Source organism: Oncorhynchus clarkii, chromosome 13 (genome assembly GCF_045791955.1).
Source record: "Oncorhynchus clarkii lewisi isolate Uvic-CL-2024 chromosome 13, UVic_Ocla_1.0, whole genome shotgun sequence".
NCBI classification, from domain to species: domain Eukaryota; kingdom Metazoa; phylum Chordata; class Actinopteri; order Salmoniformes; family Salmonidae; genus Oncorhynchus; species Oncorhynchus clarkii.
In genome coordinates, this window is record NC_092159.1 from 47,851,401 (window position 1) to 47,913,633 (window position 62,233).

Consider the following 62,233-nt stretch of genomic DNA (forward strand, 5'->3'; position numbering starts at 1 on the left):
GCTGCCTCTGTCTCTGCCTCACTCCTTAATAGATTGTTCATAAGGCTGCCTCTGTCTCTGCCTCACTCCGTAATAGATTGTTCATAAAGCTGCCTCTGCCTTGCCTCACTCCTTAATAGATTGTTCATAAAGCTGCCTCTGCCTTGCCTCACTCCTTAATAGATTGTTCATAAGGCTGCCTCTGCCTTGCCTCACTCCTTAATAGATTGTTCATAAGGCTGTCTCTGCCTCACTCCTTAATAGATTGTTCATAAGGCTGCCTTTGTCTCTGCCTCACTCCTTAATAGATTATTCATAAGGCTGCCTCTGCCTCACTCCTTAATAGATTGTTCATAAGGCTGCCTCTGCCTCGCCTCACTCCTTAATAGATTGTTCATAAGGCTGCCTCTGCCTCTGCCTCACTCCTTAATAGATTGTTCATAAGGCTGCCTCTGCCTCGCCTCACTCCTTAATAGATTGTTCATTAGGCTGCCTCACCTCACTCCTTAATAGTTCTTTCATAAGGCTGCCTCTGCCTCACCTCACTCCTTAATAGTTCTTTCATAAGGCTGCCTCTGCCTCACTCTGTAATAGATTGTTCATAAGGCTGCCTCTGCCTCACTCCTTAATAGATTGTTCATAAGGCTGCCTCTGCCTCACCTCGCTCCTTAATAGATTGTTCATAAGGCTGCCTCTGCCTCACTACGTAATAGATTGCTCATAAGGCTGTCTCTGCCTCACTCCTTAATAGATTGTTCATAAGGCTGCCTCTGCCTCCCTCCGTAATAGATCGTTCATAAGGCTGCCTCTGCCTCCCTCCGTAATAGATCGTTCATAAGGCTGTCTCTGCCTCGCCTCACTCCGTAATAGATCGTTCAGAAGGCTGCCCTTGCCTCTGGTTTTTCCGCCAGTGAGCCACTGAGCAGCGGCGTTGGTCAGTAACTCAGACCCGAGGCTGGGCCACTAGAGGACGTGTTCCAGGTACTTACCAGCCCCTTGCCCAATTACCATTAATGACTTGTTCAACCTGCCAGCCCATTAGTCATACACTCACAACCCCAGCTGCAATTTCAGACACAATTTGAGCTGCGGGCGGTGGCATTGTAACTCATTGTTGCCGAGTGCTTCTGTACAGTGTTGTGTACCTGGGAACAGAAGGGAGTTGAGCTGTGTACCTGGGAACAGAAGGGAGTTGAGCTGTGTACATGGGAACAGAAGGGAGTTGAGCTGTGTACCTGGGAACAGAAGGGAGTTGAGCTGTGTACATGGGAACAGAAGGGAGTTGAGCTGTGTACCTGGGAACAGAAGGGAGTTGAGCTGTGTACCTGGGAACAGAAGGGAGTTGAGCTGTGTACCTGGGAACAGAAGGGAGTTGAGCTGTGGGCTGGGTACAGAAGGGAGTTGAGCTGTGGGTTGGGAACAGAAGGGAGTTGAGCTGTGGGTTGGGAACAGAAGGGAGTTGAGCTGTGGGTTGGGTACAGATGGTAAAAAAAAGGGAACCCGTTTTAAAGAGCAGAATGTTGTGGTGGTTTCCATGTTTCACACTTTCTATGAACCATTTATGATTCATGTCAAGTAACGCTGACTGAATATGTGCTGAGTGGGGAACTTGGGAATGTAAATGAACCAAAAAAAGGTGATATTGTATTCGTACTATATGAGAGATCAGCTGCAGTGTAAACCAGCGGTCAAATGGCAGTGGGTCATATTCATTGAACTATTCAGAAATGTTTGCTGTAAAAGTGTTTATCATGATTCTGAGCTTATCTGACTCTGCACTTATAACCAAGGCAATGTGGGGATATCTACTTTCTCTGACCCACATCCAAGGATCATGTTATGTAGGCTAGTGTGTGTCCGTGTGCCAGTGACTCCAGTAAAGGCAGATTCCACAACAGCGTTCCCATCATGCAAACCTAGTTTCATCTAGTCCTTTTCCTGGCCCCTTGAAGAACGAGACATGTCATCTGGCATGTCCATTCCAGTGTTAATCTCTGTTTACAACACACTTTAAACAGTACATCATGGTGAATCATGCATGTGGGAACCATGATGTACTGTATGTAGACAAATGCTGTCCATCTCTATGGTTTTCAGACAGATTCATTCATTTTCATAATGTTCTTTGAAGACAACCATGGGTGTGTTAATACGGAACATTGGAAATGATTTATCATTTTATCCAAAATGTTAGCTTCAAAGTGTTAATTTAAAATGAGGAGGAGAGAGCAATGCTTTGTTGTGCACACCATTTAGTTATTCTGTACATCATATTTCTGCACCAAAGATATACTGTGAAGCTCAGACAGTTTGTAACATAATTGAGCCATTGGCGAGTTTTCCATTAGGTTTCGGCGGTAGAGTGAGTCAAAGTAGAGGAGTCAAAGCAGGGACAGAGCCTTCCCTCTTATCCCAAGGACACATTCACACCCGGCTCCCACAGGCAGAGGGAGATTCCCTGGGCCCCTCAGTGCTTTTATGAGTTCATATCGGATTCTTCCGAGGTGTTGTGTCTTGGAGCAGTGCCAAAGTCTTTGATTTGCTCTGGACAAATCCAGGGAGAGGCTTGGGAAACGGTTTACTTCTTGGCTTTCCCTTCCATACAGAGGGCTGGCCAGGGAATCCTTCACTATTGATTGTTGTAGGGGGTATGCCAACACCGCCTCTCTTATTACCTAACAGCCTCCCAGGGGACTGGCAGAGCTGCCTCTAAACAGGGTCTCATCCTATATAGAGTGGCCCTATTTAGAGAACATATAGAACCACTCTAACTAGATGGCTGGTCCAGTCTAGCAGTGGGCTGCTGCTCTCCCCTGGCTGTTGTTTCTGAGAAGATATCGCTCACAAAGATATCCACAGGCTTTTGAGCTCACGGTCCAGGCAGGAGACTGTTATGCAATCTTTTGGAAGTAGACTGTACATTGGGTATATATGGACTAGATTTCTGCTTATTCTTAGTAACAGAGAAAGAGCGTCTCTGCTCCAATGGACTCAGTTGGTGTAGTTTGTATCTATTTATTTTTTCTTTATTTAACCAGGTAGGCTAGTTGAGAACAAGTTCTCATTTGCAACTGTGACCTGGCCAAGACAACCATAGCAGTTTGACACATACAACAACACAGAGTTACACATGGAAGAAACACAGCAATCAATAATACAGTAGAAAAAAATACAACAAAAAATATATATACAGTGAGTGCAAATGAGGTAAGATAAGGGAGTTAGGGCAATAAATAGGCCATGGTTGCGAAGTAATTACAATATAGCAATTAAACACTGGAATGGTAGATGTGCAGAAGATGAATGTGCAAGTAGAGACACTGGGGTGCAAAGGAGCAGGATAAATAAATAAATAAATACCAGTATGGGGATGAGGTAGTTGGATGGGCTATAAAATCTTGGGCTCATTTACACATACTGGGTCAACTCGTTAAGTTAAAACACGCAGCCCTTCCAAATCTGGCTGAAAAAGAGTTTGCCTCCTCATGTGTGACTGACAGCTTTTGTGCTCTTTTTTTTATTTTTCACTGTCTCTTTTCTGCCCCTGTGCATCTCTCTCAATCTCCTCAGAGCATCCCCAAGCAGGCCTTATGTAACTGCAGGCAAATCCACAGGCCGTATCCTGAACAGACAGCCGACAGCTCTCTCTTCTCTCTCTCTCTCTCTCTCTCTCTCTCTCTCTCTCTCTCTCTCTCTCTCTCTCTCTCTCTCTCTCTCTCTCTCTCTCTCTCTCTCTCGCTCAGGGTCAAGGGTCATCCATCATCAGCTCCAGTTACCCCCCTCCTCTAAGTGCTTCCCATGTCAGTGAGTGTCTTCTACCTCCTCCTTCCTCTCTCTCTCTCCTGGATGATTGCAGTGCGAGTGGAGAGGAGAACGAGAGGAGGAGGAAAGACGGGGGCTTCCCCAGGGAAAACTCCCAAGAGACTCTGCACAGATCATAGGTGATGGATGGTGATTATGGGAGAAGTCTGCACTGCTTTCAAGTTGAAAAAGGGGGAAAGTAAGATGAGCAGATTGCAGAATCTAAGAAGAATCCACCATCGCTGCATCAAGAGGAGCTGTGATGAGTGTAATGGAATGTAAAGCAAACATACGTGATGACGCTCGCTAGTCGATGGTGACTCTGTCTTAACTGACTCGCTCCTGTTCTGCCGCGTGAATCAACAAGGATTCATGTGATTCCTCGATGAAAGTGCACATGCGTCACGAATCAGTCACTTGTCTGACATCATTTCATCGCAAATGATGCTAGACTGACTGTTACACTCTTCCTAAATAGGACACAAGACATTGAGTGTTTGCCACTGCTTTGTTGCCTGGATCTGTCAATGCCTCGGTAGAGAAATAACAAACCACTAAAAGGGGAGCTCTGTCAACTTTCCCAGAACTCTCTAGTATATCTTGCTATGGAAATCAGAATGCTATATTGATGAGAATGTATGAAAGTTTAAAAGTCTATGAAGTAACCACAAAGCATTTAAATTGTTCACCATTAAATATTTTCTCTTAATGTGATGTTGTCGTGGGAATATTCAGTCAATAATATTTCTCAAATACCGGAGCCTGTGAGTTCAAATAGACTTTATTACAAAGTAATATAAGCCGAGCTGGTTCATGAAGAAACTCCTTTTCAGCCTTGGCACACACTTCTACAGTTTTCATCCTTACGTCACCCAAATAGTAACTCCTCTTTTATGTTAATGATTCATCCCCTCTGGCATTTAGCCATCATTATCTTTTTGCCTTGCACTAATTTTAGCTTGGTTTCACATTAGGGCATAGATTCCATTGGTGGTGTAACCATAGCAACACTAAACATTAGGCCATAGCAATGGTACAAAAATAAACAGACATGCCCATTCCCAAGACAGGTGCATGTCTAATGGTTCCTAATGACCTAGACACACACATAGAGTGCACTTATTCTGCTGACTACTCTAAGATGTATAATGGGCACACATGTACTGGGAAATTCCCAATAACGTTGGTCAAACTTAGTGCCAATCAGTGGTTAAATTCAGCAGGAGCTACCCAGAGCCGGAGCTCCTGCACCTTGGGTCAAAGAGAGAGCCAAGCAGAGCCGAAAAAATATTTACCCTGACCTAAACGTTAACCTAACCCTAATCTTGGCATAACCTTAACGATAGCCTTATGTTCAATCCTGGCTCAGTCAGTAGCCTAACCCCTCCAAATACGTCTCCGCCACATCCAGATTCCCTGCTTAACCCCTGGTGCAATGGATTAAGTTAATGCTAACTTTCTTTAAAGTATTACAAAAACTTTTGCTCTGTTCCACTTTGCAGTGGAAACACAAGCGTCAGTCATGATACCCAGATATGTCCCGTGTGCTCTTTCCTGCTTCTAAAATAGACACAATCAAAGCCTTTCTCCTCTCTCTGTTGGTATGAGTCAACTAATTAAATGTTCTGTGTTGAATCACAGTACTTAGTACGAATGTAATGTGAGTTCTTTCATACCCCATCAAAGTAATCAAGACGCTAACAACTGGATTGATCCTACCGAGCCTGTAGGGTCGTGTCTGTGTTTTCTGCTGATACTAGCCTCCTCAACATGAAATAATTGTTGTTTTTGAGTGTGTGTGACGCATGCGTGCATGTGTGCCTGTGTGTGCATGTGTGTGGTGTGTGTGCCTACCTGTGTGCGTTAGCCTGTCTGAGTGTTGGATTGTGTCCTGACTCCTGATGTGTATGTTTGAACACTAGCCAGTTGTATTCATTCCAAACAAAGACGTTTTGGCATTCACCACTGTTGACTCAGTGAGTTTCTAATTAGCTATTGTCTTGTTTCTCTAACTAATTCATTTCTTCAGTACATAAGTATCAATTCTGTCCAGTCTACTTTTTTTCAAACTCCTTAGAGAGTAACTAGCACAACACTAATGTTTTACAAAATCAGAGTCCCTTTAAACCACCTTGAAACACTACAACAATGTATCATTTGTTTAAATAATTATATTCATCAGGCTTTGCTGGCATTCAAGTTGACTCACAGTTGACTCCCTTATGTGGGATCTGCCTCTCTGACTTGATGTGCTTCTTTTCCAGCCTTAATTTAGGAATGGATGTGTACAGTTGCTGAGGGAGGAGCATGTTAGTAAGTGTGTAATAATCTGCGTGAGGCTGTTAGTGTGAGAGAGAGGAGGAGCATGTTAGTAAGTGTGTAATAATCTGGGTGAGGCTGTTAGTGTGAGAGAGAGGAGGAGCATGTTAGTAAGTGTGTAATAATCTGGGTGAGGCTGTTAGTGTGAGAGAGAGGAGGAGCATGCTAGTAAGTGTGTAATAATCTGGGTGAGGCTGGTTGTGTTGGGGAGAGTGGCTAAAGGATGATGGATGACGGGGTGGGGTGAGAGGGACTTCGTGAAGATTTAAGGAAAAATTACGTTGCATAAAATCCTCAGCAACTACCAAATATTGACCTCATTTTTTGCACGTGAGTGTGATTGTGCATGTGTACTGTATGCTGCAAAAAACAGACTTTGTCCCCATTTGTTCATACTACTTAAAAAAAACAGCTTAAAAAGTTATGTCCATCTTGTTAAAGTGAGGTTGTACTGTACTCTAATCACCACTTCCTGGGCATACGTCACCAGTGGAAAATGGATGTCATGCTTTTCTCAACATGCTGACTAAGTGGCTGTACTAAAGACCACTGAGTGAATGCCAAAACATCCAGCAGCCGTGGCCTTTGACTGGCCTCCCCCTCCCACCTCTAGCTGTATCTACTGATGTAGCGCCAGGACAGGGCTGGCCTTTACGTAATAGTCACAGTGCTCACTCAGAGCTATTCCCCCTCTAAGTGCTTTCATCTTTGTCTTTATCTCAGAAAATCTGTGTCAGCTTGTCTTATCCCAGCTTGGTGAATCTGCCAAATAGAGTTCTTCCCTTTTTTCCCCTCCACTATGCAGTATCACAAATCACGAGGCCACACGGTGAGCAGAACTCGTAAACTTCACCTGAAATATTGAGTGTGAATGACTGTGCTGCACTCTGTACACTGGTTATTATATTCATACATCAACCAGCCGAGTGAGCAGGGGTGTGGTGGTCCTTGCACGCACACACACACACACACACGCACAAAGGGCTTTTTCAACCAACAGTCATCTAACGTGCTCTATTCTGTTACTGTCACCAGTTGATTCATTCAGCATGCACACACACTGTCTCTCTCACTCTCTCTTCTCTGTCACACACACACGCCAGGTCATGTGGATGGCAGGAAAGACAGAGTTCTGTGAATGCTGCTCAACTCCAGTGTGTGTGCGTGATCTGTATAAAGAGCTGCTCTTTTAGCTCTCTAGCTCAGAGAAACATACTGTGGTAGAGAACAGCAGCAAATGGCTCCACTGTCCCTTTAGTCAGGATGATGACAGCCGTCTTTGTCACCAGCTATGTCTTGGTCATTCTTCCCTCTCTTTAAACTAATACGTCTGCCATATCCATCCTCTCATGGCCATGTGCAGGGGTGGACTGGCCATCTGGCATTTCGGGCAAATGCCAGATGGGATGGTCCATTTTCTGACTAGTGGGCCTGTCTAACTTTTCATTTTTTTTTGTGCAAAATGATCATGGTCTTGCTAATAATGGGGGCATCAAGGGAAAAAAAGGTCAAGTGTGTTAGAAATGACAGGGCCGATTTCTGGTCGCAGTCCGCCCCTGGCCATGTGTGCAGTTTATGTGTGTTCACATGTTTGTCTGTGTGTGTATGGGTGTGTATGTGTGCAAGGGCATGTGTATCTGAATGTATTGTGTGTGTCTATGGCAGAGGCATAGATGTTAGCCTTGGCAGGTAAATGTGCCCAGTAAGCAGCAGCATATAGAGGAGAAGGGTGGAGGGTGGATGGGGAGAGCAGTGCAGCTCCATTAGAGATGGACAGTGAACCCCTACCCTATTACCAGAGCTTTCAGCCAGGCTAATGCACCCAGCACAAGAGCTAACACAGCCCTGTGGCGGCAGCAGAGGCTGCTTGGTCAGGGCTTGGGCAGGGGCTGGGGTGGGGGCACACACAGCTGCGCACATACACACACACTAACACACATGCGCACACACAGTTCCAGGGCTGTGTGAACTGTCAGGGAGAGGAGCTGTAAAGCAGGCCAAGGTTTGACATTTGGAGGGTGACGTAGCTTTAAATCTGAACTGTCTGTCCTGCTCTGTGCCCAAGCTAAGGGGAGAGACAGGAATAGCAGCCCCACACTACAGAGATAAAAGGAGAGAATGCAACAATAGAGTAGCGGAGAGAAGGGTTGCAGAGAGAATGGTGGGATGTGAGAGAAGAGAGGTTGAAGTTTTCAGTTAATTGGAAGCTATGGCAATCCTCCATCTTCTCTATCTCTCTACTCTCTTTCTCTCAGTGAGGGTCTCGTGGCTCTCTGGAGTTGAAAGACCCCCCGGGCAGAAGCATTTTCCCACAATCTCTCAGTGAACTCAGCCCTGGTATCAAAAAAAATAGCTGAGATTTAAGCCTTGTGTCAGTCATGATTCCCCCTCTTTTTTCTCATTGGGGTAATGGCGTCATCTCTCCCTATTTTCTCTGACTCTCTGACTTCTCTCTCCCACTCTATTTTTTTCCTAGCTATCCCTCTCTCTCTCTTCCCTACACTCTCACTCACACAAACTTATTTCCACCACTGTTTCACTACTTGGTTCAATGAAAGGTGCTGAATCAAATTAATTCATCTTTTCATCCTGCTACAATATTCAGCCTGCTACAGTGTGAGAGACAATGGCTGTGGCATATCATGGCACACTCAGTACCCAAACAGTTACTATGGTGACTGTCAGTACATTCTGGTAAAAATTCCTAGCATATACTTTTTTGAATACAATAACTCATTATGAGCATATTTCCTGTGAGGAATCATAGCACAAAGCACCAATGTCATGTTCATAGACATAGTCTGAGAGGGATGGGGTGCTCTTAACTGAGGACAGAGTGAATAGGTGGTATGCAGCTTTCTGCAGACATTCCAGTAGCTGCAGGCTATTTTAATTCCTGTTCTGTTGCATAAGGTTTTAACAGGACTGCCACAGCTGTTAGGTACTTGTAGATCCCCATGTCCTCCCAATGTACTTAATTGTTCACTTGGCTATTTTGGCTTAAGAGTTATTAGTCTGCTTGGATAATCACTTTTTTAGGAGCGGGAGTCTAGCATTAACAAACTAAAAAATATGGCTTTGGCCAATAATGTTAAGTGGAATTTCATTCCATGATGGGTAAAGTCTATTGAATAAGACCTTGCCATTCAACATAAGTCTGCAAGGTTGCAACTGCTCGGCATCTGACCGTAAGGCACAACAGAGGATAGTGCGTACGGCCCAGTACATCACTGGGGCCAAGCTGCCTACCATCCAGGACCTCTATACCAGGTGATGTCAGAGGAAGGCCCAAAGAATTGTCAAAGACTCCAGTCACCCTAGTCATAGACTGTTCTGTCTGCTACCGCACAGAGCGCCAAGTCTAGGTCCAATAGACTCCTTAACAGCTTCTAGCCCCAAGCCATAAGACTGCTGTAGACCATACTATTTATCAAGAGAGTTTTGACCTATATTTTTTGTAGCTGTCTATTTACCACCACAAACTGATGCTGCCACTTAGACTGCACTTAACGAGCTGTATAAGGCCATAAGCAAACAAGAAGATGCTCATCCAGAGGCGACACTCCTAGTTGCAGGTGATTTTAAAGCAGGAAAACAAAATCTGTCTTCCCTATATTTTACCAGCATGTCACCTGTGCAATTAGAGGCAAAAAACTCTAGATAACCTTTATCTTTACTTGGCTAATCTGACCATAACTGTATCCTCCTGATTCCTGCTTACAAGCAAAAACTCAAACAGGAAGTACCAGTGACACACTCAATACGGAAGTGGTCCGATGAAGCAGATGCTAAGCTACAGGACTGTTTTGCTAGCACAGACTGGAGTATGTTCCGGGATTTATCCGATGGCATTGAGGAGTTAACCACATCAGTGACCGGCTTCATTAATAAGTGCATCGACGACGTCGGCCCCACAGTGACCATACCTACATATCCAAACCAGAGGCCATGGATTACAAGAAACATCGCACTGAGCTACAGGCTAGAGCTGCTGTTTTCATGGAGCAGAACACTAATCCGGATGCTTATAAGAAATCCCGCTATGCCCTCTATAGACACATAAAAACAGGCAACATTGAATCCTACTACACCGGCTCTGATGCTCGTTGGATGTGGCAGGGCTTGTGAACATTCATGGATTAGAAAGGGAAACTAAGTCGTGAGCGGCCCAGTGACGCGAGTCGACAACACAAACTTAATGCCTTCTATGTTAGCTTCGAGGCTAGCAACACTGAACCATGCATGAGAGCACCAGCTGTTCCGGACAAATGTGTGATCCCTCTCGCCTTAGCCGATGTGAGTAAGACCTTTAAACAGGATAACATTCACATGGCCGCAGGTCCAGACGGATTACCAGGACGCATACTCAGAGCATTCACTGGCCAGCTGGCAAATGTCTTCCCTGACATTTTCAACCTCTCCCTGACCCAGTCTGTAATACCTACATGTTTCAAGCAGACCACTATAGTCCTTGTGCCCAATAACGCCAAGATAACCTTTCTAAATTACAATCACCCTGTAGCACTCACATCTGTAGCCATGAAATGCATTGAAAGACTGATCATGTCTAACATCAACACCATTATCCCAGACACCCTGGACCCACTCCAAATCACATACCACCTCAAGAGATCCACAGATGACACAATCTCTATTGCATTCCACAATGCCCTTTCCGCTTGGACAAAAGGAAACCCTACCTGAGAATGCTGTTCATTGACTACAGCTCAGCATTCAACACCATAGTGCCCTCGAAGCTTATCACTAAGATAAGGATTCTCGGACGGAACACCTCTTTCTAAAACTGTATTCTGGACTTCCTGACGGGCCGCCCCCAGGTGGTGAGGGTAGGCAACAACACATCCGCTACCCTGACCCTCCACACGGGGGCCCCTCAGGGGTGTGTGCTTAGTACCCCCCCGTACTCTCTGTCCACCCACAGCTGTATGGCTGCGCACGACTCCAACGAGAGACCTGGCAGTGTTGTGCCAGGACAATAACCTCTCCCTCAATGTCAGCAAGACAAAGGAGCTAATCACCAAGGAACTTGAAGCTCTCGCTCTCCAATCATGGACTACAGAAAACGGAGGGCTGAGTATGCCCCCATTCACATCAACAGGGCTGTAATGGAGCAGGTCGAGAGCTTCAAGTTCCTCGGTGTCCACATAACTAAGGATCTTGGTCCAAACACACCAACACAGTCGAGAAGAGGGCACAACAATGCCTCTTCTCCTCCAGGAAGATTAAAATATTTGGCAGGGGCCCTCAGATCCTCAAAAGATTATACAGTTGCACGATTGAGAGCATCTTGACTGGCTGCATCACCGCTTGGTATGGCAACTGCTTGGCATCTGACCGCAAGGCGCTCCAGACTCCAGACTCGCACCCAGGCTCTGTCGCAGCCGGCCGCGACCGGGAGGTCTGTGAGGCGATGCACAATTGGCCTAGCCTCGTCCGGGTTAGGGAGGGTTTGGCGGGTAGAGATATTGGGGAGAAAAGGTGGTAAAATTCTAAATAAATAAATAATAATAATTAAACTGACATCAGTCAATTAGTTATTTAAAAAAATGCTAAATTAACACAATTTTGGTTCATCGCTCAGCACTAACTGTACTGTCCTATCCTTACTTGTGAAACATGTTTGGTCCAGATTTGGTCCAGTCCGGTCAGTCTGTGGACTTTAACATCGAGGCCAGGGTGGACTGACCAAATTTCAGCTACTTTCAACGTCCATGGACGTCCGGTGTCGGTTGATGTTCAGTTGGTCAGGATGCTGGTTACAGTAAATGGAAAGAGAGGGGGCTCAAGGGTAGGTGACAGTAAGAGCTGGCAGAAGTGACATTAACTAGAGAGAGAGAGAGACAAAAAGAGGATTGTCCAGACAAAGATAATGATTGCTTTAGCACTCTTGGTTTGCCCACCAGACAACAGAAAGACAAAGAAAACAAATATGACCTGAATATAACAGTATGCCAGTGGAAGGGAGAAGAGTAGCATGGGACCCAACTATGGTTTGTGACTACTATGATTTCCCATTGTAGCCAATTAATTTGCAGTAAATCCGTTACGGATTTGTTGGTGACTCCATTAAGTAGCAGGGGCGGCAGGTAGCCTAGTGGTTAGAGCGTTGGACTAGTAACCAAAAGGTTGCAAGATCAAATCCCCAAGCTGCCCCTGAACAAGGCAGTTAACCCACTGTTCCTAGGCCGTCATTGAAAATAAGAATTTGTTCTTAAATGATTTGCCTAGTTAAATAAAGGTTAAAAATTGAATCACTTAATAATTCATAAACAAAATTGACATCAGCAACTTATTATAACTAATTGGTAGATCTACCATTGTTACTTCTGTGAACTTTCATTATCCTTCCTCCTCATGAGGGAGAGAAATTTGAAAATATCTTAAAGATATGTTTGTTTTTGGTAACAGAATTACAAGGCACAAGGCAATATTTCTTAAACTTACCGAAGGTAAAGAGCTTCTCCAAAACTAAATATAAGCATTAAATCAAATCAAGTCAAATCAAATGTATTTGTCACATACACATGGTTAGCAGATGTTAATGCGAGTGTAGCGAAATGCTTGTGCTTCTATATAACCTAACAATTTCACAACAACTACCTTATACACACAAGTGTGAAGGAATGAATATGTACATAAATACATAAATACATAAATACATGAATGAGTGATGCCCGAACGGCATAGGCAAGACGCAGTAGATGGTATAGAATACAGTATATATATATGAGATGAGTAATGTAGGGTATGAAACTAATTGGCAGGGGTCTTTACGTCAACATTATTGTATTTTGACGTATCTCTGATGCGTTTTAAGACGTTTTCTGGTAGATGTCTAAGACCTCTTTTCCATCTGTTTATCCAGAAATCAGTCTTTACTTATGCCAAAAAATAATTGATGGAAAATGTTTGAAAAATGTAGACTGTTAGATTTCATTTGACACCCAATTTGATATGCTCCTATGAACTTCCCATGTTGGTGCTCATGGGCCCTTTTCTATGGAAATGCTCCTCTGTAAAGTTACAGAATGAATGTAATCAGTTTTAACTGGCAGCTGTTCCCAGAGCAGGCTCTTGGTTGCTAAGACAGAAAGATGGGATGTGTTATTCCTCTCTGATGGAGGGATTATGATGATGGTAGGAGGTTTACCTCTCTCTCTCTCTCTCTCTCTCTCTCACTCTCTCTCTCTCTCTCTCTCTCTCTCTCTCTCTCTCTCTTTCTCTTAATTGGTTCCTGCAAGGGCTCCTCCTGTACAGCTGTGTGAGAGCAGAGGATCCTGGGTAGTGGGGCAATCCTCTGCAACAACAAGGGGATTTTGACAAAATCTTCTGCAATAATTGTTTAAGAAGCTACGTGATCAAATGTCTGCTCAAATGTCTGTATCAAATGTCTGCTCAAATGTCTGTATCAAATGTCTGCTCAAATGTCTGTATCAAATGTCTGCTCAAATGTCTGCTCAAATGTCTGCTCAAATGTCTGGATCAAATGTCTGTATCAAATGTCTGTATCAAATGTCTGTATCAAATGTCTGCTCAAATGTCTGCTCAAATGTCTGTATCAAATGTCTGCTCAAATGTCTGCTCAAATGTCTGCTCAAATGTCTGTATCAAATGTCTGCTCAAATGTCTGTATCAAATGTCTGCTCAAATGTCTGTATCAAATGTCTGCTCAAATGTCTGCTCAAATGTCTGCTCAAATGTCTGGATCAAATGTCTGTATCAAATGTCTGTATCAAATGTCTGTATCAAATGTCTGCTCAAATGTCTGCTCAAATGTCTGTATCAAATGTCTGCTCAAATGTCTGCTCAAATGTCTGCTCAAATGTCTGTATCAAATGTCTGTATCAAATGTCTGTATCAAATGTCTGTATCAAATGTCTGCTCAAATGTCTGTATCAAATGTCTGCTCAAATGTCTGCTCAAATGTCTGCTCAAATGTCTGTATCAAATGTCTGCTCAAATGTCTGTATCAAATGTCTGCTCAAATGTCTGCTCAAATGTCTGCTCAAATGTCTGTATCAAATGTCTGTATCAAATGTCTGTATCAAATGTCTGCTCAAATGTCTGCTCAAATGTCTGTATCAAATGTCTGCTCAAATGTCTGTATCAAATGTCTGCTCAAATGTCTGTATCAAATGTCTGTATCAAATGTCTGCTCAAATGTCTGCTCAAATGTCTGTATCAAATGTCTGTATCAAATGTCTGCTCAAATGTCTGTATCAAATGTCTGCTCAAATGTCTGCTCAAATGTCTGTATCAAATGTCTGCTCAAATGTCTGTATCAAATGTCTGCTCAAATGTCTGCTCAAATGTCTGCTCAAATGTCTGGATCAAATGTCTGTATCAAATGTCTGTATCAAATGTCTGTATCAAATGTCTGCTCAAATGTCTGCTCAAATGTCTGTATCAAATGTCTGCTCAAATGTCTGCTCAAATGTCTGCTCAAATGTCTGTATCAAATGTCTGTATCAAATGTCTGTATCAAATGTCTGTATCAAATGTCTGCTCAAATGTCTGTATCAAATGTCTGCTCAAATGTCTGCTCAAATGTCTGCTCAAATGTCTGTATCAAATGTCTGCTCAAATGTCTGTATCAAATGTCTGCTCAAATGTCTGCTCAAATGTCTGCTCAAATGTCTGTATCAAATGTCTGTATCAAATGTCTGTATCAAATGTCTGCTCAAATGTCTGCTCAAATGTCTGTATCAAATGTCTGCTCAAATGTCTGTATCAAATGTCTGCTCAAATGTCTGTATCAAATGTCTGTATCAAATGTCTGCTCAAATGTCTGCTCAAATGTCTGTATCAAATGTCTGTATCAAATGTCTGCTCAAATGTCTGTATCAAATGTCTGCTCAAATGTCTGCTCAAATGTCTGTATCAAATGTCTGCTCAAATGTCTGTATCAAATGTCTGCTCAAATGTCTGTATCAAATGTCTGCTCAAATGTCTGTATCAAATGTCTGCTCAAATGTCTGCTCAAATGTCTGTATCAAATGTCTGCTCAAATGTCTGTATCAAATGTCTGCTCAAATGTCTGTATCAAATGTCTGTATCAAATGTCTGCTCAAATGTCTGCTCAAATGTCTGTATCAAATGTCTGCTCAAATGTCTGTATCAAATGTCTGTATCAAATGTCTGCTCAAATGTCTGTATCAAATGTCTGCTCAAATGTCTGTATCAAATGTCTGTATCAAATGTCTGCTCAAATGTCTGTATCCAATGTCTGCTCAAATGTCTGTATCAAATGTCTGCTCAAATGTCTGCTCAAATGTCTGTATCAAATGTCTGTATCAAATGTCTGTATCAAATGTCTGCTCAAATGTCTGTATCAAATGTCTGTATCAAATGTCTGCTCAAATGTCTGCTCAAATGTCTGTATCAAATGTCTGTATCAAATGTCTGCTCAAATGTCTGTACCAAATGTCTGCTCCCTAAGGATTTATGCTGGCCTTTTCTATTTGCTGCATTTATGCCATTTTTAAAGACATGAGGTATGAGCTTAACTTCAACTTGGTCCATTTTTTCAAGCCATAGATGTTTGGCTTGAATGCTCATTAGCTATGCAGGGTGCAGTGCATTTCAACAAATTAAACACATTGTTCTGCCATAAAGGCTAACACTAGCTGAGTATATCTCAGTTGGAGCTCAGAATTACCATAATGTTATGTAACATCTCGCCCTGGCTTGCTGTTGCTGAATTCCCTCCCTTCCCTCCCCTGTCTCACTTAAGAGTCTACCACATTATCAGGCTCCGAAACGTTCTGTTGGCATGTGAGTCATTTCAAAGTTCAGCGAGCTGGGCCTTTTCCTCTCCTGTCTGCTTCCACAAACATATGATGTTTGTATTGATTTGTGAGTGGGCTCTCCATAGAACTCCTCTGGTCCGTGGAAGGGGAACTGTTGGGTTTTAATAAACCTGACGTTTTACGTGCTCCTAACCAACTGTGTTATTTAGTTTGTGTCACGTGTCCCTTTCCAGCCTCTAGGTTACCAGGCTGCTCGTTATGGCGCACACCTGTCACCATCATTACGCACACCTGCGCGTCGTCAGACTCACCTGGACTCCATCATTTCCCTGATTACCTCCAAGAGCAGCTACAGGCTCTCATACCTGAGACAGAACGCCAGGCTCCCCTGCCTCCGCCGGTTCGTCAGGCTCTCATGCCTCAGCCGGATCGCCAGACTCCCCTGCTACAGCCGGCTCGTCGGGCTTTCATGCCTTCACCGGGTCGCCAGGCTCCACTGCTTCCACCGGCTCTCCAGTGGTTGGCTTCCTGCGGCTGGAGCCGAACGAACCGGGGAGGGGGTACCATCACGTATGCTCTCTCTGGCACTCTAGGTCGCCATGCTCCCGTGACTCAGCCTGACTGACAGCTGCCTGCGCATCAGCAGAGGTGACTGGTCCGCTCCTGATCCCCGGGATCATCATTTTGGTTGGCGTCCTGCGGCTGGAGCCACACGTCGAGAAGGGGTTACTGTCACTGTGCTCTCTCTCCGGCCTCGAGGTCACCAGGCTGCTCGTTATGGAGCACATCTGTCACCATCGTTACGCGCTCCTGCGCGTCATCAGACTCACCTAGACTCCATCACTTCCCTGATTACCTTCCCTATATATACAGTTGAAATCGTAAGTCAACATACACTTAGGTTGGAGTCATTAAAACGTGTTTTTTCAACCACTCCACAAATTTCTTGTTAAATTAACAAACTATATATTTGGCAAGTCGGTTAGGACATCTACTTTGTCCATGACACAAGTCATTTATCCAACAATTGTTTACAGACAGATTATTTCACTTATAATTCACTGTATCACAATTCCAGTGGGGTCGGAAGTTTACATACACTAAGTTGACTGTGCCTTTAAACAGCTTGGAAAATTCCAAAAAATCATGTCATGGCTTTACAAGCTTCTGATAGGCTAATTGACATAATTTGAGTCAATTGGAGGTGTACCTGTGGATGTATTTCCAGACCTACCTTCAAACTCAATTGTAGACATCCACAAGTCTGGTTCATCCTTGGGAGTAATTTACAAATGCCTGAAGGTACCACGTTCATCTGTACAAACAAAGGTACGCAAGTATAAACACCATGGGACCACGCAGCTGTCATACTGCTCAGGAAGGAGACGCGTTCTGTCTCCTAGAGATGAACGTACTTCGGTGCAAAAAGTGCAAATTAATCCCAGAACAACAGCAAAGGACCTTGTGAAGATGCTGGAGGATACAGGTACAAAAGTATATATATATCCACAGTAAAACGAGTCCTATATCGACATAACTTGAAAGGCCGCTCAGCAGGGAAGAAACCACTGCCCCAAAACTGCCATAAAAAAGCCAGACTACGGTTTGCAACTGCAGATGGGGACAAAGATTGTACTTTTTGGAGAAATGTCCTCTGGTCTGAAGAAACAAAAATAGAACTGTTTGGCCATAATGACCATTGTTATGTTTGGAGGAAAAAGGGGGAGGCTTGCAAGCCGAAGATCACCATCCCAACTGTGAAGCACAGGGGTGGCAGCATCAATGTTGTGGAGGTGCTTTGCTGCAAGTGCACTTCACAAAATAGATGGCATCATGAGGTAGTAAAATTATGTGGATATATTGAAGCAACATCTCAAGACATCCGTCAGTTATAGCTTGGTCGCAGATGGGTATTCAGTTACACCAGCTCTGTTAGGAGGAATGGGCCAAAACCAGTGACACGAGCCTACCAGACGAGCTAAATTGCTTCTATGCTCGCTTTGAGGCAAGTAACACTGAAACATGTATGAGAGCATCAGTTGTTCTGGATGACTGTGTGATCACGCTCTCCACAGCCAATGTGAGTAAGACCTTTAAACAGGTCAACATTCACAAGGCCGCAGGGCCAGACGGATTACCAGGATGCGTACTCCGAGCATAAGTTGACCAACTGGCGAATGTCTTCACTGACATTCTCAACCTCTCCCTGTCTGAGTCTGTAATACCAACATGTTTCAAGCAGATCACCATAGTCCCTTGTGCCCAAGAATGACTACCTGCCTACCTGATGACTACCTGCCTAAATGACTACTGAACTGTACCACTCATGTCTGTAGCCATGAAGTGCTTTGAAAGGTTGGTCATGGCTCACATCAACACCATTGTCCCAGAAACCCTAGACCCTCTCCAATTTGCATACCGCCCTAACAGATCCACAGATGATGCAATCTCTATTGCACTCCACACTGCCCTTTCCCACCTGGACAAAAGGAACACCTATGTGAGAATGCTATTCATTGACTACAGCTCAGCATTCAATACCATAGTACCTTCAAAGCTCATGACTAAGCTAAGACTAAACACCTCCCTCTGCAACTGGATCCTGGACTTCCTGGCGGGCTACCCCCAGGTGGTAAGGGTAGGTAACAACACATCGGCCCCGCTGATCCTCAACACGGGGGCACCTCAGGGGTGCGTTCTCAGTCCCCTCCTGTACTCCCTGTTCACTCATGACTACACGACCAGACACGACTCCAACACCATCATTAAGTTTGCCAATGACACAACAGTGGTAGGCCTGATCACCGACAACGACGAGACAGCCTATATGGAGGAGGTCAGAAACCTGGCCGTGTGGTGCCAGGACAACAACCTGTCCCTCAACGTGATCAGGAAAAGGAGAACCGAGCACTCCCTCATTCTCATCGACGGGGCTGTAGTGGAACAGATTGAGAGCATCAGCTTCCTTGGTGTCCACATCACCAACAAACTAACATGGTCCAAGCACACCAAGACAGTCGTGAAGAGGGCATGACAAAACCTATTCCCCCTCAGGAGACCTCTATAACAGGTGGAGTCAGAGGAAGGCCCTAAAAATTGTCAAAGACTCCAGCCACCCTAGTCATAGACTGTTCTCTCTGTTACCGCATGGCAATCGGTACCGAAGCACCAAGTCTTGGTCCAAGAGGCTTCTCAACAGTTTTTACCCCCAAGCCATAAGAGTCCTGAACAGCTAATCGAATGGCTACCCAGACTATTTGCATTGCAGCACCCCATCTCTGTTACACTGCTGCTACTCTCTGTTATTATCTATGCATAGTCACTTTAATAACTCTACCTACATGTACATATTTTCTCAATAACCTCGACTAACCGGTGCCCTCGCACATTGAGTCTGTACCGGTACCCCCTGTATATAGCTATTGTTATTTTACTGAAACTCTTTAATTACTTGTTACTTTTTTTAGTTTCTTATATTTTTTTATTTACAGCACTGGACCCTATGGGGCAGCACTGGACCCTAAGGGGTTGACTACGCCACTGCTTGTCTATATAGCGCCCCTCACTGGACGGAGTATCACATAGCAGGCCACTGTCTGCTGCTGGTCTTTAGAAACTCAAGGACAATAATTTTATTCATGGTACCACTGTCAGCCACTGATAGAGAAACGTCAATCATTTCTGCAGAGGGAAGAGTTATTATTCCAAATTGTGAGTCTTGACATTTTGACAGATGTTATATTATATTTGGTGCCCTGCGTGGAAGAGATTTAGTGAGATTAAGAGATGGAGAGAGCGAGAGAAACGAGAAGAGCATTAAAATCTCTTGCTCCTGTGTGCTGTATTGACTGCAATTGCAATTGACAAAAAACAGGGCATGTGACCAAAGTGTTAGTGGATAAGTTGGAGTCAGCGAGGGCTTAGGCCTGGGTCAGGTGGTTGATTATGAGTCTCCTCTCTCCCTCGCTGGTACTGCAGCTCAGCAGGTTCTGTGCATTAGGTGACTTGGTGTGTCAGCACTATCGCCAGGAAAATGAGCCTGTGCCCATCTCATGTCGTATGAGGACCCAAAGCCTCTATTCTGGGCAAGCTAATTAGAGACACTCCACTCAGCGCCAGATGATGATTTTATGTGTTTGTGAATGTGTGGGGTCAACATGGTACTCCATGATACATTGATATCATCGAGTTTAGTATTCATGTTTTATTTTCATTGACTCAGTTCTTTGTATGAGGGGGACTTCTCAAGACCACAACCCTGTTACCGAAACTCCCCATATCTCTCTCTAGGAGAGCTCTCCTGCACCCTCAAAGCAGGTCAGCAGCCAGAGAAGCTCTGAGTTGGAGACAGACACCACCCCTGACATCTAAGTCTCAGTACACAAGCCTTGGTAACAGCCCCTGTTCAGCCACAGTAAAGAGACTGTAATAGTAAAGCATTTTGGATCATTTATTTTTGATTCAGCGAGAGAGAGAGAAAGAGAGAGAGAGAGAGAGAGAGAAAAGAGGTACAGTGCCTTGCGAAAGTATTCGGCCCCCTTGAACTTTGCGACCTTTTGCCACATTTCAGGCTTCAAACATAAAGATATAAAACTGTATTTTTTTGTGAAGAATCAACAACAAGTGGGACACAATAATGAAGTGGAACGACATTTATTGGATATTTCAAACTTTTTTAACAAATCAAAAACTGAAAAATTGGGCGTGCAAAATTATTCAGCCCCCTTAAGTTAATACTTTGTAGCGCCACCTTTTGCTGCGATTACAGCTGTAAGTCGCTTGGGGTATGTCTCTATCAGTTTTGCACATCGAGAGACTGACATTTTTTCCCATTCCTCCTTGCAAAACAGCTCGAGCTCAGTGAGGTTGGATGGAGAGCATTTGTGAACAGCAGTTTTCAGTTCTTTCCACAGATTCTCGATTGGATTCAGGTCTGGACTTTGACTTGGCCATTCTAACACCTGGATATGTTTATTTTTGAACCATTCCATTGTAGATTTTGCTTTATGTTTTGGATCATTGTCTTGTTGGAAGACAAATCTCCGTCCCAGTCTCAGGTCTTTTGCAGACTCCATCAGGTTTTCTTCCAGAATGGTCCCGTATTTGGCTCCATCCATCTTCCCATCAATTTTAACCATCTTCCCTGTCCCTGCTGAAGAAAAGCAGGCCCAAACCATGATGCTGCCACCACCATGTTTGACAGTGGGGATGGTGTGTTCAGCTGTGTTGCTTTTACGCCAAACATAACGTTTTGCATTGTTGCCAAAAAGTTCAATTTTGGTTTCATCTGACCAGAGCACCTTCTTCCACATGTTTGGTGTGTCTCCCAGGTGGCTTGTGGCAAACTTTAAACAACACTTTTTATGGATATCTTTAAGAAATGGTTTTCTTCTTGCCACTCTTCCATAAAGGCCAGATTTGTGCAATATACGACTGATTGTTGTCCTATGGACAGAGTCTCCCACCTCAGCTGTAGATCTCTGCAGTTCATCCAGAGTGATCATGGGCCTCTTGGCTGCATCTCTGATCAGTCTTCTCCTTGTATGAGCTGAAAGATTAGAGGGACGGCCAGGTCTTGGTAGATTTGCAGTGGTCTGATACTCCTTCCATTTCAATATTATCGCTTGCACAGTGCTCCTTGGGATGTTTAAAACTTGAGAAATCTTTTTGTATCCAAATTCGGCTTTAAACTTCTTCACAACAGTATCTCGGACCTGCCTGGTGTGTTCCTTGTTCTTCATGATGCTCTCTGCGCTTTTAACGGACCTCTGAGACTATCACAGTGCAGGTGCATTTATACGGAGACTTGATTACACACAGGTGGATTGTATTTATCATCATTAGTCATTTAGGTCAACATTGGATCATTCAGAGATCCTCACTGAACTTCTGGAGAGAGTTTGCTGCACTGAAAGTATAGGGGCTGAATAATTTTGCACTCCCAATTTTTCAGTTTTCGATTTGTTAAAAAAGTTTGAAATATCCAATAAATGTCGTTCCACTTCATGATTGTGTCCCACTTGTTGTTGATTCTTCACAAAAAAATACAGTTTTATATCTTTATGTTTGAAGCCTGAAATGTGGCAAAAGGTCGCAAAGTTCAAGGGGGCCGAATACTTTCGCAAGGCACTGTAGCTAGCTATCTATTCTCAGGTGAAACCGAAAAGCAGACAAAGAGGGTAACAATGCTTTGATGAAAAAAGCAAGGGAGGGAGAAAAAGATAGAGTCCAGATAGAGAGAGAAATAGCATCCACACTGTAACAGCATCATCCTACAGGTGGTTGTGTGGGTGGGAGGCTGTAGCCATGTCTCATAATTCAGTGGTTGAGTCCCATGTCACGTTGAAAGAGCATCCCCAGTCTACGGTCACTGTGCCTGGGAAGGGTGGCAGGCCACTACATGCTCCGGAGACAGAGGTGGACACTTACTGTCACAACAGACTAGACCCAGGAGGAGAAGGACAGAGTGGCTTAGCCCGCTGAGTGAGGCTGTGTGTGGGAGAGAGGGAGCGAGGAGAGATGGATGAGAGAGAGGGAGAGGTGGAGATAGGGCCATCACACGGAGATGTTCTGTAGTGATGCCATATAGAATTTTGGTTCATCATATCCAATGTACAGTATTAGATGTTTGTGAATGGATGTCCCATCAAATGAGCACATTGAGAGCTTGGGACTATAAGGTTCTATCTGCAAAAAGATGATTCTTAGGTAATTGGCTTTAAATTCCAAAACCCCCATTGGTTTGAATGGTGTCAGCAGTTTTTTTTATTGTATTCTTTTATACTTAAACACCTCTCTGGGATATGTGGGACGGTAGCGTCCCACCTCGCCAACAGCCAGTGAAAGTGCAGGGCGCCAACTTCAAAACAACAAAAATCTCATAATTACAATTCCCCAAGGATACAAGTATATTACACAATTTTAAAGATAAAATTCTCATTCAGCCAGCCACAGTGTCTGATTTCAAAAATGCTTTACAGCGAAAGCACCACAAACGATTATGTTAGGTCACCACCAACTCACAGAAAAACAGCAATTTTTCCAGTCATTGAGAGGAGTCACAAAAAGGCTTTGACGATCTTCATCAGATGACACTCATAGCACTTCATGTTACACAATACATGTGTAACATATTGTTCGATAAAGTGCATATTTATATCAAAAAAATCGTATTTTACATTGGCGCGTAACGTTCAGTAGTTCTATAACATGCAGGGATTGTCTATTTACAGAAATGTTCATTATAAATGTTGATGAAAATACAACTGTTATACATGGAATTAGAGATATGCTTCTCCTTAATGCAACCGCTGTGTCAGATTTTTTTTTTTACTTTACGGAAAAAGCAAACCATGCAATAATCTGAGTACAGCGTTCAGACAACAAAGCAGCCAAGATATCCGCCATATTGGGTGGTCGACATTAGTCAGAAATAGCATTATAAATATTCACTTACTTTTGATGATCTTCATCAGAATGCACTCCCAGGAATCGCAGTTCCACAATACATGTTTGTTTTGTTTGATAATGTCCATCATTTATGTCCAAATAGCTTCTTTTGTTAGGGCGTTTGGTTAACAAATCCAAAAGCAGGTCCAGCCGAACGTCGGACGAAAAGTTCAAAAAGTTCCCTTACAGCCCGTAGAAACTTGTCAAACTAAGTATATAATCAATCTTTAGGATGTTTTTATCATAAATCTTCAATAATGTTCCAACCGGAGAATTCCTATGTCTGTAGAAAAGCAATGGAACGAGAGCTAATCTGCCAGACACCTGGCTCATTCCCCTCTCATTCGGTCCCACTTCACAGTAGAATTCTCAAACAAGGTTCTAAAGACTGTTGACATCTAGTGGAAGCCTTAGGAAGTGCAAAATAACCAATATCCCACTCTATCTACAATAGGGGCTGAGTTAAAAAACTACAAGCCTCAGATTTCCCACTTCCTGGTTGGATTTTTCTCAGGTTTTCTCCTGCCATATGGGTTCTATTATACTCACAGACATCATTCAAACCGTTTTAGAAACTTCAGAGTGTTTTCTATCATATATTAGCATCTGGGACAGAGTAGTAGGCAGTTTACTCTGGGCACCTTATTCATCCAAGATACTCAATACTGCCTCCCTGTCACCAAGAAGTTAACAACATTAATTGGGGTAGACATTGAACCCCCGCCTCCGCCAGGGTGTAGAGCGGTTGACAAGGTACCCGGAGCCACGCACGGGTCTTGGGCGAGACCCAAGCGCTTGATATTGGAGACCTAGGTATGAATACCCGGTTCACCGGCAACCACCGATCCCCTTCGTACGCGGTCGACGCACCTGCCCACAGGTGCACCATGCGGCCATGCCTAACGAGGAAAGTGGGGATGAAGTCGATCGGACGCAACCCAGGCGACATGAAGAAGCCGAGGAAATAAGCTTGGGCGAGAGCCGAAACCACCCTCCCGGCCCAGAACCACACACAGAGAGAAGGAAGAAGCCTACCCAGTCTTCAGAGAGTCATAGATACTCCCGCTGTTTACCCGCGCTTCATTGGTCTATTTCGCTTGATAGCCCTCCGATCTGCACTTGTTTGATGGCCCTCGGACTTGCAGACGTTTTTTACGGTTATATATTTGTTCCCTTTCTTGAATTATAACTTACTGCCAATTTTACTATCGTCCTGGGCTGATTGGTCAAGGCAATCCTTATCCTGAAGTTACAGATCTGACTTGCCGACTTCCCTTACCTACATTGTTCTAACATGCCAGAGGCTGTTCAGCTTGGAGACCTGCTGAGGATATGGGTACGGCCCGGTGCGATATTTATACCCTCTTCCCCGGATTTTCAAGGGACGGTGAGAGCTCACCGGACACAGACGTAACCGCAATACTTTGATTTCTGACTTTATATTTAACCTTAGATTCAAGTACAGTGTTTCCACGTCTTTTAAAGGGCTATTGGTCTATATAGGGCACCAGAAACACAATTAAAATATGAGAGAACGTGAGAGCACAAACTAGGGGAACGGATGATTCAAAATGTGCCAGACTGCCTCCCGGGTGGCGCAGTGGTTAAGGGTGCTGTACTGCAGCGCCAGCTGTGCCATCAGAGTCCCTGGGTTCGCGCCCAGGCTCTGTCGTAACCGGCCGCGACCGGGAGGTCCGTGGGGCGATGCACAATTGGCCTAGCGTCGCCCGGGTTAGGGAGGGCTTGGTCGGTAGGGGTGTCCTTGTCTCATCGCGCACCAGCGACTCCTGTGGCGGGCTGAGCGCAGTGTGCGCTAACCAAGGTGGCCAGGTGCACGGTGTTTCCTCTGGCGCATTGGTGCAGCTGGCTTCCGGGTTGGATGCGTGCTGTGTTATGAAGCAGTGCGGCTTTCAACCTTCGTCTCTCCCGAGCCCGTACGGGAGTTGTAGCGATGAGACAAGATAGTAGCTACTACAACAATTGGATACCACGAAATTGGGGAGAAAAAGGGGTAAAATTCAAAAAATAACTTACTGTAAGAATGACTGATTGGCATCATTGTCTCTACTTCAGTGTGTCATCAGCAAGAGAAATTTGGCAACTTAATTTGCTTTAGAAAAATCGTTAATGTCTGTGAAGTTGTTGACTCAGTAAAGGTTCACCTGTTAGTGGGAACTGTCAAACCATGGAGTACGGTGTAATATCAAAATCAAATCAAATTTATTTATATAGCCCTTACATCAGCTGATCTCTCAAAGTGCTGTACAGAAACCCAGCCTAAAACCCCAAACAGCAAGCAATGCAGGTGTAGAAGCACGGTGGCTAGGAAAAACTCCCTAGAAAGGCCAAAACCTAGGAAGAAACCTAGAGAGGAACCAGGCTATGTGGGGTGGCCAGTCCTCTTCTGGCTGTGCCGGGTGGAGATTATAACAAAACATGGTCAAGATGTTCAAATGTTCATAAATGACCAGCATGGTCGAATAATAATAAGGCAGAATAGTTGAAACTGGAGCAGCAGCACAGTCAGAATAGAATATCACTGCTTTCCTATAACTGCCTATGTGAAGTATAGTGCCAAGTATTGATAAAAGGCTGTAGCTAGAGGTGGCTACATTGATCATTGCAATGATTTATGTATATATCTGTGTTATTTTACTGTGTTACACCAATTCAATAATGACAATGTCAATAACAATTCACTCTCATACCAGTCCTATTGGATAGTAGGAATGTTAGCATTCAGCTAGAGATGTGCTCTACTGCTTCAAGGCCCAAAAGTTGTCGTCATGTGTCATGCTACTTCACTAGTTGATGTGCAGAATCTATGAAAAAAATGTGCATTAGAAGCTTGAAATGAGGCTAGTACATTACAGTTTTTGGAGGTTGAATCTAATACAAGCTAAATTAGCTGAGACTAATTCAAAGTCAGAGATGAATTCCAGGGTAACATCACAAAGAGAAATGCTAACGAGTTAGTAAGAGGATACTGGCGCTGCTGGTCTGATTTATAGTTAGAAGACAATGGTGCTCTCATTTAGTAGGCTGCTAATGTGCAGTTTACATGATTCTCTCTCTCCCTCCATGCCTCTCTCTCTAGCCCTTTACCACTCTCTCTTTCTCTCTCTCTCTCGCTGCCTCCCTGCCTCCCTCCCTCCCTCTCCCTCTCTGGTATTGATGACATGCATTACTGGCACGGTGAGAGGTCTTATAGGCAGAAGCATAGCAGTGCAGTGTGCAGAGCCTGAGCCAGTCAGAAGAGAGGAGGGGAGCTTTGGCAATGCCGCCCAGGGCTATGACATCAATCAGACCTCTGTACCCACGACCCACAGAGAACTGACCGCCTCAACAGCAGCGCTACAGGGCACCATCAATCACTCTCATATGTGAATGCTCTTTAATGGCGAATACAAACACATGCAGCCTGCCACTCTATTCTCTCAACAACACTATCGTCGGTTTTGGAGGTCATTCACTGAATGTAATGTATGCCTGATAAGAGAAACAATGAGAAAATGTCAAGTAGACAGACATTCTGCTCAAATAACACCCCCACCACCTCAGTGCTGCACTCACCCCTGCCTCTGCCACAGCAGGCGGGTGACTCTTCCCCTCCCTGTGGGACCTGTAGGATGATTTCCAAGTGACTGAGCATCATGACGAGGAGCTCAGCCAGATCCATTCAGACAGTCAGCTCCATCTCTACTGTACATCAGTCACAGTCAGCTGTGCACCCTCGTGTGGACAGACAGACTGGCCATGGGCGCCAATTACACACAGCAGCATCCTGGGTAGAAGAATGTTTGCCAACTCCACTGTTTATGACAATCTAGGGCAGTGAAACAGTATGTTTTAGCTTAAATTAGGTGCACAGGGAGTCTGTGTTAATATACAGTAAGTGTAAAGCAGGTGACTTTGAAAAGTCAGTTTGTCCAATGTGTGAAAACTTAAAAGCATGAGTACAAAACATGAAATAAGGCATTTTATGTAAGCAATGTAAGCAAATGACTGCACAGGGGATGTTACATCTATATATGCATGCTAGCTTCCAGCTATAATGCAACATTGAGTCCGAAAGACTTAGGGTACAGTATGTGGTTGGGTGCTGGACCCCTCAGTGACTTTGTGAGAAAACAAAGCTTTTCACACTAAACCCATGAGCCAGCGGTGCAATTAAAGCACTAACCTGTCCCATGAATGTTTAATGAATTCAGGTCATCACTCAGGTCCTGGGTCATATGGAGACGCAAAAACACACACCACACCGCACCACAATACACCACACCAAAACACAGCAGAGTAAAACACAACACAACACAACACACCACAGCACAGCAAAACACAACACAACACAACACACCACACCACAGCACAGCAAAACACAACACAACACAACACACCACACCACAGCACAGCAAAACACAACACAACACAACACAACACACCACAGCACAGCAAAACACAACACAACACACCACAGCACAGCACAGCAAAACATAACAGAACACAACACACCACAGCACAGCAAAACACAACACAACACAACACACCACACCACAGCACAGCAAAACACAACACAACACAACACAACACACCACAGCACAGCAAAACACAACACAACACAACACAGCACAGCAAAACACAACACAACACAACACAACACAACACAGCACAGCAAAACACAACACAACACAACACACCACAGCACAGCAAAACACAACACAACACAACACAACACAGCACAGCAAAACACAACACAACACACCACAGCACAGCACAGCAAAACATAACAGAACACAACACACCACAGCACAGCAAAACACAACACAACACAACACAACACAGGACAGCAAAACAGAATACAAGGACAGCAGCAATTAGGGCAACACCTCAGGCTCTGTACTGGCTTTGGGTTTTATTACATGACTCCTGTAGTAATACCTACAGCAAAGGTACTATTCCAGAATTTTGGCAGGTTCATTTCTGCTCCCCCCAATTTCACTGGATGTTGGTCAGGTGGGACGCTACCGTCCCATGTACCCTAGTGAGGTTAATATTCCAATGCTACATTAACATTACAGGCTACGGGCCATATGCAGATGTGGATGCGATGAGAAGAACATAGAGTAGGTGATGTTGGCTGCTGTGGCCCTTTTTCCTGTGAGCCTTTAGCACCTCTTAGTGGTGAGATATGAGAATTGCAATCAGGACTGAGGAATTCACACCATAATGTGAACAAACAGTGTGTGTAAAATATGCTCTTTGGACAAAATAGTTATTGCAGACATTCTCTGTTTGTCAAGCCCCTATTAGTGTACTATGTAGATCTCATCGGAACCATCAGAACCACTAGCCTACCCTGGGGTGGCAGGGTAGCCTGGTGGTTAGACTGTTGGACTAGTAACTGGAAGGTTGCAAGTTCAAATCCCCGAGCTGACAAGGTACAAATGTGTAGTTCTGCCCCTGAACAGGCAGTTAACCCACAGTTCCTAGGCCGTCATTGAAAATAATAATTTGTTCTTAACTGACTTGCCTAGTTAAATTAAGGTACAAATAAAAAACTTGCCCAAAGCTTTTGTCTGAGGGGGAGCAAAGAAGTGGTCATAACAAGGTAAGCAGTAATGAAGCACACTCTTTCGGTTTGACTTTCTCCCACTGACTGTAATATTTAATTTCCTGGCTACAGACGTAACCTTTTTGGTTAACCCTTTATGTGTCATACTGCCTTAAAACCTAGCAAGGGTTTTGTTAGACTTGCTAATCATTCATAAACAATGAGCACATGGGCAAGGTACATTTTGGTGTATCTTATTCAAATCTCAATTTCCATTAGCGGACATGAATGATGGAGAGTTGACGTTAATGACGAAGATGATATTGCTAAGAATATCTTCTATCTATCTAAGGATTCTTGTCATCTTTCATTATTTTTAACATCATTGTAATGAGAGGTTAGAATAAGATTCAGATCGTACTGTATGAGCCCCTGCTGTGTTGCTGGAAGATTAACAGCAGGTGGTATCAAAGACTACATTGAGTAGTGAGCAGGGAGAGCCAGGCGGGATGAACGCCTCGATACACTCATCACACTCCTGCATGGGTTTGGCTTCAAAGTCAACACTCAGACTCATTATATCATAACATCATATCATGTCTGCCAATCAACCAGGGTCCTATCTATAGGTTTAAATCCACACTTGTTGAAGTCATGTACTCTAACAAAGCCAGGCAAGGCTTAATTAATACTTAACTACTGACAATAACAAATACAGTGCCTTCAGAAAGTATTCATGCCCTTGGACTTTTTTCCACATGTTGTTGTGTTACAGCCTGATTTTAAAATGGATTCAATTGAGATTTTTGGGGGTCACTGGCTTACACACAATACCCCATCATGTCGAAGTGTAATTTTTTTTAAATATACAAATAATAATTAATTAATTAAAAGCTGAAATGTTTGAGCCAATAAGTATTCAACCCCTCTGTTGTGGCAAGCTTAAATAAGCTCAGGAGTCAACATTTGCGTAACAAATCACATAATAAGTTGCATGGACTCACTGTGCAATAATAGTGTTTAACATGATTTTTTGATTGACTACCTTACCTCTGTACCCCACACATACAACTATTTGTAAGATCCCTCAGTCGAGCAGTGAAAATCAAACACAGATTCAACCATAAAGGCCAGGGAGGTTTTCAAAAACCTTGCAAAGAAGGGCACCTATTGGTGGATGGGTAAAAATATGAATAAAGCAGACATTGAGTATCCCTTTGAGCATGGTGAAGGTATTAATTACACGTTGGAGGGTGTATCAATACACCCAGTCACTACAAAGATACAGTCGTCCTTCCTAACTCAGCTGCCGGACAGGATTTTACCGTGAGGACAAACGTGACTTTAAAATAGTTACTGAGTTTAATGTCTGTGATAGAAAACTACAACATTGTAGTTACTCCACAATACTAACCTAATTGACAGAGTGAAAAGAAGGAAGCCTGTACAGAATAAATATATTCCAAAACATTCATCCTGTTTGCAACAACCCCACTGAAAGTAATACTGCAAAAAATGTGGCAAAGCAATTCACTTTTTGTTTATGGCAAATATAATACAGCACGTTACTGAGTACCACTCTCCATATTTTGAAGCATAGTGGTCGCTGCTCATGTTATGTGTGCGCTTGTAATCGTTAAGACTGGAAAGTTTTCAGGATAAAAAATAAACTGAATGAAGCACAGACAAAATGCTAGAGGAAAACCTGGTTCAGTCTGCTTTCCACCAGATACTGGGAAATGAATTCACATTTCAGCAGGACAATAACCTAAAACACAAGGCCAAATCTACATTGGAGTTGCTTACCAAGAAGACAGTGAATGTTCATGAGTGGCCGAGTTACAGTTTTTACTTAAATCAGCTTGAAAATGTATGGCAAGATTTGAAATGATTTGACAGAGTTTGAAGAATTTTGAAATTAATAATGGGCAGATATTGTACAATCCAGGTTTGCAAAGCTCTTAGAGACTTACCCAGAAAGACTCACAGCTGTAATCGCTGCCAAAGGTGATTCTAACATGTATTGACTCAGTGGTGTGAATACTTATGTAAATTAAATATTCTGTATTTAATTTTCTATAAATTTGCAAACATGTCATTTTGCCATTACAGGGTTTTGTGTGTAGATGGGTGAGGGGAAAAACAATTTAATCAACTTTGAATTCACTTTACAATTTACTTTACATTTGGGAACTTGCATATCCTGAGGAAGCAGTGGTCATTTCCTGGTCAATGATACAAAAAGAAGGCAAATGATAAGACAAATGCGTAACACACACACTTAGACAATTATGCCCCGCCCTCTCCAACTTCCTGCTCCTTGCGTACTTCACCTCTCATTCCCTGTGGCCCAGCCCGTGTTTCCCTTCTTCCCCTGTCCCCATGTGAGCGCCTGCCACTCTGGCTCCTGGCTGTGGTGCTCTATCAGTGTCATCACTCAGGATGGACTCCCCACCACTCTACCTGCATCTGCTGCTGACCAGTCTGCTCACCCTCTGTAAGGACCCAGCACTCTACTTTCTGAGCTCAGATAGGTTACCTTTAGTTCATATGTATGTCTGTCTCTCACATCACTTGCTTTCTATTCTTAATCCTCCTCCTCTGTCTCCCTCCACTTATCTCCACTCACAGGGCAAGGGGCAGGAGCTCAGTCATGTAAGTATGAGATACAATTACTTTCTGTGTTTGATGCCACTTTAATAAATGCACCAGAGAGCTGGAAGAGTCCCGGCATAGAGACAGTTTGATGGCAGTTGGTCCTCTCTACGGTTGATAAGCGCCTATTTTTATGCCTCACACAAAATAGTTATTTTTGTAGGAAATGGGTATTGTGAGTGTCTGGCTTCCTTGACATTTTCATGTTTTTCATTCGATTTATTGAAGGTATTTTAAGCAGAATACGCAGCTGGTTTCATTGTTTTGTGTCAGCATTTGAATGAGCTTCTGAGATGTTGAACCTCTTTGATCCCCCTACATTCTCAGATACTGTAATGGTTTTATTTTTCTCAGCAACTTAGTTCATTCTGAGCTCTTGGTGGGGTATTGAGAGGGAGCTGGTGGCATATAACTGTAATAACAGACCGTATCTATTCCCGAAGGCTGAGTCACAAATTTGGCTCCAAAGTACTTTTGGCTCAGGTCTCAGCCTTTTCTCCTGCATGGCTGAGCTGTATGTGTTACCTATTCTAAAAGCATTACCAGGGAGGATATGGAACAAAATGCCCACTTTGTTGTGTCAGCTCAGGCCCAATAATGTTGTTGGTATTGAGTGCGAACAGGAGCCAAGGTAAGGCCACAGACATCCCAGGGGAGGGGACGGTTGCTCTGTGTTTGTTAGTGTTTTCCTCCTTTCCTTCCTCCTTCACCTCCTGCTTACTGTGCGGTGGAGTGGAGGGTCGCCAGGCACACCTCCTGCTTACTGTGCAGTGGAGTGGAGGGTCGCCAGGCACACCTCCTGCTTACTGTGCGTGGAGTGGAGTGTCGCCAGGAACACCTCCTGCTTACTGTGCAGTGGAGTGGAGGGTCGCCAGGCACACCTCCTGCTTACTGTGCAGTGGAGTGGAGGGTTGCCAGGCACACCTCCTGCTTTACTGTGCGGTGGAGTGGAGGGTCGCCAGGCACACCTCCTGCTTACTGTGCAGTGGAGTGGAGGGTCGCCAGGCACACCTCCTGCTTACTGTGCGTGGAGTGGAGTGTCGCCAGGAACACCTCCTGCTTACTGTGCAGTGGAGTGGAGGGTCGCCAGGCACACCTCCTGCTTACTGTGCAGTGGAGTGGAGGGTTGCCAGGCACACCTCCTGCTTTACTGTGCGGTGGAGTGGAGGGTCGCCAGGCACACCTCCTGCTTACTGTGCAGTGGAGTGGAGGGTTGCCAGGCACACCTCCTGCTTTACTGTGCAGTGGAGTGGATGGTCGCCAGGCACACCTCCTGCTTACTGTGCAGTGGAGTGGAGGGTCGCCAGGCACACCTCCTGCTTACTGTGCAGTGGAGTGGAGGGTTGCCAGGCACACCTCCTGCTTTACTGTGCGGTGGAGTGGAGGGTCGCCAGGCACACCTCCTGCTTACTGTGCAGTGGAGTGGAGGGTTGCCAGGCACACCTCCTGCTTACTGTGCAGTGGAGTGGAGGGCCGCCACGCACACCTCCTGCTTTACTGTGCGGTGGAGTGGAGGGTCGCCAGGCACACCTCCTGCTTACTGTGCAGCAGAGTGGAGGGTCGCCAGGCACACCTCCTGCTTACTGTGCAGTGGAGTGGAGGGCCGCCACGCACACCTCCTGCTTACTGTGCAGTGGAGTGGAGGGTCGCCAGGCACACCTCCTGCTTTACTGTGCAGTGGAGTGGAGGGTCGCCAGGCACACCTCCCGCTTACTGTGCAGTGGAGTGGAGGGCCGCCACGCACCAGGGAAGGGTCTTCCTCAGTCTGGAGGACTCTACTTGCACTGTAAAGGAGAAAGCATAGAGGGAACTCTCTGGCTAGTCTTGAAGAATAGTCCATTTAGCCTTGGGTATTTTGTACCCCAAATAGTAGTCTGCATTAGCCTTGGATGTCATGGTGTCTTTGTGTGTCTGTGTGTGTGGTTGTCTAGTATTCTCCATAGATAGTGTGACACTCAAACTGGACCCAAGTGGTGAGGTAACCAGTGGGACCTTTATGGACCTGAACTGTGAGGTCAGCGTCAGCCATCACCAGTCCCACCCCCTGACACACAGCTTCAACTTCCTGAGAGACGATGTCCTGGTCTACTCCAAAAATACCACCGAACCTGCGGTCCTTCACCAGCTCACCCCGGCCAGGGCTGCCAACTCTGGCACTTACAAGTGCCAGGTCATAGTTCAAGACAAGAGCAAAGGCAGCAGCACCCACAGACTCACCGTCACAGGTACTGCTGAAATGGATCCATGATTATATTGACTTTCTGGTAAAACTCTCTAGATCTCTAGATCCCGTAGGGCGGTGCACAATTGGCCCAGCGTCGTCCGGGTCAGGGTTTGGCCGGGGTAGGCCGTCATTGTAAATAAGAATTTGTTCTTAACTGACTTGCCTTTTTAAATAAAGGTTCATTAAATTAAATAAAATAAAAATATCTTCATTCGTAATCCATTATATGTAGGTACATACAGTATCAAGTATTTTCCTCCTGATGATGCATGGTATGTGACATCCTAGTGACTGACACTGATTGTTCGACCACAGGCTTGCAGACGCCTGTGCTGCAGGGGACCTCCCAGATCCTGTTTGAGGGGGATGAGGTGGCAGCTACCTGCAGCGCCCCAGATGAGTCTGGCTCCCTGCTCTTCCACTTTTACCAGGACCAGGAGAAGATCAAGCAGGTGGGAACTCAGTGGAGACCAGGCTGGAGCTGAAGCATGCTGGGGACACACACCTGTGCTGTTACTTTGAAATCACCATGCTGCCTGACGCTGGGAGGTCCATCAACAGTAACACTGTCAAGGTCATGGTCAAAGGTAAGAGTGGGGTTGAATGCTGACTATAACTGTTGCATTTGTTATTGGAAGGTACCGGTTCAGATTTATAGTAGCTATGGGCATTATGCTTCTGTGTGCTTCCATATTTGAACACCCGTAAGAAAATAAATGTTGGGTTAAAGAGTTGCTCTGTTCTTCTGTTGTATCATTAAGAACTTTTCATCACACCCGTCATGAACATTCTTCCTGGTAAAGACGTGATTTTTTAAAAATGTTTATTTAATTTAACCCCTTTTTTCTCCCCAATTTCGTGGTATCCAATTGTTAGTAGCTACTATCTTGTCTCATCACTACAACTCCCGTACGGGCTCGGGAGAGACGAAGGTTGAAAGTCATGCGTCCTCCGATACACAACCCAACCAAGCCGCACTGCTTCTTAACACAGCGCGCATCCAACCCGGAAGCCAGCCGCACCAATGTGTCGGAGGAAACACTGTGCACCTGGCAACCTTGGTTAGCGTGCACTGCGCCCGGCCCGCCACAGGGGTCGCTGGTGCACGATGAGACAAGGAGATCCCTACTGGCCAATCCCTCCCTAACCCGGACGACACTATGCCAATTGTGCGTCGCCCCTCAGACCTCCCGGTCGCAGCCGGTTACAACAGAGCCTGGGCGTGAACCCAGAGTCTCTGGTGGCACAGCCCTTAACCACTGCGCCACCCGGGAGGCTGGTAAAGATGTGATTGAGGGTGACATTGTCGAGTTGTCTGCCCCCACCCAATGTGGCGGTCTTCCTGACCAAGGACAAGAGGGTGCTTAAGACAGCCTACATTAGTCTCAGTCATTCGCTCAGAGTGCTGGCAGAGGACTCTGGGGAGTATGTGTGCAAGGCGGACAGAGGCAATTTTCAGAAAGAAGCCTATGAGAGCATCAAAGTCAAAGGCAAGTATTGGATGTCTGACTGTGTTGTAAAAGGTTGGGACACATGACATGTAATAGTGAGCGTTTTCTAACTTAATTCAATGTTTCACCATGCCAAAGTATCTTTGAATTCAATGTTTCACCATGCCAAAGTATCTTTGAATTCAATGTTTCACCATGCCAAAGTATCTTTGAATTCAATGTTTCACCATGCCAAAGTATCTTTGAATTCAATGTTTCACCATGCCAAAGTGTCTTTGAATTCAATGTTTCACCATGCCAAAGTATCTTTGAATTTAATGTTTGACACTCTGCTTTTTCTGTCTGATCCCCACAGAGTTGTTTTCCAAGCAAGTCCTGGTGATGAATCCCAGAGAGGTGTTTGAGACAGAGCGCTTCACACTGAACTGTGATACTGACCGCTATTCCCATGAGAGAATCAACATTGGGGACGTGAAGTACTCCCTGTTCAGCAACCAGGTCCTACTGACATCAGGAGGGAACTACAGAGCCACAGCACACCCCTCCCTTAATGGAAATTACTCCTGCCAGGCCCAAGCCCTAGGAAGAGGCCAAACCAAAAAGATCTTCAAAAACAGCACACAGATTGTCCTCAAGGCAAAGGTGAGTCTCTCTGTGTGGTGTGGTGGTTAATTTCTTTACCTTCAAATGAGGAGAGACAAACTTATTCCACAAGTCAGCTATACTTAAACTGAATCGTTATTCACTTATTAATAAGGAAGCAGGTCAATACAACCCACACATATAAAGTGAATCGATTGAGTGCCCTACGATAATGATGGCTGGTCGACGAATCACCCTCAGATGATTCGTTGAGAGCCTCGATACAAAGGTACAAAAGTATTTTATAGCCAAGATACACCCCCTTCAGTCTACATGACAAACAACAGATGTATAGAATGGGTTACAAGTTTAAGATTTGTATGAAAGATACTGTCTGCTGTGAATTATAAGTATCTGCTGTAATAACTTCTCATTGTGTAGAAACCAGGGTCTGGCCCCGAGCCATCTCTCCCTGGTAGCTTCCAGTCAGGCACACAGACACTAATCATGCTATGGAATGCGGTCTTGTTAGGTTTATCACCCAGAAGATATTGTAAATCTTCTGTCAGTGTTAAATCTCCTAGAGGCCCACTTTCAGTAGAACACACACAGATATATGAGTGTTCTAACAACCCCTTATTATGTTGCATAAAACAACCATTTGATGAAATAACAGCATTATAACAATCTTGTCATTTCTGTTCTGACAGTGGATGGGGTCATATTAAAAACACTCTCATTCAACATTCTCAAACATTGCATGTGCTTTATTTTCTAACAGTTTTTCTCTTCTCTGGTCTCATTCTGTCTTATTCATTCTCTTTTTTGTTCCCCCTCTCCCTCTGTCAGTGCCTGTGTCAGTCCCTCTTCTGAGCGTGGTAGGGGGCAGGTTGATCCTGGGCAAGCCCTTCCAGTTACAGTGTCAGAGTGACAACGGTAGTCTGCCCATCACCTACACCCTGCTGAGCCCCCACAGACAAGCTGAGTTCAGGGTGGTCCACAGTCCCTGGGATCTGGCCCTCTTCAACATCACCTCCATCCATAGGAGCATTGACATCCACAGCTTCTCCTGCAAGGCCGAGAACAACCCCAGTCAGCCCTACATGGAGAGCTCAGGAGAGCACCTCCGACGCACTGCCACCATCATAGGTGAGTTGGCCACACCACCTATTTATAACAGAACCAATGTACATGCATGCATACATACATACATACATACATACATACATACATACATACATACACACACCTACATATGGCTCTAGTTTATAAAAGGGAGATGCTGGTACAGTCAGTCTAACTGATGACATAGTAGATTTACTGTAATGACTCAACAACATTAATTCCCCACAGAGCCAGTGTCCAGGCCAGTACTGACCTTGACACCCAAAATGGGGGACGTGGCTGAGGGGGAGGACCTGACCCTAACCTGCACTGTCCAGCGGGGCACGCCCCCCATCACCTACACATGGTATCACACAAAGAGTGCCCTGCCCCTTGTGTCCAAGACCACCAATGACATGCGATTATCCCACTCGGTTCAAGGTGTCAGTAGAGAGCATGGAGGCGGATACTACTGCGTCACTAACAACCCATCCAATGACAGCCAAAGGAGTGCCATGGTCACTGTTGAAGGTGAGAGGGGAAGGGATCTTGCAGATGAAAGTATTATCACACAAACACACTGGTGTGTGACTAGAAGTCATTTAGCTTAATTCACTGTGGCTGAACTTGACCTGAGGTAACCTCTGTAACCTTGCTGTCTGCAGTGAAGTTGGCTGGCTGGAAGAAGGGGCTGATCGCAGCCTTCTGCATCCAGCTCACAGTGTCTCTCATCATCATCATCCTCGTTAAGAAATGCCTTCTTCCATTCAGAAGAGAGAGAACAGTGGAACTGTCAGTGTGAGTAGGCCTGGCTTTGATTTCATCATACTACCATAGTCTATTCACAAACCATTGAATGTACAGTGATGCACAATTCTTTATTTGGGAAGATGTGAATATTAAAGCGATAAAGGTCATATAGGAGTTTCCTGTTTTCATTGTGTTTTCTTGTTCCCCTCTCTCAGGATGCCAGCAAGCACTAAAACATACCAGACTCTGAGACTGACCCATGGAGAAGTCAATGAGGCTGCCAATGGTAAGATCTGTCTACTGATTTACTGTACAGTATAACCTATATCTGCTGTCAGGACTTCACACTACTAAACCTTTGGCCCATGATAGAAAGTTGGAGTCTTGCAGACCCCTACCATCTCAGCCCTAACCTTGCTCCAACCCTTCATCCTCTCAGGATGTCATCTCTCTTCCTCTCTGTGTTCCTTCCTCCTAGCTTGGCTCAGGGTAAAGAGCAGGTGAGGGGATGCATACCTAATATGGCAAAGCAATGAATGTTTCATCCAATTGGATGTGACCGGTGTCCTGTATGACTGACCCCTGGTCTCTGTGTTTTGCAGTCACTCCTGGGGTCATGGGAAGGAGCGTCTGGAGTGATCACGTCTCAGGCTCAGGTGAGTGTACCAGAGTTCATGAGGTCAACTCCTACATTTCAACAGGTGGAACATTAACTATGTGACTATTCATGTCTAACATTAAGTGTGACTTGTAGAGTCTGACGACCAGACCAGCGAGGAAACTGAGGTACCTGAGCCACAATACACTGAGGTCCATCCCCAGGAGGTAGACCCCACCAGAGGTAAGAGACTGACCTATCCTCTTCGCTGGGAGGTGCTAGGCTTCAAATACACATGTCAACATTATTATTAATCTATTGCTTAATGTCAAATAATCATGAGCTGTCCACTTGCATTTTTTGATTATGTCCCCATGAAGCATTTGTATATGCATTTCTAGCCCCCGTGAAGAAAGGCACAGACACTGTGTACAGCGAAGTGCGGAATTCGAATCAAGGTAAGACTAACATCCTGTTCAACGTTCACTGAAGCCCTCTACACACTAAGAAACAGAAATTAGATGGGCTTCTTCTCTGGGGTTTGAGAAATGTGCCATGCAGGAAACCAGGCCTAGCTCTAAACATCTGCATTGTCAGTGAGAGAGGGTGCCGTTAAGTCGGCCACTTAGCCAGCTGTCCACTTCCTGCTCTCGCCAAAGGGAACTTCCTGTTATTATAATCCAACCCAAACACAGGGTGCATCTGTCAAGCGGAGTCAGAGGACAGACTGCTCCCTTGTTAACCCCTGAAATAAGAACCCACACGCCAACCATATTTCCCATTGTTGAGTAATTGACCTACTCCTTCAAAATGTCAATAGTATTTGTATCAAACAATGTTGCAGCGCAGGGGAAGAGAAAACAATCATGGGCTTTGGCCTGCCTCTATATTGTCAAACAATGGGCTTGTCGGCAGGGAAACTGACTAGTAACAGTAATGCGATAAGCCCAAGGTGTCAGTCTTGAGGAGAGCTGGAGGTTCTGGGTGGAGGGTGTTGTTTTGGGGAAGGGGGAGGCTCTGGGTGGAGGTTGTTGTTTTGGGGAAGGAGGAGGCTCTGGGTGGAGGGTGTTGTTTTGGGGAAGGGGGAGGCTCTGGGTGGAGGGTGTTGTTTTGGGGAAGGGGGAGGCTCTGGGTGGAGGGTGTTGTTTTGGGGAAGGGGGAGGCTCTGGGTGGAGGGTGTTGTTTTGGCTCTGGGTGGAGGGTGTTGTTTTGGGGAAGGGGGAGGCTCTGGGTGGAGGGTGTTGTTTTGGGGAAGGAGGAGGCTCTGGGTGGAGGGTGTTGTTTTCCTGAGCTTGTCTCCTGCTCTTGTGTTTGCAGGTGAGTCAAAGTCCGAACAAGCTGACGGCGTAAGTAGAGCAATGTACTAACAAATACACTCATGTACGTAACAGTACTGTTCTACATACAGTACATAGACCTTATGACTTTGTTTTGTCTTAGAGGGACCCCTTATGGAGAAAATAAGATTCAACACAGGAGGAGGAAACTGCTGGAATACACAGATACTGTAGAAACAGACACGGGCTTCTTCTTGTATTTTTTTATTTTATTTTGTCTATTTCAGCAAGGCTCAGTTGAGTATGCCCAGTTAAACCACAATGACCATGAGTCAGAAGAACCAGAGCACGAACCAGACCAAAAACCCCGGCCTGAACCAGAGCCAAAACCAGAACAAGGATCAGAGCAAGACGGACAACTTGAATGACCACCATCAATATTTATTCTCTAATTTATTCAGCATATTGAACAACTGGAGCTGTTATTGATTTGAATGTATTTGTATATTTTCTATATTTTTTACACCTCTTCTTCTTAACCTTTTGTACAGTCTTTAAATGCCTGTAATTATGCCTTTGTGAATTGAGAATAAAACAATGCAGCAGAATTGGAGACCTTGTCCTGTGTCTCAATGAGAAAAAAATAGTTATTGACGTTTTCTGTCATCTCTCCTGAGAATGTGCACATAGGATGTGTGTTGTGACCCAGAGGAAAATACACACAAATACATTTTCCTCCATTGTGAGTTGAGCTCCATGGACAGGAAGGAAACCTTTGAAGCCTGCAGGGTGTAGTGACAGTCATGCGCTGTGACACCCCCGTAGAGAAGTGTGACAATATGAGAAAAGAAAGTCTATACCCCCTGGTGGGGGACCAGGCAAACCACTCTCCCTCTCCTGACCAGAGGAGGGCAGCACCTTGCTTATGATTCAGTAGGGAAACTTGGTGCCGCGCTGCTGAAATCATGTGAGAGGCTTCCACTGTGTTTTAGCATCAAGGCATATCAGTTTCAGTTTCCATCCTTTCATGGCTTTGATTGACGAGTAGTGACTCAATAAGTTATGAGTTCATACAGGAGTCAATTCCTTTTCTCAGTAGTTGGCTACCAGAGGAGATTAAAAACAGACAAACAAACTTTAAAGTGTAGGCTATATTGTCTTTGTACAAAGGTGTACACCGAACTGCAGTAATTTCAGAACCTCTCTTCAGTCTGGAAGACTAGTGGAGTCATCATGCCCATGGGAACACAACAACATTACATTAGTAAGGTCTGTGCCATCACATATCCTTGATCACAAAATCTAAATATCTATATTAGCTATATTGTTTTTGTTTATTCAAAAAGCTTAATGAGACATCACCAAGGTGATCTGAACAACAAAGGCCTATAGCCCACAAGAGGTTGATTCGTTCATTAATATCATGGCACATGTCGTTGACTGTCCAGCTCATGTGGATTTGCCTTTTGACAGGAAGCTCTTAGGGAAGTTGAAAGACTGACCAACCCTGTGTGAAAAGCCATAAAACCCCGACAACACAGCTAAACACCCTCAGCCTGCCACCCACTTAAATGCTCTCAACTACATGCCCAGTTCAGTCTAACATATACTGTATACCACAGCCCTTAGGATGAAGCATTTATCTTCATTAGAGATAGCCCAGTCCCTTGTTTGGATTATGTTTCAGTTATTTGTGTGTGCATGTTTCAGCTGTGTGTATGTTTGTGTGCGCACCTGTGTGAGACAGAGAGGGAGCAGTACAGAGGGGGAAGTAAGGGTGAACCCAAGAGAGAGAGAGAGAGAAAGAGAGAGCTCTAGTGACAGTGTGTCTGAGCTAGGACTCCTCCTTCCCCACCTCAGGTCATGTTGAGTTTGAATCGCCATCCTAGCAAGCATGAATGTAAGGAAAAGTTCAGAGTGACAAGTCCAGCCACCTTTAGTGTAGTCAAACTATTCACTATTGGTTCTCGTACTGGGAAGTTCAAAATGTAACAAAACACTTGAATATTTCATGTCCATGCAAATCTATTTTGTATTATGATACGGTAAGAAAGAAAATAAGTACTGCTATTTTAGGTAATCCCCCAAGGGGAAGACAAAACGATCGATAAAGACGGCCCTTTAAGAGGAGGCCGTGGGTCCAATCTATGAATGGATAGTTTTCCAAAATGAAAACCGAATCCATCTCCGTCTCAGCAGTCTGGATCTCTGCAGGTTGTTATTACTGTATCGTTACATCACACGCTGCAGTTTCAGCTTTTAGAGTGTGGGTGAATGAATCATATTACTTAACAGGTCTGCCCTGACAGCGGTTAGCAGCATATTTTGAGAACTGGCAGCGGGAGGTCATGTGCCGCTATGGAATTAAAATGACTGTACCAGAAGTAGAATAAATAAGAATATGGTGGCTGGGTATTAATGAGCGGGTTTTAACCTGTTCAAGCAATTTTTGGACGACATTTACTATAGCTCAGATTGGCTTTTTCATTTTCAACTGCACAATAATAAAGCCAAAGTTCTATAAGTTTACACCCTGTGTCCTATACTCTCTTCCTCCGCAAGGACAGAACATACAGAAATAACCCCAAGTTTGGTGAATCTCCTGCATGCCTCGCGGCCTCAACCCGGCCACCCTCCTCTCCAAACCCTGACATGTCCTGGCCATGGATGGTGCTGTCCTCTTCAGAGGGCCTGGTCTGATGTTTGAAGAGCCTGTCTACCCTGTCAAATACACACTGCTGCATTTACCATGTTCCTGCATCCATCATGTGAGGTCATGTGCTGTCATAGACGCTGTGGATTCCTGTTACATGTCATCTGCCCATCTGCACAGGAGAAGACCAGACGGTATGTCCTCCCTAGTCACAAGACCACTGGCGTGGTAACTAGATAGGACAGGTTTTCTTAATGTCTTTATAATGTTGATACAGTAGGAGAGAGTGATAAATGTGTCTTTGGGACTTTTCACATTTAGAAGTGAGGGACGCTGTGTCCCTTTATTTTTACTGCCTGTGTGTTCGTGTCTCAGCAAGGAAACCTGATCTGGCCCCTCCTGTATCTGAAGCAGGATTCCAGCTACACCATTGGCTACGCTGCTAAAATTGGCACGTTGACCCCTATGAATATTATGTTTTTCACTTGGCCTTATGGGGCCAGTGTTGTGCACTGCTGAGACTCAGTGGTGAGGTGATCGCGGCAGCAGGTTCATTGTTCTTAGATTTGCTACTATCACAAATGAAGACGTTTCCAGGTACTTATGAGTTTGTGCTTTACAGTTGTACACAGTGTTCAAGATTACTGTGTTTTTCAGATGTCGCAAAATACTGCTATCAGCAGACACCATGGTTACAACATGATTGTCAACATGATCTAAACTTTATGTTCATTTTCCCCCTTTCATGAGTAATGGATCAGCTCATCTGATTCAAATCTCAGACAGTCATTTAAGCCATGTAAACAAGCAACAAGGTATGTCATACTGTATAACACTACATACGGAAAATAGAGCAGGTTAACACAAACAAGCCCAGCTCCCATCCTAACATTGACCTCTTGTCTCATACCAGAACATTGACAATATAACTCCTGCAATGTTAAACAGGTGGCTACTATCTATTCCCCCATGTTCACTGAACAAAAATATCAAACATATTCAAAGATTTTTCTGAGGTACAGTTCATGTAAGGAAATCAGTCAATTTAAATAAATGAATTAGGCCCTAATCTATGGATTTCACATGACTGGGAATACAGATATGCATCTGTTGGCCATAGATTCCTTAACAACAAAGGTAGGGGTGTGGATCAAAAACCAGTCAGTATCTGGTGTGACCACCACTTACATTATGCAGCGCGACATCTCCTTCGCATAGACTTGATCAGGCTAGTGATTGTGGCCTGTGGAATGTTGTTCCACTCCTTTTCAATGGCTGTGTGAAGTTGCTGGATATTGGCGGGAACTGGAACACGCTGTCTTACACATCAATCCAGAGCATCCCAAACATGCTCAATGGGTGACATGTCTGGTGACTATGCAGGCCATGGAAGAACTGGGACATTTTCAGCTTCTAGGGAATGTGTGCAGATCTTTGCGATATGGGGCCGTGCATTATCATGCTGAAACATGGTTACCTGGTTAAATAGAGGTGAAATAAAAAAATAAAAATCTAGCGTGTCCTGCGTTGCATATAATCGATGCAACGCAGGGGGATGATTTAACAAAAGCTAATTTGCGGAAAAAGCACAATCGTTGTATGACTGTACCTGACCATAAACACCAATTCCTTTCGTAAAATCAATACACAGAAGTATATATTTTTAAACCTGCATATTTAGCTAAAAGAAATCCAGGTTAGCAGGCAATATTAACCAGGTGAAATTGTGTCACTTCTCTTGCACGCAGAGTCAGGGTATATGCAACAGTTTGGGCAGCCTGGCTCATTGCGAACTAATTTGCCAGAATTTTATGTAATTACGACATAACATTGAAGGTTGTGCATTGTAACAGGAAAATGTAGACTAACGGATGCCACCCGTAGAGAAAATACGGAACGGTTCCGTATTTCACTGAAATAATAAACATTTTGTTTTCGAAATGATAGTTTCCAGATTTGACCATATTAATGACCAAAGGCTCGTATTTCTGTGTGTTATTATGTTATAACTAAGTCTATGATTTGATAGAGCAGTCTGACTGAGTGATGGTAGGCAGCAGCAGGCTCGTAAGCATTCATTCAAACAGCACTTTCATGCGTTTTGCCAGCAGCTCTTCGCAAGCACAGCGCTGTTTATGACTTCAAACCATTCAGCCTAATGGCTGGTGTAACCGATGTGAAATGGCTAGCTAGTTAGCCGGGTGCGCGCTAATAGCGTTTCAAACATCACTCGCTCTGAGACTTGGAGTAGTTGTTCCCCTTGCTCTGCATGGGTAACGCTGCCTCGAGGGTGGTTGTTGTTGTTGTGTTCCTGGTTCGAGCCCAGGTAGGAGCGAGGAGAGGTACGGAAGCTATACTGTTACACTGGCAATACTAAAGTGCCTATAAGAACATCCAATAGTCAAAGGTATATGAAATACAAATGGTATAGAGAGAAATAGTCCTATAAATACTATATTAACTACAACCTAAAACCTCTTACCTTGGAATATTGAAGTCTCATGTTAAAAGGAAACCCCAACTTTCATATGTTCTCATGTTCTGAGCAAGGAACTCAAACGTTAGCTTTTTTACATGGCACATATTGCACTTTTACTTTCTTCTCCAACACTTCTCCAACACGCATTATTTAAACCAAATTGAACATGTTTCATTATTTATTTGAGGCTAAATTTATTTTATTTATGTATTATATTAAGTTAAAATAAGTGTTCATTCATTATTGTTGTAATTGTCATTATTACAAATAAATAAATAAAAATTGTCCGATTAATCGGTATCGGCTTTTTTTGGTCCTCCAATAATCGGTATCGGTATCGGCGTTGAAAAATCATAATCGGTCGACCTCTAATGTGGAGGTCCTGTGCTGGTGTGGTTACACATGGTGAGGCCGGTTGGAGGTACTGCAAATTCTCTAAAATGACATTGGAGGTGGCTTATTGTAATGAAATGAACATTCAATTCTCTGGCAACAGCTCTGGTGGACATTCCTGAAGTTAGCATGCCAATTGCACGCTCCCTCAAAACTTGAGACATCTGTGGCATTGTGTTATGTGACAAAACTGCACATTTCAGAGTGGCCTTTTATTGTCCCCAGCACAAGCACACCTTAATGATCATGCTGTTTAATTTAAGATGGCATATGGAATTGTTTTAAGATGGTAATACCATGGATAATTTAGGTATTTGATTTGAAATTCTGCTTTTTTTCCCGCTTCTTGATATGCCACACCTGTCATGTGGATGGATTATCTTGGCAAAGGAGAAATGCTCACTAACAGGGATGTAAACAAATTTGTGCACAACATTTGAGAGAAATAAGCTTTTTGTGAGTATGGAACATTTCTGAGATCTATTATTTCAGCTCATGAAACATGGGACCAACACTTTACATGTTGTGTTTATATTTTTGTTCAGTATAACAACAGAGGGTAAAGCTTTGATTTAGATCATTCGCATGTTCAGATATTGAATATATCATACTTGTGTAGTACTTTTTTGTAGCACAGTTATTTACATAGTAAAATGGTAATTACTTAATCTTTATTTAACGAGGCAAGTCACTTAAGAACAAATTCTTATTTACAATGACGGCTTACCCTGGCCAAAGCTGGACGATGCTGGGCCAATTATGCGCCGCCCTATGGGACTCCCAATCACGGCCAGATGTGTTGCAGCCTGAATTCGAACCAGGGACAACAGTGTCGCCACTTGTGCTGAGATGCAGTGCCTTAGACCACCCGGGAGTGCTGTGGGGGGGGGTAGACAAACACTGACATAACATGTCATTGGAATCCTATTAACACCCACTGTGTACGTTGGCTGTACGTTGACAATGGGCCGTGCGGTGCATTCTGGGTAAATTCCGACAAGGAGAACTCTCCATCAAGGAGTCAAAAACCCAACACGAGCGAGAATTACATGAACAAGAAGCTCAACATTACAAATATTTTCCAGGATTTAAGATAATTAATATCGTATAGCTTTAGGCGGGTTTCTCGACTCCTACCCTGACTTTTATAAGGGATATCTGCCTGTCTGTCAAGTCCAGACTCTAGTGGCCATATGTATGTTGTCTAGAATATCATGGGCAGGATAGACTCTAACAATGGGAATTCCAAACCACAAATTGTATAAACAATAATAACCAATCAGTGCAATTTACTGCTAACCAATAAATGTTTATATGCCAGCAGCATACCACCCTGCATACCACTGCTGGTTTGCTTCTGAAGCTAAGCAGGGTTGGTCTTGGTCAGTCCGTGGATGGGAGACCAGATGCTGCTGGAAGTGGTGTTGGAGGGCCAGTAGGAGGCACTCTTTCCTCTGCACTAAAAAAATATATCCCAGGGCCCCAGGACACTGCCCTGTGTAGGGTGCCATCTTTTGGCTAGGACGTTAAACGGGTGTCAATGCTGGGCCGATTAAAGATCCTATGGCACTTATACTAAGAGTAGGGGTGTTACTCCTGGCTAAATTCCCAATCTGGCCCTTGAACTATCACGGTCACCTAATAATCCCCAGTTTATAATTGTCTCATTCATCCCTCTCCCCTGTAACTATTCCCCAGGTCGTTGCAGGCAAATGATAATGTGTTCTCAGTCAACTTACCTGGTAAAATAAAGGATAAATAAAAATTGTATCTGAAGTAGTCAATACTATGAAATTGTATTTAGAGTAATGTATAACTAATAACTATTTGGCCTAATAATATGTCTCTTCATAATATCATGCATTATTTCATCCCTAATGGCAACTAATTCTAAACTGGTGGTAGGAACTTTACATTCTCAAATCAACTCTTCATATGACCTTTCATAGGTTGGTCTCTCTGTCCACTGGTAAATGGTAGACATGATGATTGCAGAGCTGAGGTTTGGTAAGCATGGATGGCTGCAGGGCAGAGATTGACTTTGTGTGGTTGTCATCTTTAATAGGACTAATAAGTCCTGTCAGCTTGGCTATAGATAGGTGTGTATATTTTACATAACCTCTGTGTTTCCTTGAAAAGCTCTCTTGGCAGGTGCATGACTGAAGACAGCACAGCCCCAACCTGCTGGTCTGCATTAAGTCAAACTCCAGCTGGAAATTCTATTTGTGTTACGTAATTAGTTCACGCAGCTTGCTTCCCAATTTTTTTACCATCCAATCTTTTGCCCACTGGCTACTCAGTTGAATTAATTCCTGTCACGCAACCCCCACAGCTACTAACGAGGAACGATATGCCAGAGATATGCCCCAATGGTGTGACAATAAGAGGAGGTCACAGGGGCAAGAGCTCCTGCAGGCTGATCCTCCATGGTGGGAGCAGTGTTGATAAGGGCACACACTACATGGATATTGTGTCAGAGATTAAGGAGGGATTAGTTTTGAGGTAAGTTTCAATAAGTCCATTAGTTGTCACGGTTATTATGGACCTGTGTGTCCACCATGACACGGGATCTTATATTTTGCATTTATGTCAGTGTCCTCTCCTTAATGGAAATTTCATAGGTAGGAATGATGACTGGTAAATGCTCTTGTCTGCACTTTGCTATAGAGGATGCCATCTGAAGATTGTCCAGAATTGTTCTTTGATGTGGAGGGTACAAGTTTGTAAAGGTTAGTTACTGCATGTTACTTGTTTTAATCACGATCTGTCCTCCTATCCATTGGCTGCCGAATGCCAACCATTCCCAGGGCAAAACTCAGTCACATGCCCCCATTGTGTAATCAAACATCAACAAATGAAATGCACACACGGCTGGCCTTTCACCCCACCCTCATTTTCCATGGAGGCCCGGCTCGGGTAACCCTATCCCCAGACAAGCAGGCCTGCACCCTGGCACTCTCCCCTCCGTGTGAAGTCCGGACACTCCTGCTCTGGCTGTGGACTGGACAGCTGCTGGCCCCGTTTACTGCTGCGGCCCTTTACGGGTTAGCATTCTCATACCTGGTCACTGTCAGCAGCTACAGCCCCTCACTGTGGCCCGTGTCTCCAAAGGGAGCACACAAAGCACTATTCTAAACATACTAAGCACATAAAACTAGTGATCCCCCTTTGGAACAGCTTTGGCTTTGTAAAGCGGGAAGCCTTTTAACATTGGTTTGCTTTCGGTCATAGGAAACTATTAGGGGAGCGGTGTTAATGGGGTGATATTTACGGTCAGTATGTTCCCAGGTTCAAATGTTCTGCTCCATTATACAATGCCTTGCAAAAGTATTCATCCCCCTTGACTTTTTTCCTATTTTGTTGCATTACAACCTGTAATTGAAATTGATTTTTATTTGGGTTTCATGTAATGGACATACTCAAAATAGTCCAAATTAGTGAAGTGAAAATATTTACTTGTTTCAAAAAATTATTTTTTAATAAAAACTGAAAAGTGGTGCATGCATTCACCCCCTTTGCTATGAAACCCCTAAATAAGATCTGGTGCAACCAATTACCTTCAGAAGTCACATAATTTGTTAAATAAAGTCCACCTGCGTGCAATCTAAGTGTCACATGATCTGAGTATATATACACCTGTTCTGAAAGGCCCCAGCGTCTGCAACACCACAAAGCAAGGGGCACCACCAAGCAAACTGTCACGCCCTGACCATAGAGAGCGGTTTATTCTCTGTTGGTTGGGGCGTGATAGTGACTAGGGTGGGTCATCTAGGAGATTAATGGTTTATGTTGGCCTGGTATGGTTCCCAATCAGAGACAGCCGTTTATCGTTGTCTCTGATTGGGGATCATATTTAGGCAGCCATTTCCTCATTGTGCTTTGTGGGATCTTGTCTACAGATAGTTGCCTGTGTGCACACCAGTAGCTTCACGGTTCGTTTGTGCTTGTTTTGTTTGGTGAGTTTCTATTAATTAAAATATGTGGAACTCTACGCACGCTGCGCCTTGGTCCAATCATTTCAACGATCGAGACACAAGCGGCACCATGAAGACCAAGGAGCTCTCCAAACAGGTCAGGGACAAACTTGTGGAGAAGTACAGAACAGGGTTGGGTTATAAAAAAATATCAGAAACTTTGAACATCCCACGGAGCACCGTTAAATCCATTATAGAAAAATGGAAAGAATATGACACCACAACAAACCTGCCAAGAGAGGGCGCCCACCAAAACTCACGGACCAGGCAAGGAGGGCATTAATCAGAGAGGCAAAAATAGAGACCAAAGATAATCCTGAAAGAGCTGCAAAGCTCCACAGCAGAGATTGGAGTGTCTGTCCATAGGACCACTAAGCCGTACACTGCACAGAGTGGCCAGAAAAAGCCATTGCTTAAAGAAGGTAAGCAAACACGTTTGGTGTTTGCCAAAAGGCATGTGGGAGACTCCCCAAACAAATGGAAGAAGGTACTCTGGTCAGATGAGACTAAAATTGAGCTTTTTGGCCATCAAGGAAAACACTATATCTGGCGCAAACCCAACAACTCTCATCACCCGGAGAACACCATCCCCACAGTGAAGCATGGTGGTGGCAGCATCATGCTGTGGGGATGTATTTCATCGGCAGGGACTGGGAAACTGGTCAGAATTGAAGGAATGATGGATGGCGCTAAATACAGGGGAATTCTTGAGAGAAACCTGTTTGTCTTCCAGAGATTTGATACTGGGATGGAGGTTCACCTTCCAGCAGAACAATGACCCTAAGCATACTGCTAAAGCAACACTCAAGTGGTTTAAGGGGAATCATTTAAATGTCTTGGAATGGCCTAGTCAAAGCCCAGACCTCAATCCAATTGAGAATCTGTGGTATGACTTAAAGATTGCTGTACACGAGTGGAACCCATCCAACTTGAAGAAGCTGGAGCCGTTTTGCCTTGAAGAATGGGCAAAAGTGGCTAGATGTGCCAAGCTTGTAGAGACATACCCCAAGAGACTTGCAGCTGTAATTGCTGCAAAAGGTGGCTCTACAAAGTATTGACTTTGGGGGGGTGAATAGTTATGCACGCTCATGTTTTGTGTTTTTTTAACTTATTATTTCTTTGTTTCACAAGTCAAAATATTTTGCATCTTCAAAGTTGAAGGCATGTTGTGTAAATCAAATGATACAAACCCCCTCCAAAAATCAATTTTAATTCCAGGTTGTAAGTTAACAAAATAAGAAAAATGCCAAGGGGGGTGAATACTTTTGCAAGCCACTGTATCCCTTAGCTTGGAAAGGGCCTCAATACCTTTACCTCAGAACAAATAACATACTCTCACTCTCTAATATCTGCTATATGGGAATAAAGGAAAGGTATGGCTGGTCAAATGTTTGGCCAACTTCACACTTTAAACATTCAAAATAATGAGCCTCAGTGAAAGTGTTCACTAACAAACATTGTTCTTTCTAATCGTTTATTACCTACATATAACCATTATATTATTAAGGAATGCAATTTCCTTTCCACCTTTTGATGGCATATAAAGCCCTTGGCTTTGACTGCACCATTTGTTCTGAAGACAGCCTGAGGCATTGAGGACAGTGTGTGAACCAGTTCAAGAAGCCAAGGGATTTACAGGCTATCTATTTGTATCCTTTTGAGGAGAGATTTGAGTGAGTTTGTGAACAACTTTCAATTACATCTATCTTTAGGTGTGTTCCATCTGTGTGGTAGGAGCTGCTTATCTTTTTACACATCAAATCCAATTTTATCTGTCACATACACATGGTTAGCAGATGTTAATGCGAGGGTAGGGAAATGCTTGTGCTTCTAGTTCCGACCATGCAGTAATATCGAACAAGTAATCTAACAATTTCACAACAACTACCTTATACACACAAGTGTAAAGGAATGAATAAGAATATGTACATACAAATATATATGGATGAGCGATGGTCGAACGGCATAGGCAATATGCAGTAGATGGTATAGTGTACAGTGTATATATTAGAGATGAGTAGTGTAGGGCATGTAAACATTATATAAAGTGGCATTGTTTAAAGTGACTAGTGACACATTTATTACATCCAATTTTTAATTATTAAAGTGGCTAGAGATTGAGTTAGTATGTTGGCAGCAGCCACGCAATGTTAGTGGTGGCTGTTTAACAGTCTGATGGCCTTGAGATAAAAGCTGTTTTTCAGTCTCTCGGTCCCAGCTTTGATGCACCTGTACTGACCTCGCCTTCTGGATGATAGTGGGGTGAACAGGCAGTGGCTTGGGTGGTTGTTGTCCTTGATGATCTTTTTGGCCTTCCTGTGACATTGGGCGGTGTAGGTGTCCTGGAGAGCAGGTAGTTTGCCCCCGGTGATGCGTTGTGCAGTACCCTCTGGAAAGCCTTACGGTTGTTGGCGGAGCAGTTGCCGTACCAGGCGGTGACACAGCCCGACAGGATGCTCTCGATTGTGCATCTGTAGAAGTTTGTGAGTGCTTTTGGTGACAAGCCAAATTTCTTCAGCCTCCTGAGGTTGAAGAGGCGCTGCTGCGCCTTCTTCACGATGCTGTCTGTGTGGGTGGACCAATTCAGTTTGTCTGTGATGTGTACGCCAAGGAACTTAAAACTTACTACCCTCTCCACTACTGTCCCGTCGATGTGGATTGGGGGGGGTGCACCCTCTGCTGTTTCCTGAAGTCCATGATCATCTCCTTTGTTTTGTTGACGTTGAGTGTGAGGTTATTTTCCTGACACACACTCCGAGGGCCCTAACCTCCTCCCTGTAGGCCGTCTCGTCGTTGTTGGTAATCAAGCCTACCACTGTAGTGTCGTCTGCACACTTGATGATTGAGTTGGAGGCGTGCATGGCCACGCAGTCATGGGTGAACAGGGAGTACAGGAGAGAGCTGAGAACACACCCTTGTGGGGCCCCAGTGTTGAGGATCACCACCTGGGGGCGGCCCGTCAGGAAGTCCAGGACCCAGTTGCACAGAGCGGGGTCTGTCTCGAGCTTAATGACGAGTTTGGAGGGTACTATGGAATCCTGACCTATTCACCGGACGTGCTACCTGTCCCAGACCTGCTGTTTTCAGCTCTCTAGAGACAGCAGGAGTGGTAGAGATACTCTTAATGATTGGCTATGAAAAGCCAAATTTACTCCTGAGGTGCTGCACCCTCGACAACTACTGTGATTATTAATATTTGACCATGACCATGCTGGTCATTTATGAACCTTTGAACATCTTGGCCATGTTCTGTTATAATCTCCATCCGGCACAGCCAGTAGAGGACTAGCCACCCCTCATAGCCTGGTTCCTCTCTAGGTTTCTTCTTAGGTTTTGGCCTTTCTAGGGAGTTGTTCCTAGCCACCGTGCTTCCTCACCTGCATTGCTTGCTGTTTGGGGTTTTAGGCTGTGTTTCTGTACAGCACTTTGATATATCAGTTGATGTAAGAAGGGCTATATAAATACATTTGATTTGCTTAGCTTGTTTGATTGCCTTGCGGAGGGAATAGCTACACTGTTTGTATTCGGTCATGTTACCGGTCGCCTTGCCCTGATTAAAAGCAGTGGTTCGCGCTTTGTTTTGCACGAATGCTGCCATCAATCCACGGTTTCTGGTTGGGGAAGGTTTTAATAGTTGCTGTGGGTACAACATCACCAATGTACTTGCTAATAAATTCGCTCACCGAATCAGCGTATTCATCAATGTTGTTTTCTGACGCTATGCGGAACATATCCAAGTCCACGTGATTAAAGCAATTTTGAAGCGTGGAATCAGATTGGTCGGACCAGCGTTGAACAGACCTGAGCATGGGCGTTTCCTGTTTTAGTTTCTGTCTATAGGCTGTGAGCAACAAAATGGAGTAGTGGTCAGAAACATCTGCATTAATCTATGTGATCATAATTAGCATGAACTATATATCCATGTATCAAGTATAGGCTCATGTCTAATAGTCTGCTCTAAACCATTGTTCAGACCATGGTATAGGCATACACTTCAGAGTACCAGTGAACCTCCTTGAAAGTCAAGGTGATATATTTCAGCCCTGAATTGTGACCACAAATAGTCACAATTCTAACTCTTTCTTTCAGCTTAAATTACCTCAAGGAATACTCTCCAACAATCTTTGGAGCCTTGACTTTTAAATTGATTGGTGCGTTTACACAGAAAGGATGTTATTTAAAACTGAGCCCCAACTAAATATAGCCTTGGAATTTCCATGGTGCCCTCCTTGTGTGATGGGTGCAGCAACAGGCCTACTGTTTGTGGTCTTGAAGATGTGTGTCTTACTTTCTCTGGGTCTGAGCACGTCATATGATAAGTCTACCTATAATAGTTTTCAGGCAAAATGTTCACAATTGAAGTGCATCCAAGCCAAAGTACTGTGCTGTTAAACATGCCGTAACTTTCCTGTCTCTTTTATGTCAACTTAAAATAAGCAAAGGCAACACTGAAAGTCAAATAAATTAATTTATCATTGATACTTTTCCGGGCAACACTATTTTGGTCTTCTCTCTGTAAGAAAATATTGACCAATTCCCATGGAAACTATGCCCTTGTGCCTTGAGGGCTCAGCAACTCTAGAGTCCAGAGGCATGGGAACCATGATGGTCATGCCATACATCTCGGGCCAGGTGGTGGACGCCGGACGCTCCCATTTGCAGAGCAAATAGCCCGATTTAGTTTGGGGTGGTCTGCCGTCCGTGCTAGGAGCAAGGCTCAGATTAGAGGCTCTGAAAGCTGTCAGATCATCCGTTTGTGGATGCCTGCCACAGCATGTTCAAAGACACGCATAGAGGGCAGCGCTGATAAGCAGTCAATGGAAATTTGCCACATTATGTGATGCACAGCTAACTTTGTAGCCTCCATGTTTTGCAATAGTTGATGCCTACAATGAAGGCACAGAAATGTAGGTGTAACTGTCGGTCACCACTTCCATGGGCTGTGAGAAGGGTCACATATCCAGGGTACCTTTGGCCTTGATTATTACAATCCTGTAAACTCTTCAAACGAGAAAAGAGAATGGCCGTGTCTGAATATGTGTACTTGTATTCCAATTGAGTATTTGAAAATAGAACGTTTGAGAGTATGTGATATTCCGAAAATTAAGTATGCTTTAAAATGCCAGCATCTCATACTGATTTCGGCTTTTCATCAACACTGAACAAACATGTAAAACGCAACATGCAACAATTTCAAAGATATTACTGAGTTACAGTTCATATAAGTAAATCAGTCAATTGAAATAAATTCATTAGGCCCTAATCTATGACTGGGAATACTGATATGCATCTGTTGGTCCACAGATACCTTAAAAAAAAGTAGGTGTTTGGATTACAAAACCAGTCATTATCTGGTGTGACCTCCATTTGCCTCATGCAGCACGTCTCCTTCGCACAGAGTTGATCAGGCTGTTGATTGTGGCCTGTGGAATAGTCCCACTTCTCTTCAATGGCTGGATATACATGTCAATCCAGAGCATCCCAAATATGCTCAATGGGTGACATGTCTGGTGACTATGCAGGCCATGGAAAAACTGGGACATTTTCAGCTACCAGGAATTGTGTACAGATCTTTGCGACATGGGGCCGTGCATTATCATTATGAAACCTTGAGGTGATGGCGGCGGATGAATGGCACGGCTGAATGGCATGAATGGCAGTCCGGGTGGCTGGTCTCAGATGATGCAGGTGAAGAAGCCGGATGTGGAGGTCCTGGGCTGGCGTGGTTACACGTGGTCTGCGGTTGGAGGCAGTTTATGGTAGAGAAATTAACATTCAACTCTCTGGCAACAGCTCTGGTGGACATTCCTGAAGTCAGCATGCAAGGTGCACCTGTGTAATGATCGTGCTGTTTAATTTAAGATGACATATGGAGTTGTGTTAAGATGGTCATACCATGGATCATTTAGGTATTTGATTTAGAGTTTTAGGAACCCTTTAGGTATGAAAAAGAAATATAAACAAATTATTTGGCCTTTACTACCACCCACAGACACACATTGAGTAACGCATTCATAAATGGCAAAAAAGACAACCAAAAATAAATCATAAGGAATAAGGTTTTGAAGTGTCTGTCCTATATCTAGGAGATATAAGAAAGCTCAGGAAATATGTACATAGAGTACCAGTCAAAAGTTTGGACACCCCTACTCATTGAAGGGTTTTTCTATATTTGTTCTATTTTCTACATTGTAAAATAATAGTGAAGACATCAAAACTATGAAATAACACATTTAGAATCATAAAGTAACAATTTTTTTTAACAAATCAAAATATATTTTATATTTCAGATTCTTCAAAGTAGCCACCCTTTGTCTTGAAGACAGCTTAACACACTATTGACATTTTCTCAACCAGCTTCATGAGGTAGTCATTTGGATTGCATTTCTATTAACAGGTGTGCCTTGTCAAAAGTTAATTTGTGGAATTTCTTTCCTTCTTAATGCATTTGAGCCAATCAGTTGTGTTGTGAGAAGGTACAGTGCCTTGCGAAAGTATTCGGCCCCCTTGAACTTTGCGACCTTTTGCCACATTTCAGGCTTCAAACATAAAGATATAAAACTGTATTTTTTTGTGAAGAATCAACAACAAGTGGGACACAATCATGAAGTGGAACGACATTTATTGGATATTTCAAACTTTTTTAACAAATCAAAAACTGAAAAATTGGGCGTGCAAAATTATTCAGCCCCTTTACTTTCAGTGCAGCAAACTCTCTCCAGAAGTTCAGTGAGGATCTCTGAATGATCCAATGTTGACCTAAATGACTAATGATGATAAATACAATCCACTTGTGTGTAATCAAGTCTCCGTATAAATGCACCTGCACTGTGATAGTCTCAGAGGTCCGTTAAAAGCGCAGAGAGCATCATGAAGAACAAGGAACACACCAGGCAGGTCCGAGATACTGTTGTGAAGAAGTTTAAAGCCGGATTTGGATACAAAAAGATTTCCCAAGCTTTAAACATCCCAAGGAGCACTGTGCAAGCGATAATGTTGAAATGGAAGGAGTATCAGACCACTGCAAATCTACCAAGACCTGGCCGTCCCTCTAAACTTTCAGCTCATACAAGGAGAAGACTGATCAGAGATGCAGCCAAGAAGCCCATGATCACTCTGGATGAACTGCAGAGATCTACAGCTGAGGTGGGAGACTCTGTCCATAGGACAACAATCAGTCGTATATTGCACAAATCTGGCCTTTATGGAAGAGTGGCAAGAAGAAAGCCATTTCTTAAAGATATCCATAAAAAGTGTCGTTTAAAGTTTGCCACAAGCCACCTGGGAGACACACCAAACATGTGGAAAAAGGTGCTCTGGTCAGATGAAACCAAAATTGAACTTTTCGCACCAATGCAAAATGTTATGTTTGGCGTAAAAGCAACACAGCTCATCACCCTGAACACACCATACCCACTGTCAAACATGGTGGTGGCAGCATCATGGTTTGGGCCTGCTTTTCTTCAGCAGGGACAGGGAAGATGGTTAAAATTGATGGGAAGATGGATGGAGCCAAATACGGGACCATTCTGGAAGAAAACCTGATGTAGTCTGCAAAAGACCTGAGACTGGGACGGAGATTTGTCTTCCAACAAGACAATGATCCAAAACATAAAGCAAAATCTACAATGGAATGGTTCAAAAATAAACATATCCAGGTGTTAGAAGGGCCAAGTCAAAGTCCAGACCTGAATCCAATCGAGAATCTGTGGAAAGAACTGAAAACTGCTGTTCACAAATGCTCTCCATCCAACCTCACTGAGCTCGAGCTGTTTTGCAAGGAGGAATGGGAAAAAATGTCAGTCTCTCGATGTGCAAAACTGATAGAGACATACCCCAAGCGACTTACAGCTGTAATCGCAGCAAAAGGTGGTGCTACAAAGTATTAACTTAAGGGGGCTGAATAATTTTGCACGCCCAATTTTTCAGTTTTTGATTTGTTAAAAAAGTTTGAAATATCCAATAAATGTCGTTCCACTTCATGATTGTGTCCCATTGTTGTTGATTCTTCACAAAAAAATACAGTTTTATATCTTTTTGTTTGAAGCCTGAAATGTGGCAAAAGGTCGCAAAGTTCAAGGGGGCCGAATACTTTCGCAAGGCACTGTAAGTGTGGTATACATAAGATAGCCTTATTAAGTCCATATTATGACAAGAACAGCTCAAATAAGCAATGAGAAACAACAGTCCATCATTACTTTATGACATGAAGGTCAGTCAATGCGGAAAATGTCAAAATCTTTGAAAGTTTCTTCAAGTTCAGTAGCAAAAGAAATCAGGAGCTATGATGAAACTGGCTCTCATGAGGACCACCACAGGAAAGGAAGACCCAGAGTTAACTCTGCTGCAGAGGATAAGTTCATTAGAGTTAACTGCACCTCCAATTGCAGGCCAAATAAATTCTTCACAGAGTTCAAGTAACAGACACATCTCAACATCAACTATTCAGAGCAGACTGTGTGAATCCGGCCCTCATGGTCGAATTGCTGCACAGAAACCACTATTAAAGGACACCAATAATAAGAAGAGACTTGCTTGGGCCAAGAAACACACCAATGGACATTAGACTGGTGGAAATCTGTCCTTTGGTCTGATGAGTCCAAGTTTGAGATTTTTGGTTACAACTGCCGTGTATTTGTGAGACGCAGAGTCGGTTAACGGATAATCTCTGCATGTGTAGTTCCCCCCGTGAAGCATGGATGAGGAGGTGTGATGGTGTGGGGGTGCTTTGCTAGTGACACTATCTGTGAGGCAGAGTTAACCATCATGGCTACAACAGCATTCTGCAGTGATACGTCTGTCACGCCCTGGTCTTAGTATTTTGTGTTTTCTTTATTATTTTGGTCAGGCCAGGGTGTGACATGGGTTAATTATGTGGTGTGTTTTGTCTTGGGGTTTTTGTAGGTATTGGGATTGTGGTATAGTGGGGTTGTCTATAAAGTCTATGGTTGCCTGAAGTGGTTCTCAATCAGAGGCAGGTGTTTATCGTTGTCTCTGATTGGGAACCATATTTAGGCAGCCATATTCTTTGAGTGTTTCGTGGGTGATTTTTCCTGTCTCTGTGTTTGTTTGCACCAGTTAGGCTGGTTAGGTTTTTTCACGTTTATTGTTTTTGTGTACTGTTCGTGTTTTCATCTTTATTAAAGATAACCACGCTGCATTTTGGTCCGATCCCTGCTACACCTCCTCTTCAGAGGAAGAGGAGAAAGACAACCGTAATAGAATCACCCACCACAAAAGGACCAAGCGGCGCGGTGACAGGCAGCGGCAGCAGGAGCAACGAAGTCTGGATTATACAACTTGGGAGGAAATAGACAGGTGGGCGGTCGACCCAGGAAGAGTGCCGGAGCCCGCCTGGGATTCGCTGGAGCAGTGCGAAGAGGGTTATAGGAGAATGGAGTTGGAGAGAAGAACACGGCGGCACGGATGGAAGCCCGAGAGTCAGCCCCAAAAATGTATTGGGGGGGGCACAGGGAGAGTGTGGCAAAGTCAGGAGTCAGACCTGAGCCAACTCCCCCTGTTTATCGTAAGGAGCCAAGGAGGAAACCAGAACCAGAGCCGGTGTTGGAGGTGAGCGAAGCTGAGACTGTGAAGGAGTTAATGGGGAAATTGGAGGAGAGAGTTATGAGGGAGTTGCTGTGTTGGTGCATGAGGTACGGAATTCGTCCGACGGAGCGTGTCGGGGATTTGATGGCACCTGGGTCAGCTCTCCATACTCGTCCTGAGGTGCGTGTTAGTCGGCTGGTAAAGATTGTGCCAGCCTCACGCACCAGGCCTCCTGTGCACCTCCCTAGCCTTGCACGTCCTGTGCCAGCTCAGCGCTACAGTGCGCATAGCAGTGCTAACCGTGGCGGGCGTGGTACTGGTCAGGCACCGTGTTATGCGGTGGAACGCACGGTGTCCCCAGTACGCGTGCTTAGCCCGGTACGCTACATCTCAGCTCCTCACATCTGCCGGGCTAGGGTGAAGATCCAGCCAGGGCGGTTGGTGCCAGCCCTGCTCTCAAGATCTCCAGTACGCCTTCACGGTCCGGTCCATCCTGTGCCACCTCCACACACCAGCCCTCCGGTGGCAGCTCCCCGCACCAGGCTTCCTGTGCGTGTCCTCGGCCCAGTACTACCAGTGCCAGCACCACGCACCAGGCCTTCAGTGCGCTTCGCCTGTCCAGCGCTGCCAGAGCCTTCCTCCTCTCCAGTGCTGCCGGAGTCTCCCGCCTGTCTAGCGCTGTCAGAGCCTTCCTCTACAGTGCTGCCGGAGTCTCCCGCCTGTCCAGCGCTGTCAGAGCCTTCCTCCTCTACAGCGCTGCCGGAGTCTCCCGCCTGTCCAGCACAGTCCGAGCCTTCCTCCTCTACAGCGCTGCTGGAGTCTCCCGCCTGTTCAGCGCTGCCAGAGCTGCCAGTCTGCAAGGAGCAGCCAGAGCTGCCAGTCTGCAAGGAGCAGCCAGAGCTGCCAGTCTGCAAGGAGCTGCCAGTCTGCAAGGAACTGCCAATCTGCAAGGAGCTGCCAGTCTGCAAGGAGCCGCCAGAGCCGCCAGTCTGCATGGAGCAGCCAGAGCCGCCGGTCAGCATGGAGCAGCCAGAGCCGCCGGTCAGCATGGAGCAGCCAGAGCCGCCGGTCAGCATGGAGCAGCCAGAGCCGCCGGTCAGCATGGAGCAGCCAGAGCCGCCGGTCAGCATGGAGCAGCCAGAGACGCCGGTCAGCATGGAGCAGCCAGAGCCGCCGGTCAGCATGGAGCAGCCAGAGCCGCCAGTCTGCCAGGATCCGCCAGTTAGCCAGGATCTTCCAGATCCGCCATTCAGCCAGGATCCGCCATTCAGCCAGGATCCACCATTCAGACAGGATCCGCCATTCAGCCAAGATCCGCTAGTCAGCCAGGATCTGCCAGAACTGCCAGTCAGCCAGGATCTGCCAGAACCACCAGTCAGCCTGGATCTGCCAGTGCCATTAACCTGCCTGAGCTGCCTCTCAGTGCTGAGCTTCCTCTCAGTGCTGAGCTACCCCTCAGTCCCGAGCTACCCCTCAGTCCTGAGCTACCCCTCAGTCCCGAGCTACCCCTCAGTCCCGAGCTGCCCCTCAGTCCAGTGGGGCCCTTGGTGAGGGTTACTAGGCCAAGGTCGGCGGCGAGGGTCGCCAATCAAAGGACGTGATGCAAGTGGACTAAGACTTTGTTGGAGTGGGGTCCACGTCCCGCGCCGGAGCCGGAGCCGCCACCGTGGACAGACGCCCACCCGGACCCTCCCCTATGGGTTTAGGTGTGCGGCCGGGAGTCCGCACCTTGGGGCGGGGGGGGTTCTGTCACGCCCTGGTCTTAGTATTTTGTGTTTTCTTTATTATTTTGGTCAGGCCAGAGTGTGACATGGGTTAATTATGTGGTGTGTTTTGTCTTGGGGTTTTTGTAGGTATTGGGATTGTGGTATAGTGGGGTTGTCTAGAAAAGTCCATGGTTGCCTGAAGTGGTTCTCAGAGGCAGGTGTTTATCGTTGAATCTGATTGGGAACCATATTTAGGCAGCCATATTCTTTGAGTGTTTCGTGGGTGATTGTTCCTGTCAATGTGTTTGTTTGCACCAGATAGGCTGGTTAGGTTTTTTCACGTTTATTGTTTTTGTGTACTGTTCGTGTTTTCATCTTTATTAAAGATGTATACAAATAACCACGCTGCATTTTGGCCCGATCCCTGCTTACACCTCCTCTTCAGAGGAAGAGTAGAAAGAAAACCGTAACAACGTCATCCCATCTGGTTTGCACTTAGTGGGACTATAATTTAATTTTCAACAGGACAATGACCCAACACACCTCCAGGCTCTCTGTAAGGGCTATTTGACCAAGGCCAGTAATCAAGTGCTGCATCAGATGACCTGGCCTCCACAACCACCCGACCTTAACCCAATTGAGATGGTTTGGGATGAGTTGGACTGCAGAGTGAAGGAAAAGCAGCCAACAAGTGCTCAGCATATGTGGGAACTCCTTCAAGACGGTTGGAAAAGCATTCCAGGTGAAGCTGGTTGAGAGAACGCCAAGCGTGTGCAAAGCTGTCATCAAGGAAAAGGGTGGCTACTTTGAAGAAAATAAAATATATTTTGATTTGTTTAACAATTTTTTGCTTAATACATGACGCCATATCTGTTATTTCATAGATTTGATGTCTTCACTATTGTTCTACAATGTAGAAAATATTTAAAAAATTAAGAAAAACCCTTGAATGAGTAGGTGTGTCCAAACATTTAACTGGTACTGTATAAATTTTTTAGACATATTAAACCCCATTTTTTGAGTAGGCACAAAACTACCTCCATACTTCCATTAATGTTTTAAACCTGTACCGGTTGCCTTCAGACTAGTTCCGTGACACGTTGTAGCCCAAACGGATCAGACGCTAAAAACTGAAGTTGGCACATCGACGGTACTGACTTGAGACGAGTCCCCTGACGACACTTGTGGGTGTCGTAGAACAAAACTGAGACCACCATAGTATTCATGAGAGTCTCGTGAGATATTTCCATAGAGTGGTCATAGGAGTTTGTATTATCCGTTGGGATGCTACAGACGTTTTCGTGAGAAGACCAATCTAGCTCTGCCACCTTTCACCTCAGATGGGGAAGTGCGACATCGGCAGATGCGGTAGATTGAGACGCATCCAAAGCAAAACTGATCTCTAGCTTAAACTGACTGATTTTTATGGGGATTTTGTTTAAATGTCACTTAGATTGATGCACCGATGCGTCAACCGACTCTAGGGGGATATTTTCAGGGCCCTAAATGTGTGGCTCAACCAGTTGTTGGAGGAAAATTGAGAAGTCATGGACACGCTTTCTCATCACTTTTTCTAACATGCAAACTTCCCTGCTATAAATGACCTCATGTCTGCTGTCAGTTCAGTCTCACACTTCTGCCACTGTTACTGGTGATTGCAGCTGGCATGGTGGAGGCTCCCTGTGCAAGGACTGAGGATTACTGGCTCCTGATTTAGATGTAGGCTTCCTATTCTGGCCTAGCCACACGTGTCGTAACTGGATCCAGCCGGCCCGAGCGTGTATCTCCCACTGGGCCTGGAGGATCCAGACTGAGATCCAGTCCCACAGTGTTCACTGTCCAGTAATCCAGGTGTGTCAGTCTGATCCCTGTCTCGGCCCCCCTGATGAGAGCATAGTGCTGCAACCAATGGGGCTCACTGTGACCGGAGCAGGCCAGGCTGTTCTGAGAAGAGGCTCATCACGCCATGCAC

General features: G+C 44.6%; 1 pseudogene; it reads left to right on the forward strand.

Annotated features, from left to right (window-relative positions):
• Positions 1 to 31,311: 31,311 nt before the first annotated feature.
• On the forward strand, positions 31,312 to 39,938 carry LOC139424003 (platelet endothelial cell adhesion molecule-like; annotated as a pseudogene).
• Positions 39,939 to 62,233: the final 22,295 nt, after the last annotated feature.